The sequence below is a fragment of the Carassius carassius genome, chromosome 9 (genome assembly GCF_963082965.1).
Source record: "Carassius carassius chromosome 9, fCarCar2.1, whole genome shotgun sequence".
Taxonomy (NCBI): Eukaryota; Metazoa; Chordata; class Actinopteri; order Cypriniformes; family Cyprinidae; genus Carassius; species Carassius carassius.
The window spans coordinates 32,552,226-32,624,314 of record NC_081763.1 but is presented as its reverse complement, the minus strand read 5'-3'; the positions used below and the strand labels follow the sequence as shown (position 1 = coordinate 32,624,314).

Below are 72,089 nucleotides of genomic sequence, written 5' to 3'. Positions count from 1 at the left end.
ATTATTCAGGCAAGTGATGATATCTCAGAACATTATTTAGTTCTTTGCAAAATTCATATAGCCAAAATTGTAAATTCAACTTCTTGTTACAAGTATGGAAGAACCATCACTTCTAACACAAAAGACTGCTTTTTAAGTTATCTTCCTGATGTATCCAAATTCCTTAGCATATCCAAAACCTCAGAACAACTTGATGATGTAACAGAAACTATGGACTCTCTCTTTTCTAGCACTTTAAATAAAGTTGCTCCTTTACGCTTAAGGAAGGTTAAGGAAAACAGTTTGACACCATGGTATAATGAGCATACTCGCACCCTAATGAGAGCAGCCCGAAAAATGGAGCGCAGCTGGAGGAAAACAAAACTAGAGGTATTTCGTATTGCTTGGCGGGAAAGTAACATATCCTACAGAAAAGCATTAAAAACTGCTAGATCCGATTACTTCTCTTTTAGAAGAAAACAAAAATAACCCCAGGTATTTATTCAATACAGTGGCTAAATTAACGAAAAATAAAGCCTCAAGTGTTGACATTTCCCAACACCACAGCAGTAATGACTTTATGAACTACTTTACTTCTAAAATCGATACTATTAGAGATAAAATTGCAACCATTCAGCCGTCAGCTACAGTATCACATCAGACAGTGCACTATAGACCCCCTGAGGAACAGTTCCACTCATTCTCTACCATAGGAGAGGAAGATTTGAATAAACTTGTTAAATCATCTAAACCAACAACATGTATGTTAGACCCTATACCATCTAAGCTCCTGAAAGAGGTGCTTCCAGAAGTCATAGATCCTCTTCTGACTATTATTAATTCCTCATTGTCATTAGGACATGTCCCCAAAACCTTCAAACTGGCTGTTATTAAGCCTCTCATCAAAAAAACACAACTTGACCCCAAAGAACTAGTTAATTATAGACCAATCTCGAATCTCCCTTTTCTGTCCAAGATACTAGAAAAGGTGGTATCCACACAATTATATTCCTTCTTAGAGAAAAATGGTATATGTGAGGATTTCCAGTCAGGATTTAGACCGTATCATAGTACTGAGACTGCTCTTCTTAGAGTTACAAATGATCTGCTCTTATCATCTGATCGTGGGTGTATCTCTCTATTAGTTTTATTGGATCTTAGTGCTGCGTTTGACACAATTGACCACAACATTCTTTTGCATAGACTTGAATACTTTGTTGGCATCAGTGGAAGTGCATTAGCATGGTTTAAATCGTACTTATATGACCGCCATCAGTTCGTAGCAGTGAATGAAGATGTATCCTATCGATCACAAGTGCAGTATGGAGTACCTCAAGGCTCAGTACTAGGGCCGCTACTCTTCACGCTTTATATTTTACCCTTGGGAGATATCATCAGGAAACATGGTGTTAGCTTTCACTGTTATGCTGATGATACTCAGCTCTATATGTCTTCGCAGCCCGGTGAAACACACCAATTTGAAAAACTAATGGATTGCATAGTCGATATAAAAAACTGGATGACGAGTAATTTCTTACTTCTAAATTCTGAAAAAACAGAGGTGTTAATTATAGGACCTAAAAACTCTGCTTGTAATAACCTAGAACACTGTCTAAGACTTGATGGTTGCTCTGTCAATTCTTCGTCATCAGTTAGGAACCTAGGTGTGCTACTTGATCGCAATCTTTCCTTAGAAAGCCACGTTTCTAGCATTTGTAAAACATGCATTTTTCCATCTCAAAAATATATCTAAATTACGGCCTATGCTCTCAATGTCAAATGCAGAAATGTTAATCCATGCATTTATGACCTCAAGGTTAGATTATTGTAATGCTTTATTGGGTGGTTGTTCTGCACGCTTAGTAAACAAACTACAGCTAGTCCAAAATGCAGCAGCAAGAGTTCTTACTAGAACCAGGAAGTATGACCATATTAGCCCGGTCCTGTCAACACTGCACTGGCTCCCTATCAAGCATCGCATAGATTTTAAAATATTGCTTATTACTTATAAAGCCCTGAATGGTTTAGCACCTCAGTATTTGAATGAGCTCCTTTTACATTATAATCCTCTACGTCCGCTACGTTCTCAAAACTCAGGCAATTTGATAATACCTAGAATATCAAAATCAACTGCAGGCGGCAGATCCTTTTTCTATTTGGCGCCCAAACTCTGGAATAACCTACCTAACATTGTTCGGGAGGCAGACACACTCTTGCAGTTTAAATCTTGATTAAAGACCCATCTCTTTAACCTGGCATACACATAACATACTAATATGCTTTTATTATTCAAATCCGTTAAAGGATTTTTAGGCTGCATTAATTAGGTAAACCGGAACCGGAAACACTTCCCATAACAACCTATGTACTTGCTACATCATTAGAAGAATGGCATCTACGCTAATATTTGTCTGTTTCTCTCTTGTTCCGAGGTCACCGTGGCCACCAGATCCAGTCTGTGTCCAGATCAGAGGGTCACTGCAGTCACCCGGATCCAGTACGTATCCAGACCAGATGGTGGATCAGCACCTAGAAAGGACCTCTACATCCCTGAAAGACAGCGGAGACCAGGACAACTAGAGCCCCAGATACAGATCCCCTGTAAAGACCTTGTCTCAGAGGAGCACCAGGACAAGACCACAGGAAACAGCTCCATCACCGATGGAGTTTCGGTTCCTTGCCACTGTCGCCTCTGGCTTGCTTAGTTGGGGACACTTCATCTACAACGATATCGTTGACTTGATTGCAAATAAATGCACAGACACTATTTAACTGAACAGAGATGACAAAACTGAATCCAATGATGAACTGCCTTTAACTATCATTTTTGCATTATTGACACTGTTTTCCTAATGAATGTTGTTCAGTTGCTTTGATGCAATGTATTTTGTTTAAAGCGCTATATAAATAAAGGTGACATTGACATTAATAATATAAAAGACAAAGTATTTGCTTGCTTTCATTGTATGTAATTATGCAAGTGTCAGTATAAAGCGATGCAAGTTATTAACTTTTTAAATTTCTAGTGTTTAATTATGTCTACATATTTATTCAAGTACTTAAAAATAAGTAAGCGGGTATGACCTGCAATACTCTAGATATATTTAGTAAAGATCCATACAGGTACCTATGGGTAAACCATGGCATTAAAAATGAATTTTTTTTTTTTTTTTTTTTGCTTTTTCTGACCACAAAATGACTAATTTTCCTCATTGCTTAGCAATTTAAAACCCTTTTCTCTATTTTAACCTTAAATACTACACTAATTGTAATACAAGTAGTGATATATATATATATATATATATATATATATATGATATTAATGGACCATAATTATTACACAAATTGTATTTAGTTCCAAAAGATCTCCTCAAAATATTAAATAAATCACTTATTTAACTGAAAAAATAGTTAAGCTGTATGTTCACATTATCAGTAAGCAATAGGCCTACCTGAGGGTTAAGAAAGCCAGAATACATATGATACTGTGAATGTCATCGACATAATAATCAATGCATAATATGCTGCACTGTTTACTGAAAAATAGCTGCAAATACCTGTATAATGAAGCTGTCGTCTATCATACTTGAACCCACTCAGCTGTGTTGTGCGCTGGTTTGTTTGGAGAGCTCCATTAAAACACATGACTGTGCAACGATGGCGGCGAGATCAAAACTTGTTTTTCAATGGCTCTTGCTTTAACTGAAGCTACATTAAGTTAGCAAAAACAGTATTTTTGGTTTGAATTTAGTATTAAAACTTACACAACTTGAAAGCTGATACTTCGTTTCACATTGCAAGCAGAGTTACCAATTTGGTGTGATATTAAGGCTAGCAGCTAAACGATTTTAAATCCATGGGAAACCGCAGACATAAAGACAGTTCAACCGTTTTTGAACCTTATAATCCGCTGAACGCACACACTAGGTCAGTGGTTTTCAAACATCTCCATGAAGTACCCTCAGCACTGCTGTTTTTTATGTCTCTCTGACACTCCCACTTCAGGTCTAGCAGTCTCCACTAATGAGCTGATGAGCTGAATCAGGTGTGATAGGTGAGGGAGACATACAAAATGTGTAGGGCATGGGGTACTCCAGGACAGGATTGAGATCACTGCACTAGATGATTTGACCATACCACAAGTGGGACTCAAACCCTAACCTTTGAACGGCCTTATCAGGCTGCCTAGAAGTCCAATGAGTTATCCTTTGCGCCACAGAGCCTTATGTATTGTACACTGTGCATATATGATAACGTTTGTGTCTAAACCCTCAAACCATGACAAAAAAACAACAACAACAAAAAATCTTTTTGCAGCTACGTAGCCCACATCTTGTACTCCACAATACCAGATGTGGGCTGACACTAGGGTAAAACGATTAGTCAACATTATAAAAAATTGTCGACAAGTTGTCGTAGTTGTTTGATCTCATTATAAGGCAGCTTGATATAAGACCTAATACACCTAATATAGAGCCTGCAATAATGCAGTTTTACCAGTGTGGCGCTGTAGTGCAAGACTGTAATTCAGCCTTCCTGATGCAATTCAAGAGAAGAAGACGCAGCACTTCAGAGCAAACCTGTTACTCCTGAAGCTGACCTCAGCCAATAGATAGTTCACCCAAAAATGAAAATTAGACTGTTTTACTCCCCCTTGAAGAATCCTATGTGTATATGACTTTCTTCTTTCAGACAAATCCAGTCGAAGTTATATAAAAAAATTGTCCTGGCTATTACAAGCTCTATCACTTCAGTCAGCGGGTGTTGCAGTGGAACGGTCCATAAGTCGTCAAATAAAGCATGCACATCCATAATAACACGTATGCGCAGCGCGCACACCTCTGAAGGGTTTAATGCATTGTACCTGTATTATATTATGCTGTATGCTGTGGACCAGCGGTTTATAAAATGAATAGATGATTCACGCACTCGTATTCCCAAGCTTCTTTCATATTATTTCTGACCAGATGAAAAATCTTGGCAATATCCATGATTTAACTTCAGTAAAATATGGCATTTGACAAATATTGTTGCTTTTCTTAGTGAAACAGCTTTTATTACAAGACAGAAGTCAAAATTCACTGGAAAGAAATGGCAGAATCAGCAGCGAGTTGGTTTGTGGATCAGTTCAGCTGTCCAGTCTGTTTGGATGGACTGAAGGAGCCGGTGACAATTCCCTGTGGACACAGTTACTGTATGAGCTGCATTACTGACTGCTGGGGCCAGAAGGAGCAGGGACCGCCGTACTGCTGTCCCCAATGCAGAGAGAGCTTCAGTCAGAGACCTCTACTGAAGAAGAACACTCTGATAGCGGAGATGATGGAGACGCTGCAGAAGACGTCTCTACAAACGGCTGCTGTGGACTGTGATGTTTGCACTACAGAGAAGAGCAGAGCTGTTAAGTCCTGTCTGCAGTGCTTGGCCTCCTTCTGTCAAACTCACCTGCAGCTTCACTATCAATCTCCTGCGTTTATGAAGCACAAACTAGTCGAAGCCTCTAGAAACATTCAGGAGAACATCTGCCTCAGTCATGGGAAACTTCTGGAGATTTACTGTCAGGACGACCATCAGTGCATTTGTTGTTTGTGTACTGATGATCATAAAGGACACAGTCTGGTGTCTCTGGATTCAAATTGGACTAGTAAAAAGGTAATATTGACGATACAAAAAAATGCATAAAATATTTTAATAATAACTGTTATTGTTGTTGTTATTTTATATCACCTTGTTTTTATTTAGACATTTATTTTAGTAATTTATTTAGTAATTTAAATTCCCCTTGTTATGCCAATTTACCAGACTGGGAATTATGGTTTTATTAATTCTGTCTGTTTACATCCTCAGGAAGAGTTAAAGGAGACAAAGGTGTCGTGTCAAAAGCTCATCCAGGAGCGAGAGAGAGGTCAGCGGGAACTCAGTGAATCTCTGAAGCTTCTCACAGTATGTTTCTTCATGTCTTCTTTAGGTTTAAAGTTTGTTTGACACAGAGAAGTAGATCGGTAGACAGTGACCAATTGGTTTTAAGGTCCAAAAATGATTTAAAATGTGCTATAAAATTAGTGACAAACAAATCATCACGTTTTTATTTTGTAGCCTGACAAACACTTGTTTACTGTCTGTTTACACTGAACAGAAGCAGCTTAATTTAAACGCTTGAACATTTAGAGAATTTGCTAGAAATTGCTCACATTAATTGCTTTTTTTTTGGTTATTGTGCCAAAACGAGTCACATCGATGATCTGCATGATCACATCTTTCTCCAACAGAGTTCAGCGCTAGAGACCATGGAGGACTTTGAGAAGGTCTTCACTGAACTCATCTGCTCTCTTGAGAAGAAACGCTCTGAGATTAAAGAGCAGATCAGAGCTCAGGAGAAGACTGAGATAGATCGAGCAGAGGAACTTCACAGACATCTGGATCAAGAGCTGACAGAACTCAGAAAAAGACAAGCTGAGATTGAAAAACTAATGATTACTGAGGATCAGATCCATTTTCTGAAGGTAATAAAAATTATTTCTAGGGCTGTGCTGGTCAACATGACAACCGCCTCACCACAGTGTCCGAGTGGTACGCCAAAACATTTTTATTTTTATTTATTTTTTGGTATGTGAATGCTATTGAATATTATGATATGAGAGAAGTGCAAAGTTTTCTTTACAAAATAAATAATAGGTTTGCAAACATGGAGCATGCATTCTGCTCATCTGTTTTTCAACAAATTATGATTTTTTTTTTCATTAAATTTACATTGCACATGGAATCTTGTTTCTTTTGCCAAATTTTCATTTTCACAGATTTTTGTAGGGAATTTGCCTATAAACGCTTATTCCTTTCATTTATTTTGTTTAATTTTTAATTACTATATTTGAATCCTTTACTGTAATGAGGTTAAAAACACTGTAGAACAGATACCTTTTTACTTTTATGACAAATTCTATTTAACACAGTTCGTGCTTTTTAATTAAATCGTCAGAGCTCTAGTCATTTCATCACTGTATCCTACCATGTTTATATACTTACTCACTGCGTCACTTTTTTATTTGTTTCTTGTTTTTTACATAACAAGCAGTGCTGTATTTTTCTCATTTCAGAGCTGTCAGTCCGTGTGTCCTTTGCCAACATTTGAAAACGTTCCCATGACTCAACACACACTCTTTAAAGACATTTCAAGCTCAATGTTTAAGGAGGTTTTGGAGGACGTCTTTCAACAACAAACAGCCAGAATATCCAGAGAAGGTCTGAATATTTTGATATGTTATATTTCCATTCATACACTGTAGTGTTAAACCAACAAATTAACCATATGCATGTTTTGTTTTGACTCTTCAGTGTCGAATGTCTATGTTACAAACCCTCCAGAACCAAAGACCAGAAATGATTTTTTGCAGTGTAAGTGTGATCGAGGGAAACACTTATTAATGGATAAGTATCAGTGGTTATAAAGTGCTACAGTGTGACCATATCGGAACCAAAGTGTTTGTTGTTCAACATTTGTTTTTTTATTATTTTCTCCTTCTCAGATTTCTGTGATATTAACTTGGATCTAAACACTGCACACAATAACCTCAAGCTGTCAGAAGACAACAGGAAAATATTATCTTCAGATACAGCTCAGCAATATCCTGATCAACCAGAGCGGTTTAATGAGCGTCCCTATATCTTGTCTAGAGACGGTTTGTACGGTCGCTTCTACTGGGAGGTCGAGTGCAGTGGGGACGAATGGGCTGTAGGAGTTTGTTACAGTGGAATTAGACGTAAAGGAAGCACTGATGACTGCACTGGGCTTCAACAAAATGTCATGGAGACTGGGTTATTATCTGAAGATTTTCAGTTTAATTCATGCTAAAAGAAAAATCCTAATCCCTGTGTCCTCTAGAGTAGGAGTGTATCTGGATCATAAAGCAGGATCTCTGTCCTTCTACAGAGTATCTGACGCCATGACTCTCCTTCACAGAGTCCAGACCACTTTCACTGAACCCTTATACCCTGCGTTTAAGGTTGGATACCGTTCATCTGTCAGGATCATAGAGCTGAAAAAAGACCAAGTATCCACCTTATTTTGCAGCGCGAACGAAAGTCTTTATGAATGTGTGAGACCTCCTCTTTATTTAACTAAAATTGGAAATTGAAAGTGACGGAAGTGACGTGACATACAGTCAAGTACAGTGATCCATACTCAGAATTTGTGCTCTGCATTATTTAACCCTATCAAAGTGTGCGCAGACACACACACACACACATACACACATTTGATTATTTTATTTGGAAAGACTAACACTAATTAAAACAACAGCATCCAAATATTCACAAAGAGCCTATTATGTTTCACCTGACAATAAAGACAATGCAAGTTGCAACCACATTCAAAGAGTAGGCTATGGATAAAGGTGACATCGTCTTCTCCAAACATGCAGACTGCCTATGATTGCTGACACAGAACAATATCTGGCTGTTTGCTTAGAGGTGTTTTACTCAGTCCAGCAATCTGCAAGCCTCTGACACATAATCTGTGCACATGCCCCAAGCTACCAAAAATAAGAATAATCAGTTTGATCCTGTAACCACACACTGCCAAAGCATTTGTTAATGACTGATACTTTAACATTTTCTCAGAAAAGCACAAATCCATGTAAAGATCAAAACAACAGCCCACTTCCAGAATCAGAATGTTCTTAGAAAGTTCATTGATGACTACGATGTCTGGAGTGTTTGGGTATTCCCTGAGAACACTTCTAAGAGAGCTTATATTATTATCATTCAAGTTTAAAAACCAGCTAATTTTAACAGTTTTGTTTGTATGTATTGCACTTTGTCCAGATACTTTGCGCAGTTCTTGAGCCGTTATGTTTACGATGTGATCATGACGCGCGATGTAAAGTCCTTTAAACGCGGGGCATCCGTTCAGTATATGCGCTGTGGATTCCATTATCTTATCGCTGTGTAGTAAACAGAATGGTTCGTGGTGTTTTGGGAACCACAAAGAGAGGTTGTATTTGGTCGGGAGAGTTTGCAGCCGAGCTTTAATAACAAATTTTAAGATATCTTCGTTGATGGTTGAATTTTGTAACGCAAAGTGTGAGACTGTAAGATCCGCGCTCTGCAGACATGCAAGTTTCCCTTGAAGACGCCGGTTAACCCAGTAATCGCGCTGTTGTGCTTGAAAGTATTGCAGGATTTCATACCTGCATGTCCGGCTATTCAACCTCTCACTGGTTCCAGTGTGATGGATAGACGCCTCAGCATACACATTTGGATCCATAATCTGCCCCTGACTGATATTCACCTGCTCCCCGCCAGTATGTGCCCAGTTCAGCTGTATGTTGTTATTGCTGCACAAATCATTCAGATCGGGCCAATCCGAACGTACTCCAAATCCCGTAGCTCTGGTATCCAGCTTTCCGCTAGGTTTCTTCCGGAAACCGAGGAAACCTGTTTCTCCGTCTGCAGCATAGGGGACCTTGCGTTTGCTCCGATCCAGCAACAGTGAGCCCCGGGCAACTTCACGAACTGTAGGGTCATCATTATTCAACATATGCAGTAGATGCTTTACTCTAGTCGCTGTATAAATCCACTCAATGTTAGGGATCCCCAGTCCCCCTTCGGATTTATTCATAAAGAGAATACTTCTTGTTGTGTGTGTGTTAAGACTTAACCATTTTCTTACCAGCTGCACGGTCTTATTGTTCAGCTCTGTCAGATATTTTTTTAGCAATGTGGACATTAGCAAACAGATGATGAATCTTGGAAAGAGCTATATCTCGAACGGCCTGGAGTTTCATACAGGTCGGTAGAGGACACTGATCTATCAAGTCTAGTCTGCTGGAGTATTCTTTGAAGATATCACTTGCTCGTGCCATTCTCCTGCAACATTAAACATATGTCCTAAATAATTGTATGATTCGTGTCTTGAATAAACTCTGATTGTGCTTCCAGCCATTATGAATGATGGAGGCTGATCACTCTTGGCCTTATACCATCTATTACCCCCGCTGCGTCGTTCGTAGAACACCGCACATTTACTATTCTTAACCTCGAGTCCAGACCATTGCAGAAAGCGGTCGGTGTATGACAGCATGTTGGTAATGACGTTCTCCTCTCTTGATACTATGAGGACATCATCGGCAAAAGCCTGAACTGGGTTTGGAGATGTAATACCAGGCGGGGCAAGGAGACATAGCCATTTCAGCCAGTGGTTTAAGGCCAGTATGAAGTTCACAGCACTCCAGGGACATCCCGTCTTAATCCCAACTTCAAGTTTAACCGGTTTCGTTAGTTGATGTCTGCAAATCACTTGTAAAAATTAATTGTCATATACATTCTTGACTATATGTATGTAGTGTTCCAGCAGTTTTATTTCCTCAAGGGAATGAAGCATTACGATATGTGGTAAAGAGCCAAATGCGTCTCGAAAATCGAGAAATACCGCATAGAAACGGGAGGATTCATGTTTAAAATCATCGATGGCAGTCTTCAAACAGAGTACATGCTCATTCATTCCCTGCCTCTCTATGTATACTTTTTGTTTTGTTGACAATGTTCCTGATTCCACCAGCCAGGGTAAAATTCGGCATAAAACACACTTCATAAATACCTTGTATATAGTGGGGAGCAGTGATATATCTCTCCAGGTGGAGGGACCTTCTGGAATGTTATTCTTTTTGGGGATCCTATATATAATAGCTCCCTTCCAAGAATCGGGAACTTTCCGGTTAATTAAACAGACATTAAAAATCTGAGTTAATGTCATTATTGAAAATAGTTTTGTTGCCTTGAGCACTTCATAAGTCACACCATCTGCACCACATGCTTTGTTGTTCGGGAGACTACAAAGCACGCTTGAGATCTCCTCTGCAGTGAAGTCCGAAGTAACGGGGGCATCTTTCGGGTCCTCCAGGTCGAGAGCCCCGCACCACGGAGGACTGCCCATCTGTTGGTGTAACTGTGCTGGTTGGCATTTCGCAGCATAATACTCATAAACTTTATTCATATCATTTATCGCAGGAGGGGGGTCTGGGTAAGTGCTTTTGTTCAGTTTTCCTGAACTCTCTCTCCTGTGCCTGAAAGCACATCCACTCTTGGTCAGAAAGTGGGCGATTGTACTGTTCAAAGTTTGCCCAGGTGGCATACAAATGTTTACTTTCAGGACAAACATTTGTCGGGTCATGGATTCGCCATCCGATGTTTTGGATTTTACCGCTTTTTAAAGCAGCTTTGTATGTAAACTTCAAGGTTGAAACCAAGCACATTGTAAGTAGTCCTGATAATAACATAACTGGCTCTTTTCTGCGTTTTCGCCGGCAGCTACGATGGGTGTAGATGTTACATTTTTAGTGCAGTGGAACCACGTGTGAACCTGCCGCCGCCATGACTACACACACGCACGCACGCACACACACACAGACAGACACACAGAGCAGTGGGCAGCCATTTATGCTGCAGTACCCAGGGAGCAGTTAGGGGTTCAGTACCTTGCTCAAGGGACCTCAGTTGTGGTATTGCCAGCCAGAGACTTGAACCCACAACCTTAGGGTTAGGAGACAAACTCTCTAACACTAGGCCAAGACTTCCATAAATTATACCATAAATTAACTGAACTATTCATAAATGCAAGAGGTCATTATGTAGAGTGTAGCACAGGGTCGATTTTCACATTAAATATCTTAAAGATTTATTAAATGGTTATGCTCTCATTTATCATGATTTAATAATTTTAAGAAAACAATATTTTTGTTTCATTGGTTTTTGAGGTAAAATTACCTACCTATCTTTTCTTTATTTTTTTTTTTTATTTTTTTTTAGATAACAGTGATTTGAACATTTATGTTGTATGTTGTATGTTTTAGATTTTATGATTTTTATTTTATTTTAAAATGGGATTTGTATAAGAATCATCAAGAAAAAAAATCTAGTTTTGAATGATGGTTCTTTTCATTTCAAAGTCAAATGTGATTTTCAAGCCATTGAGGTAATAAAACCTTATTAGAATTGATGCATATCCCAACTTTGCTTTTGTTTTTAGAATTTAATTTTAAAAATATTATAATTGATATAATCATTTGTTTATGCTACATTTTTAAGATATCTTTATATAGGCCAATTAAGTTCAGTCATTTTAATATCAGTTCATAGTCTTTTATTATGACATAGCCTACCTTTAGCAAAAAACAAGTGTATAGTTTATAGAACTGTACTGTGTGTGTAATTCACATGTAATGCATTGACTGAGATTTTGTCATTTAATTTGTCTGTAATTATTCAGTGATTTAACTAATTTGTCAAAATACAGATATTTATATAGAATTTTTAATTCAACATTTTACATAAAGAAATTAACAAATATATTTTTCATATTCTGCAGAAATGTCAGCTGTCATCAATTGTGGTCAAGATAATCTGCTTTCATGATTTTTTAAGCCTAGAAATGATCTCTTTTAAATGTTTGAAGTGTAATAATTACAGTCCAATAATGTTCACCAGTCGATCATATGAAAAAAAACCACCAATAAATATCATATTTCTCTTTTCGCTGTTTTTAATAATTTCTCTCATTTGAAACACGCCCAGTTGTGCACGCACTGAAACCAGGAAGTAAAAACCAAGAGAAATGAAAGCAACCAAACCTAGTTCCTCACAACACGCGTGACATCATCCGCTGTAATAGATCCGCTGCACTGTTCTTTGGGGCGAAGCTATAAAAGCAAAAGCTATTTTGAGGTGTATTTCTCTCGAGGTAAGGACTTCATAGCATCCAAAATATAGCTTTCAAACACAAATCGCATAAAATTATGTATTAGCTCGTAAGTGGGTAAGTTTAGAGATCGTTTCTACTACTGTAGATAAATGCAGTTTTGCACTACATTGCTAAACGATTATTTTTAGATTATACTATTGTTATACTAAAAGCGCAAAGCATTTGGAACAGTATACTCGATTACATAATTATACTACAAAGCTATATTTTACTCTTTACAATTTCAACAATTCTTTACAGTGCCACTGTTATGGTATTTGAAATGTTTATAATCTGGTTTGGGGAATCCATTTAACAGGTTTACATGCACGCAATGCAGTGACGTACTGTGGGGTTCCAGTCAGGCCTTCAGCCATGCTGCGTTAGCTGCCTAATAATAAGTAATAAGTCGTTTTACTTATATGTTAGAGAACCGGTCCCACAGCTTGTAAAGACCCAAACAAAAATGGTAAATGTAATAGCTGAACACAGACAAAGAACTAAAGCACTGCAGGTTGTCGCTCCATCCTTTATCATTCATGACTCCAAAAGAGACTCCAATATCAGTGAAAATCCACGGTTCTTGGAACCATTTTCGGAACCAAAGCAAAACACAACACTTTCATTTAATTCAAATAGTACATATTTAATTTTAAAGGACTTTTGAATTTTAAAACCAAGAAAAAATTAACAAAGTGTTAACCATTTGTACATTCTCTAACACTCACATTTTAGATTCACAATTCATTTAAAAGCCTCTGGTGTGTAAAGATAGTAAATATCATCATGTCCTCCTGCTTTTTACCCTAATGAAATTATAGGAACATTAAATTGTTAAAGGTGAAATAGGTGATTGTCATTTTTTGTTATACTGGTTGAAAGTCTCTTCACATCCCAATAGCAATCATTAAGTTAAGTGGTTTAAATGTTTTTATCTGTATTAATATATTCTGTGGAAGGCGTAGGACCAAGAAATGTATGTCCAATCAAAACGGTCCGTGTGTTTTAAACAGCTTTCCTACCTGCCTGTCAATGTATGTATCTGCATACCTCTGCGCACCCTGTTTGTGCAGACAGAATATGTCATTAGCGCATTCACACACGCTGTACAGACAGAGCTAGAATGGCAGACAAACAGCAACAACCCGGTGTTATGTCGATTTGTCCTACGCTGTCAGATTTTCCTACTTCTCACTAAAACAGTGGGAAATTAGGTTATTTTTTCATTTTCATTTTTTGACAACGAAAAATGCTAATGTAAAGTTATGGTTTATAAACGTCTACACCTATCACAAGCCTAAACCTTCCCTTACACTACTGCAAATACAGTAATTATGTGTTATATTCGCGGTTGTAGCTAGTAGGGATACAGCTACAGGAAACCAACAATAAATATTCTTTTCTACCAATTAGATTGCGTTTTTATTAAAGTCTACACCTACCCCAGCCCTGCACAGTACAGTACAGTACTGCATTACAGTAATGCAGATACATTAAATATTGTTGTTTAGCATGAGAAAAAGGACGCAATATTGATGTGCGGAATTGGGAACTGCTGATGTAGCCTATTGTAGTAATGTTGTCTCTGGTATTCTGGTCTGTGAGCATAAATGCTTTCAGGGGGCATGGCTTTGGACAGCGATTGCAGGGAGGGTGGGATGTCCACTTTCAGTACTATCAGACTAACGTTAGCATTTTCCATAGCATAGCATTCCATAGCATTTTCTCCTATTGCACCTTTAATAAAGAAACCTAATTTTAATACTCACTATATTAGCATTAGCCACGCTTATGCTAACAATTAACTACTCTAATAACAGCGTTCATTTCAATCCTAAAATACTGAATAATATACATAACAGAACCCGATGTTTCCCACAGTTTTGCACTCTATTTGTGGCGTCGTAAATATATGCAAATTCATTCTCTGCCAGCAGGAGGCGCTTGTAGAGCATGCGAGAGAGGTTTCTCCAGTAACGGCTGTAATAAAATAAGCTCACAAACACTGCTCATGCATTACAGACAAGATTAACTAAAAATGACATCCATAACTTTCTGAAGACAGTCGGTTTCTTTAAAAAAATAAAACACCCGCACCGGGTTTCGACTGTGACTGATGCAGTGATCATGTTTATTCAACTAAGTCAAATACTTTTGGAAAATCTATTTGTGGTGGTGTGTTGATCCGCCACAAATAAATCAGTGTATGGGAAACATAGTGAAGATTACCTGCTTGAACTATTTCATTTGATCTGGGTTTCTGTCTTTAAAGTGTTTTGTTATTTTGGTGTGTTTCCTCCTTTTGATGTTGCCATGTCTCGTTGCTTTATGAAGAAAGTGCATCTATGCACCTTTCGAATAGCGCATCAAGAACCGGGTTGACCGGGTACTCGGTACCACCGGTACTTAAAAAAACCTAGTACCATAACATTTTAATTTTTTTAGTACCGACTTGGTAACGAGGTACCGGCTCTTTTGACAACACTAATCGACACATTTCTTGATAATAGATTACTTAATACTGATTACAGATAACTGATTAGCAAAACTATAACGTGAGTTAGCCTGAGTGTATACATAGCACAACAACTAACGTTAGCCTGCATATTTTGCACACTCGACTGAACATCAAAGCAACAATTATTAATCATACTTACAGGTTGTTATTCAGAGGAGAAAGCAGGTCCAAATAAACATGGCACTGACTCATCTTTCAAAGACAACTGGTTTACGAATCAGTCGGAGAAGCAGTTGTCACTCGTCAGTGAAATGATGAGAACACACAAAAAAGTTTTGATTATACTGCTGTACTATCTTAGTAAAGATTAATTTTAACCACTGATTCTTTACAGCCTCATCCTTTGGAAGTGAAAATAAACTTACTTTCACAGCGCAGAGCACAGCGTCTTTTCAACATTGTTATCCACACAAACCAGCTGCAGCGTTTAAAGCCGGTTCAAGTTTTCGAGGGAGGTCCACGCAGATTGTAGGCGGGCATTATTCAAATATGAGAATTTGTGACGTGTGAAATTCATGGAATGGGATTTGAATTTAAAACTCAAAAAAAAGAAGAAGAAAAATTCTTTTAAATTCATTTAAATGAACTGTGCAAAGAAGAAAAAATACTTCTTTCAGTCCACTTTCTTTTTATGCTGCGTTCACACCAAACGCGAATAGAGCGTCTGGCGCGAATTATTTCAATGTTAAGTCAATGTAAAGACGCGTTTACGTGCGTCTGGAGGTCTCGCGGCTTGAATGAGGCGTTTGGCGCAGCGCGGTTAGTCGCGAATTCGCCTCATTGATGCATCAATGATGCGAATTGAGCGTCTGGCACGAATGGTGCTTTTGTGCATTTATGTGTTTGACGCGAGAGTTGAAAAATTTGAACTTTGGCGTCAATTTGCGCTGCGTTAACCAATCAGGAGCCTGCTCAGGAGTCACTCATTCAACATGGAGGAATGACTGATGTTGTCAGTGAGAAGTCAACCAGAGATATATGACACAAGTATCATACACAAGTTCATATTTTAGAAATAAAAAAGGAACTCGCTTGGAAGCATGTGTTGTAAATACACATTTAACTTTTGAGTCACGTACACGTTTATCGACCCGAGGCCTTCCCGCCATTTTTTACAAATGCATTCAAAATGTTCAAGCGGCAAACTAGACGCGGTAGACGTGAATTTGACGCTCTATTCGCGTTTGGTGTGAACACAGCATCAGAGACAATATTTATGTACTGTATGATTCACTTTCAGCTTTACAAACTTTGCAGCCTGTTTACATTCACACAGGGCTGCATTACACACTGCAAGTAATGTAATTTACAAAAATCCATAATAGGGGCACTTTAAAACTACAAAATTATTTCTGTGGTGATCTTGTCTGAAAAGACTTTTATGGGCCAAATGTGAGTTCTATTGACACCACAAGCAACAGTATTCGCAGCCTGCAGTTGATAAGAGAACCCTTCTTTTCTCATTCAAAAATGGTTATTAATATTGTGATTATTATGCTTCACATTTAAGTAAAAAATAGCATTTGACAAATATTGTTGCTTTTCTTGGTGAAACAGTTTTTATTACAAGACAGAAGTCAAAATTCACTGGAAAAAAATGGCAGAATCAGCAGTGAGTCGGTTTGTGGATCAGTTCAGCTGTCCAGTCTGTTTGGATGGACTGAAGGAGCCGGTGACGATTCCCTGTGGACACAGTTACTGTATGAGCTGCATTACTGACTGCTGGGGCCAGAAGGAGCAGGGACCGCCGTACTGCTGTCCCCAATGCAGAGAGAGCTTCAGTCAGAGACCTCTACTGAAGAAGAACACTCTGATAGCGGAGATGATGGAGACGCTGCAGAAGACGTCTCTACAAACGGCTGCTGTGGACTGTGATGTTTGCACAACAGAGAAGAGCAGAGCTGTTAAGTCCTGTCTGCAGTGCTTGGCCTCCTTCTGTCAAACTCACCTGCAGCTTCACTATCAATCTCCTGCGTTTATGAAGCACAAACTAGTCGAAGCCTCTAGAAACATTCAGGAGAACATCTGCCTCAGTCATGGGAAACTTCTGGAGATCTACTGTCAGGACGACCATCAGTGCATTTGTTGTTTGTGTACTGATGATCATAAAGGACACAGTGTGGTGTCTGTGGATTCAGAATGGACTAGGAAAAAGGTATTATTAACAAAAATAATGCATTATTTATATATCAGCGTGGCTCGCCTGTAAGGGCAATTCGGACAGAGGCCTACCAAAATATTCATCCAAAACATAGACTTCTACATAAACTCAATCAATCATTGTAAATGTGTTCACGACTCCAAAGATGGCATCTGCCCAATCAAAATGTATAGTCAGGAGCCACTATTGTTTATAGTCTGTAATCTTGATTCCCCTTGTTACCCCCCCTTAACCGGTGGAATGGTGTTATGTCTATTTTTGTCTGTTGTTTTATTATTTTGTATGTTAACATCCTCAGGAAGAATTAAAGGAGTTAAAAGAGACGTGCCACAAACTGGTCCAGGAGCGAGAGAGAGGGAAGCAGGAACTCAGTGAAGCTCTGAAACTTCTTAAAGTATGTTTCTTTTTGTCTTCTTTAGTTTTAAAGTTTGTTTGACACACACAAGTAGATCTTTTAAATTCAATAATAGTGGACAATAATGACCAATGGGTTTTGAGCTCCAAAAATTTATATAAAAAGTGTTTATAAGATTAATCACATAGTTCCCTTCAGGGACTCAAGCTTCATCGAAAATGCTTTCGTAACGCCCCTGCATGACAACGTTCTGAAGCATGTGTAAAATCACGAGATGAGACGTCACGAGCGGGGTGAAGTGAGCAACCAGGAAGTATTAAAGGGCAAGTTAGCTTCTGCTTCTGCTGTCAGTCCTATTTACTGTTGTTTGTCAACCCACAATCATATCATATAATATGTCAAAAGCAAAGTCTAAGTCTATGGCGAGCAAACGGCATTACAGACATTGTGTTCCTCCCTGCCCATGACATCTGGCTGCGGGGGATACACATGATCTGTGTGTTGTTTGTTTAAGAGCGGAGCATGCAAAGTCAGCTCTCGAGTCATTTCTGCGAGTTGCTCTTGATACCTGTGCTCCGCTCTCGCCTGGCCGTGTTTGATGAGCTCACATATGAGGAGCTCGTAGGGGTTGTTGACTCATGCCGTAACCAAATTAAATATTAATTGGCCAGCCGAGAAACAGGACACTCATCCTACAAGTAAAATTAGCATTTCCTGAGAGCTAGATAACAGACTTCACGACGGGGCCTTTCAGTTTTCCCCGATTTCCATGTCAAGGTGTCAAGATTGTGGGAGAAACCGTATTCAACCCGTATCTACAGCACCACAGTCTCAAATTATTCCAACATTGTGGGGCTGAATGAGAAGGTATATGGAGGATGCCAATGCTGGACTAAATACTTGCAAGCTATCTCTCCCCATTCTCAGCACCACCCCTGAAGGCCCTGAAGCTTCCCACCAGGCCTGTTAGTTTAACATCTAGTCTGGTTGGGAAAGCTTACAAGATGGCAGGTCAGTCTGGCGCATGTTTGCACACCATGGCGGTGTTACAAGTAGAGCCCGACCGATTTATCGGCCGATATAAGGTAATTGCATTTAAATCAGCATCGGCGTTTTTAACGGCCGATGAAACATGAGAAACAGAGTCTCATGCTTCACTCATGTTATGAGTGTTGCATAGTGTGCCCACCAGAGGGAGCTCTGCAGCTCCAGAGTTAACAACAGCGCCAGCAATCCACTACAGAAGAAAACGATCAGCCAAGCCAAGGAGATGTAACTTATTGTTTTGACGGTGAGTCTGTCGTTCGTCATGTGAAATGATTGTAGATTTAGTTCATACCCTGTATATAAAAACTGTGTGGTAGTTCTAGCTAACCCTATCATTATCACTTCTAAATATTCTGTAACATCACTTACAGCCGCTAATGCATTGCTATATTAGATTAGCCACAAAGCTAATACCATGTTTATCAGTGGAAGAGCGCGAACGTTAATAGGAGGTCAAACTATAACGTTAGCGTTTAACTTATTCTTATTCTATTGCGGTGTGTTTCCCACATAATGACCGCGTAATTGGGCCTTTCACACAGGACGCGGTATGCACGGTGCTTGCCGCTGGGTTCAGCGTTGCCCTTCTGATACAACGCGATTTGCTCTTTCATATTCTGTTGTTCCTCCTTTTCGGTCAGCAGCAAACATGTATCTGTCCCGTTGTAAGAAGCGAGCGATAGCGCTAGTCCTGCTGATGAGAATTAAGAGAGAAGCAAGGAAGAAGAGGCTACCCTCAGGTCCAGAGAACAATTTGGTGAATTCAGGCTGGTTACGTTACTCTAACGCTAATATAGCTTCCTTTTTAGTAGGCCCCTTAAATGCTTGCTATTAACTTGTTTGAAGGTGGTTCTTCTCAAAATTGACAGCGGTGTGTTCGAATTGATTCCGTAATCTTCCGGTAATAGTAGGCAAGACGATGTTTTGATTCAGACTGCACAAAGAGAAGAGGAGAAGATATACGGGTCTGTTGTGAATGTGTCTGTGAGAGCAAATATAGTGTAGTTACAGTAACTACAATAGGTGCGTCAGAAATGATTAAACCAGAGGGGACATGTAAATAAATGTGAGCTGAAAAAGGGCTTTTTTTTTTTTTTTACATATTGTTTCAAAGCAGCTTTACAGACATAACACAAAAATGTTGAAATAATATTGTTAAATATAAGTAGGTAATACCTATTGCTTGACAAATAAAAAAAATATATATATTTCTCATTTTTGCCTATGTAGGAGATCCCAGTTTATTATTATTATAATTCTAATGATGACATGAGTAATGATACATGGTGATATTATTAATACACATGCTTATTCTTTCTCTGTCTCTCTTTCTGCCTACAGATGGCTGAAAAAGGTGAATGCTGTAGCAGCAAAGTGTGGGACTACTTCTGCACATACTGTAACTTTAGTATTATAATTTATTTACAGTACACACACAGACTGTTAAAACCAGCTTCAACTGGAAGAAAGTAAAAGTGTTAAATGTTTAAAACCAGACTGTTTTTTGATCATTAAAAAATAATATACTTTTGATGTGCAATTGTTTAGTCATTGAGATTGTAATCTAAGGCTTTTTTTTTAACATAATCCATTCTGGAAAATGGTTTATACAGCCCACATACATAGAACAGGCAGATATTTTGCTATTGAATGTTGTGTAAGTGCAGTTTATAGGAAATGGGTCTAATATCCAGATTATTTTTAAAATCAAAATATCGGCTTATAAATGGGCTCTTTTCGAGTTAATATTGGCATCGGCATCGGCCCCCAAAAATCCATATCGGTCAGGCTCTAGTTACAAGCATACCAATGTGACCTGGTCAGGGACCTGGATGACAGGGAGGAGGAATCCGGCATGGTAGCCAAACTGCATCGTGCCACAGATTTGTCCCTCTAGGCCACTAAAGAAATGGCCAGAGCCATTGGCTGTTCAAGGGCAGCTATAGTGGCCACAGAGCGTCATCTGACGTTGAATCTGTCCGATATTCAAGATAAGGACAGATTCTTCCTCCTAGATGCCCTGCTCTCGCCCTCTGGCCTTTTTCGCAATGCAGTCAACACTGCTGTCGAGAGGTTTCAGGAGGCAAGGAAGCAAGTGGCGGTGTTCCAAAGATACTCCCATATCGCTCCCAGTCCCATGGGGCTGCTAAGTTGGAGTAGCCCCAGCCGTCATACTGCCAGTCTCAAAAACAGAGAATTGTAACCTACAACCCTACGCCGAAAGAACGGCTTTTGGGGCAACACATTCCAGTCGGGATATTCTAGACCAGAAAAGGATCTGCAGACTTTTATTTTGTCGAAGAGGACTTTGACAAAGTGGTCCTGATGCCACCAGGTCAGGTCCCTGAAGGCAGCCCCACTCTCTGTGCTTCAGGGCTCAGTGAGCTCTGACGAGCGAAATTCCCAGCTGCCGCCTGGCAATGGTACAGGATGGGAGAGCTCGTCTCTTAGAGTGAGGGTGCTACGGCAGTCAGGTCGGTCATTCTCTGCTGGTCATCAACTTCAAGGCAGCAAACTGGCTCCACTAATAACACCAGAGGTCAGCCTCAAGAGGCTGGTTCCCTTAGTAGTTTTTTTTGGCAATGTGGAAACTTCAACAGGGTCATTCCCACACTAGTGGGCCCCCGAGAGGGCTGTGGTAATGGATCAAGAAGTAGATACTCTCTTGAGGAAGGGGGCCTTAGAACATGTCTACAGCTGTTACTTCATTGTTCCAAAGAAGGATGGGGGGTTGGGTTGCGTCCAATCTTAGGTCTCTGTCTTCAGATAATAATATAATCTAGACCTGGCATCTACCCCAGGGTCCCAAGTTCTCATTTCAAGACGTGCTCAAGAGATACACACTCAGGTAGGGACTTGTTAGTATGGCGCAGTGGGTATTCTCGTTCCAAAAGCCTTTCTCAACGCAGCTCGAGTTCCTGAAGGGGAATGTCTCCAGGTTGCATATGTAACCATGGTTCTCCGAAGGAACGAGACGCTGGATCTCTTTATCATACTCCCTGCAGGCGCTACTTCATCGAAGCTAACTTTTTCTCTGCCGGATGCACTTTTATACTTCCTGGTTGCTCATGTCAGCCCACTTGTGACGTCTCGCTTCTCCATTGGGCTGATTTTACACATACTTCAGAATGGGGTTATGCAGGGGCATTCCTAAAGCGTTTCTAGACATAGCATCTTGTTCTGTTGGGGAACCATGGTTACATACGTAACTTGAAGAAGATTTCACAATGTTGTTATTGAGACTTCTGTTCATTTTGGAGCTTGACAGCCACTAATTTACTGTTTATCTATCTACATTGTTTTATGTCACAACGATGATCTGCAAGATCAGATCTTTGTGTCTCTGACAGAGTTCAGCGCTAGAGACCATGGAGAACGTTGAGAAGGTCTTCACTGAACTCATCTGCTCTCTTGAGAAAAAACGCTCTGAGATTAAAGAGCAGATCAGAGCTCAGGAGAAGACTGAGATAGATCGAGCAGAGGAACTTCACAGACATCTGGATCAAGAGCTGACAGAACTCAGAAAAAGACAAGCTGAGATTGAAAAACTAATGATTACTGAGGATCAGGTCAATTTTCTAAAGGTAATGAAAGTCAGTATACCTCCATGTTCTATACTGACTCACATTTTTCAATAGTCTATTTTACAAAACAAGCTGTTTGTTTTGTTTCAGAGCTGTCAATCTGTGTGTGTTTTACCAACATTTGAAAACGTTCCCATCACTCAGCACACTCATCTGTATTTTAAAGATGTTTCAATCTCAATATTTAAGGAGGTTTTGGAGGACGTCTGTCAACAACAAACAGCGAAAATATCACAACAAGGTCTGAATATTTTGATATGTTATATTACTATTCATACTCTGCAGGATTAAATCACATGTCTGTTTGTGTTGTCTCTTCAGTGTCAAAAGTCTGTGTTGCCAAGACCCAAAATGATTTTTTGCAGTGTAAGTTCATCTGCGGTTTTCTTGAGGCAAACATTTAATAATTAATAAGTATATGATCTGTTATAGTGTGACCAATTCGGAACCAAAGTGTACTTTGTTGCATTTTTATTGTTATTTTATTGCATTTTTTATTCCCCCATGTCTCCTCAGATTTCTGTGATCTTCACCTGGATCCAAACACTACAAATAATGCCCTCAAACTATCTGAGGACAACAGGAAAGTATCATTTACATATAAAAAACAGCATTATCCTGATCACCCGGAGCGATTTGATAGATATGTGAATGTCATGTGTCAAGAAGGTTTGTGTGGTCGTGGTTACTGGGAGGTCGAGTGCACTGGAAAGCAATGGGCTGTAGCAGTTTGTTACAAAGGAATTGGACGTAAAGGAGACAGTGATGAGTGTAGACTTGGTGACAACAAAAAGTCCTGGCGATTCAGCTTTTATCTACAAAATTTCTATTTCACACATGACAAAAAGAAAGTCTCAGTCCCTGCTGTCTGCTCCTCTAGAGTAGGAGTGTATCTGGATCATGGAGCAGGAACTCTGTCCTTCTACAGTGTCTCTGACAAAATGACTCTCCTTCACAGAGTCCAGACCACTTTCACTGAACCCTTATATCCTGCGTTTTTTGCTGGCTATGGCTCATCTGTAAGGATAATAGAAGAGCAGAATTTAAAAATATAATTCATCAGAAAATATTAAATAAAATATTTTAGGGCAGTGGTTCCCAACCTCGTTCCTGGAGGCCCCCCAACAGTGCACATTTTGCGTTGCTCCTTTGTTTGACACTCATTTCAGATCTTGGAGTCTCTACTACTGAGCTGATGATCTGAATCAGGTGTGTCTGATTAAGGAGACCTATAATGTTGGGGGGCCTTCAGAAATGTGGTGGGTAACCATTGGCTCAGGGCATCCATCTGGCATGTGTGGCACTAGGACGGGGCTTAATGGGGGTATAGCTCCAACATAAACTTAAAACGAAAACGCATAAGTGTAAACGTATCAGTCTGAAGTTCAGGATGGAGAGGAAGAACTGCTGTCTGTCTTCACCATAAACTGTATAAAAGGTCGTCACACAGACTAGCATTCTTAAAAAAATAACTTAAGGAAATAGTTTTATTAATTGTCTGCACTATATCTTTTGTAAAAATGAATAAATAAATAAAAAATTAGAATTTACGTTTTTCTGCAATGACACTTGATGGTCAAAAAATGTGTAAATAATATATATAATATATAAATATAAAATAAAAAACACAACATCATATTTTAAGTAAAATATCACAACATAAACAAGAACGTAACATTTGCTAAATGTACAGCGGATACAGCGCAGAATAGTTCAAAATAAACAATTTAAAGCTTGACTGGTCACAAGGTCTCAAGAACATAGTGATTTTTTTATTAACAAAAAGAAAAATATAATAACAAAAAGAAAAAAAAAATTTGATAAAAAAAAAAAATGCACAACCACTGGCTATGTGCACTAAATGTGTAAATGACCATTGAACAAAAGAAGAAGAAAGAAGCCGCTGATATTATAGTCATGGGCACCCACCGGCAGAAACATAAATCGGCGTATACTATGCTGAAAGTATACTCCGTTTTTGGAAACGAAAGCTGAGTTTATCTGCTTACTTACCTTAAACATCCAAGTATGTCATGACCTACTTTCTGATATACCCCCCAAAAACACTTTGAACAGAACACCGGGCAATTGAAAATGTCTATATGTAAAAAATCTTTATGAAAAATTTCAGCTGCTCATTTTAGTTTTGAGCTCTGGAGAAAGGAGCAGATAATTATTGGCTCACAGCAACCTACACCTGGAGACACATAAAACAGTCCTCAACAGACAACGAAACAGCCATTTTTTGGTTGTTAAAAAAGGTGCCCTCATTCAAAACAGTTGCGTTCAATCCGTCGCTGGCTGTGTTGATTTAAATCTAGCTTTTCTTTTGTGTTTGTGTCCCAAGTTCTCTTCGGCCAATCCGTGATCAGCAGAGTTTACTCGTCACGGTTTGGTAACTGTACGTTTCACTTGGAACCTCACCCGAAGTGGTACTAAAAAAAGTACCAGGTAGCTACTGTACCCAGTGGAAAACCCTCCAAAAGTGGACCGTACTGAACAGTGCCTAAACCTAACATTACAGTAATCCAAATACAGTAAGGTTCAGTGTGAGAAAATTGACCAGTTTGTGGTCAGGTAGGATAATCTGACAGGTAGGATGAAATATCTGCACATGTACTCTGCGTGTAAATAACTTGCATAGGCTTGTGTAAATCGTGTAAACTGCATTTTTGTAAATATTCTATATAATGTATTAATATTTAGTACTGGAATGCCCAGTACCACAATAAATCGCTCAACAGTCTGTCTTACACATTTGACTAATAAAATGTATTCTGACTGATTCTGAGTGTTCTTCAGTGTCTTTTAAGTACACCAAAATGCAGCTTGTAATCACCCAATATATCCACTAGTTGGTGTTCATAGTACGGTGGCTGAGAGAGCTCAACGTGCTGCAACTTAAGAAAACACATGCAAATTGAAAAAAACACCAGCAAATGAAGAAAACATATTCATCAGTTTGACAACACACATGTTGCAAATTAGAGGGCTTCACTGGGTTTGGGCTCCCGCAGGACACAATGCAAATCTCACGGGAGCGGAGATTTTACCTTTGCTGTGGGCAGTCAGAACATTTCGCAGGAGACCCGCGGGGAACGGTGGTGTGTAGTAGAAATGGAGTCAACAAAAGAAGTTGAGAAAAAAATTAAAGCTGCTGTTTACTTGACAAAAGCAAAGCAAGGCAAGTCAGACGTCTGGAAACAATTCCCATTTGTAACTGCATTTATTTTGAGCATTAGCGGAGCGGAGTGGTAATATTTCCTTAAGAGCGCTGAGCGCCTTTCCGCTTCGCTCGCTCAATACACTCAGCGCCGCTCGCTCGACCCAGTCAATAATCTAAGCGTTTGCATTTTATCTTGTATGTGCTTTTCACTTTTTTTATAATCCAGGTGTATTTTTTAAAGATCTACGCACATTTCATCTCGGGTGTGTGTGCGTTTGTGTCTTAATGTTTTGAGTGTTCTATTGTACAACAACAGCAGCTATATTCACAAAAATAAAGTGAACGAAATTCAAATACACTTACTTAGTTTTTGCATTTTAGGTAGGCTATGTTTGCTAAGGTTAGATTAATATATTAAATACATTTTAGTTAGCCTAATACAAATTTTAACGGAGTGCTTGCTTGAGCGCTCCGTTATATGATATATATATATACAGTACAGACCAAAAGTTTGGACACACCTTCTCATTCAAAGAGTTTTCTTTATTTTCATGACTATGAAAATTGTAGATTCACACTGAAGGCATCAAAACTATGTATTAACACATGTGGAATTATATATGGAATTATATACATAACAAAAAAGTGTGAAACAACTGAAAATATGTCATATTCTAGGTTTTTCAAAGTAGCCACCTTTTGCTTTGATTACTGCTTTGCACACTCTTGGCATTCTCTTGATGAGCTTCAAGAGGTAGTCACCTGAAATGGTCTTGAAGGAGTTCCCCGAGAGATGCTTAGCACTTGTTGGCCCTTTTGCCTTCTGTCTGCGGTCCAGCTCACCCCTAAACCATCTCGATTGGGTTCAGGTCCGGTGACTGTGGAGGCCAGGTCATCTGGCGCAGCACCCCATCACTCTCCTTCTTGGTCAAATAGCCCTTGATGCCTTCAGTGTGACTCTACAATTTTCATAGTCATGAAAATAAAGAAAACTCTTTTGGTCTGTACTGTAAATATAATTAATTTTCTTTCTTGCCATAGCCTGTTAAGCAAGCTATTGTGGATGTGATATCTGTGAGATTTTTTTAAAAGCATTCTATTTTGTTTTATTTATTTCATTTTGTATTTATTTTGTTAAAATTATATCTAGAGTATTTTCAAAGTTCTCTGTGTTTATTTAATGGTAAAGTTATTTCCTAGTTATGCAGTAGGCCTAGCCTGCGTTTAAAAACTGAGGTGCTGCTAGTTGCGGTTTTGTTTAAACCGTTAACGCTAATAAAAAAAAATACACAATATTTTTATCATGTGTGGTGTTTTGGTTTAGAATTTCTAACTTCATATTATTTAGATGCAATCATGTTTAATATCGGGCAAAAAAGGTTGTGGGTTCGATTCCCAGGGAACACACGTAAGGTAAAAAACGTTAGCCTGAATGCACTGTAAGTCACTTTGGTTAAAAGCGTCTGCTAAATGCATAAATGTAAATGTAAGAAAACAGTCCCAAATAAACACATGCAAATAAAAAATTAGAAAACACGCTGCAAATAGCACTGACCACAATGGAAATGTTTCAAGGGGACCCAAAAAAGTGTCGGACCCGGCTAGGATTTTATTATTTTGCAGTTGCTATTGGTCAGTGGGGTTGTTGGTAAACTGAAAGGTGAATTTTTTATGTGTTTGTTTTTTACACAATGCATTATTCCTTTGTCTTTTGGATATTATTAGCATAAATAAGTTAAAAAATCCGACGATTAACTGTGAAACGTTACTATATAAGATGGCTAACTTTAATACCCTCAACTAAATATAATTTCAAGGTTAGTGAAAATAAATTTGCAATGCTTCATTAATTTCTTAATTTGCATGTGTTGTGAGGCCACCGTATAATACTCTATTTAGCCAAAGAAACTACAAAGTTTACATTGGGTGTGTTCACAAGTGTCACAAATGCATATTATTGTTTGCATAAAACAATTTTATTATTAATCTGGAAAAGTTTCAACAAACAAACAGAGTAAGTTGCGAAGTTCAAAAGAAGCTCTGAAGGAGTATTCTCATACTGTAGCCTTATAAGATAAGAAAGGATCAAAAAAGTTAAAGATCATTTTCCTGTTTACTGATGCAGCTTTTGAGTTAGCAACAATTTTCACAATGTTTCCACACAGCATCTATAAACTGATCCACATCATGATGAAGAAGAACAGAACACTGTGTTGATCAGATGTTCCTTACCTGTCATTCATCAATGACCTTTATAATCTTCTTTCAGACTGAGAATATTGATATTTACCCATTTGAATTTTAAACTAATGTTTGTACTATTTACTACATACATTTCTGATTCCACAGAATAAATATGTAAGATTTGTATATCTTATTCTAATCTTGTGTCTTATATCTATCTTTGTAATTAATTTAGTAGCAGATTCAACAGTGATTTTCTGTTGTTGATGTTAACTGGTAAAATCCTCAGATAGTTTTGTTCATCAAGATTCCGAAACAATGGTAAGACAGTGTCAGTGAAGGTGGTTGTGAATGTGTGTAGATGTGTGTTAGTTACAGGATCAGAGAATGACACTGTTCCTCTTTCATAGTCCAGATCAACTCTAACACGATCAAGCTTCCGTTTAACAGGAACACCAAACTTTTCAGACAGTCCGTACTGATCATACCGCACACTCCAGACATCGGCTCTAAAGAATTCTTCTCCCTTCCTCTGGTTTGATGCTGTAGTTACTCCAACACTCCAGTGTGAGCTCTCTTTAACCTCCACGTCCCAGCAGTGTGTCCCTGAGTTAAACCCCTCTGAACCCAGAACACAAAGACACTCATCAAATCTCTCTGGATTATCAGGAACTGGTTGTTTGTTCTCGCTCCATTTCACACTGGTCAGATCATCAGACAGGATGAGATCTGGATTCGCAGTATTTGGATCCAGAATCACAGGAGCTGATGAGACACAATCAACAGGTGGTTTTATTCTGATGTTTATATAACGATGAAAAGTGAACCTAACACAGGTTATTATGTATTATCAACACTTCTCCTGTTAAAGAAACATATCAGGCATTTTGGAAATCTGTAAATCTTCCAGTGTGTGTGTGTGTGAGCGCTCAGATCTTCTGCAGACTCACTGTTCTGGACGATGTCCTTCATCTTCTTCCAGACTCTGAAGAGCAGGTTGCCCAAGTATTGTGGCACATGAATCAGAGCTCCAGAAGGAGTCTGTGGATCCGGCTGTGATGAGATCTGGACTCTGGAAGAACATTCAGGATCAGAACTGAAGTGGCTTTGGATCAGAAGCAGAAAGAGCAGAGACAGCAGCAGATCACTCACCTTTCCATCGAGACTGGAAACTTCTGCAGAACAAACACACAATTTATCATCAACAACTCAATCAATCAATCAATCAAACAATCAATAATCTGAAATCAGACCTTCAGAAAGCAGACGTCACTGTCTTTCATCATCTCCTCCATGTCTTTGATTGTGTGTGAAAGAGCTGAGATGTGTGAGTTGATCTCCTCCAGCTTCTCCTTCATCATCTGCTGCTTCTGCTCCTCTTCCTCCCTCAGTGCAGTGATTGTAGCTTCTTCTTCATTTCTGAGAAACTGATGAAGCTTCTCAAACTGCAGTTTAATCTGACGCTCTGTGTGATCAGCTTGAGACTGAAATCAAACACATTCACTTAAATTATCTCAAAGATGCAATTTATTCTGGTGCAGCATGAAGAGTGAGTTAATAAATGTTGGTTAGTTAACTACAACTAAAGTACTAGTACTGTAAGCATTAGATGTTCTGTCACTAGCGGAATAAAATCTAGTCACAAAATCACATTTTGAAATGGCTATTTAATGAGATCAATTCATATGTGATAGCATTTGTAAGCATACCCACTGAACAATGAAATATGCATGTACAGTTGCATCTCAATAAATTTGAATGCTGTGGAGAAGTTCATTTATTTCAATAAATCAATCAAATTGTGAAACTTGAATCACAATTCATGTATTATCATAATTCGTTTTATTGTAAATATACAGAGAGGAAAATTGCACTAGCCAAGGCAGGCTGACTGATGTTATCAAGTACGCTGCTGTTTGCAGAATTACCGGACCTGCGTCATCGCAGACGTCACACTCTCAAGTCAAATGCGCAAAGTCCGAACTACCGAGGATGCAAGTCCAAAATCAGCGTACTTTGTATTGAGAAACGCACACAGATCTAAGTCACCAGACTATTTGCCTAATCTTCCTGGTACTTTAGACCATGGTGGAAACACAGAAAGCAACAGGTCTGGGGGGAAAAAAGTTCCTGGTACAAATGTTCTGGGTAATTTCGGTGGAAACGCAGCATATCTTAACAAATTAGAATGGTGACAAGCCAATCAGCTAATCAATTCAAAACTCCTGCAAATGTTTCCTGAGCCTTCAAAATAGTCTCTCAGTTTGGTTCACTAGGCTACACAATCATGGGGAAGACTGCTGATCTGACAGCTGTCCAGAAGACAATCATTGACACCCTTCACAAGGAGGGTAAGCCACAAACATTCATTGCCAAAAAAGCTGGCTGTTCACAGAGTGCTGTATCCAAGCATGTTCACAGAAAGTTGAGTGGAAGGAAAAAGTGTGGAAGATGCACAACCAGCCGAGAGAACCACAGCCTTATGAGGATTGTCAAGCAAAATCAATTCAAGAATTTGAGTGAACTTAAGAAGGAATGGACTGAGGCTGGGGTAAAGGCATCAAGAGCCACCACACACAGACGGGTCAAGGAATTTGGCTACAGTTGTCGCATTCCTCTTGTTAAGCCACTCCTGAACCACAGACAACGTCAGAGGTGTCTTACCTGGGCTAAGAAGCAGAAATGGACTGCTACCATTGGTCCAAAGTCCTCCTTTCAGATGAGAGCAAGTTTTGTATTTTATTTGGAAACCAAGGTCCTAGAGCAGTGGTCTCCAACATGGTGCCCGCGGGCACCTGGTAGCCCGCGTGGAGTCTCTGAGTCGCCCGCCGAGCACGTTCTATAAATAGCCTGAATTGTAATCTTTCTTTTTTTTTTTTTTTTTTATGATAATGGCATAAAATGAGAAAATAACTATTGGTGACATTTCATATACCATTAAAGCATAATAAAATAATTCAACAATTTAAAATATTTAGAATCTGCACGTCTCTCTATCTCTCTCTTTCTGCGTCTCGTGCGCGCACCTCTCTCTCTCTCTCTCTCTCTCTCGCTCTGCGCGCGCATCTCTCTGTCTCTCTCTCTCGCTCTGCGTCTCGTGTGCGCACCTCTCTTGTTCTCTCTGCGTATCGCGCGGCAGAGGAGCAGCGTTTTAATTTAGTTAAACACAGATATTATGTTGCTTTTCTAATTTTACATGCAAGTACAACCCGAATTCCGGAAAAGTTGGGACGTTTTTTAAATTTTAATAAAATGAAAACTAAAAGACTTTCAAATCACATGAGCCAATATTTTATTCACAATAGAACATAGATAACATAGCAAATGTTTAAACTGAGAAAGTTTACAATTTTATGCACAAAATGAGCTCATTTCTATTTTGATTTCTGCTACAGGTCTCAAAATAGTTGGGACGGGGCATGTTTGCCATGGTGTAGCATCTCCTTTTCTTTTCAAAACAGTTTGAAGACATCTGGGCATTGAGGCTATGAGTTGCTGGAGTTTTGCTGTTGGAATTTGGTCCCATTCTTGCCTTATATAGATTTCCAGCTGCTGAAGAGTTCGTGGTCGTCTTTGACGTATTTTTCGTTTAATGATGCGCCAAATGTTCTCTATAGGTGAAAGATCTGGACTGCAGGCAGGCCAGGTTAGCACCCGGACTCTTCTACGACGAAGCCATGCTGTTGTTATAGCTGCAGTATGTGGTTTTGCATTGTCCTGCTGAAATAAACAAGGCCTTCCCTGAAATAGACGTTGTTTGGAGGGAAGCATATGTTGCTCTAAAACCTTTATATACCTTTCAGCATTCACAGAGCCTTCCAAAACATGCAAGCTGCCCATACCGTATGCACTTATGCACCCCCATACCATCAGAGATGCTGGCTTTTGAACTGAACGCTGATAACATGCTGGAAGGTCTCCCTCCTCTTTAGCCCGGAGGACACGGCGTCCGTGATTTCCAACAAGAATGTCAAATTTGGACTCGTCTGACCATAAAACACTATTCCACTTTGAAATAGTCCATTTTAAATGAGCCTTGGCCCACAGGACACGACGGCGCTTCCGGACCATGTTCACATATGGCTTCCTTTTTGCATGATAGAGCTTTAGTTGGCATCTGCTGATGGCACGGCGGATTGTGTTTACCGACAGTGGTTTCTGAAAGTATTCCTGGGCCCATTTAGTAATGTCATTGACACAATCATGCCGATGAGTGATGCGGTGTCGTCTGAGAGCCCGAAGACCACGGGCATCCAATAAAGGTCTCCGGCCTTGTCCCTTACGCACAGAGATTTCTCCAGTTTCTCTGAATCTTTTGATGATGTTATGCACTGTAGATGATGAGATTTGCAAAGTCTTTGCAATTTGACGTTGAGGAACATTGTTTTTAAAGTTTTCCACAATTTTTTTACACAGTCTTTCACAGATTGGAGAGCCTCTGCCCATCTTTACTTCTGAGAGACTCTGCTTCTCTAAGACAAAGCTTTTATAGCTAATCATGTTACAGACCTGATATCAATTAACTTAATTAATCACTAGATGTTCTCCCAGCTGAATCTTTTCAAAACTGCTTGCTTTTTTAGCCATTTGTTGCCCCCGTGCCAACTTTTTTGAGACCTGTAGCAGGCATTAAATTTTAAATGAGCTAATTAAGTGGATAAAAGTGTAAAATTTCTCAGTTTAAACATTTGCTACGTTATCTATGTTCTATTGTGAATAAAATATTGGCTCATGTGATTTGAAATTCCTTTAGTTTTCATTTTATTAAAATTTAAAAAATGTCCCAACTTTTCCGGAATTCGGGTTGTATGTAAAGTATATCATTCAGTCACTATTTCATATTTATGCCGTTGTTCTTTCTCCCTTTCCCCCCGTGATTTTGTCTATATCGCGAATATAAGACGACCCCCCATTTTTTAGGACAAAAAAGCCTATTTTTAGGACAAAAAAACTTGTCTTATATTCGGGTATATACGGTAATTATATATTCAATAGTCATAATATTTAACAATATTACTGTTTGTTGTTGTATTTTTCAAAACTTGAAACTTTGTGTGTGTGTGTGTGTGTGTGCGCGTGTGTGTATGCCTATATCAAACAAGTAGCCCTCAAGACTATTTTATCCCTTCAGGGAGCCCTCACTCACAAAAAGGTTGGAGACCCCTGTCCTAGAGTCTGGAGGAAGGGTGGAGAAGCTCATAGTCCAAGCTGCTTGAAGTCCAGTGAAGTTTCCACAGTCTGTGATGATTTGGGGTGCAATGTCATCTGCTGGTGTTGGTCCATTGTGTTTTTTGAAAACCTCTGTGCCCAAAGTCACTGCACCCATTTTCCAAGAAATTTTGGAGAACTTCATGCTTCCTTCTGCTGACCAGCTTTTTGAAGATGCTGATTTCATTTTCCAGCAGGATTTGGCACCTGCCCACACGTTGGTTAAATGAGCATGGTGTTGGTGTGCTTGACTGGCCAGCAAACACACCACACCTGAACCCCATAGAGAATCGATGGAGTATTGCCAAGAGGAAAATTATAAACAAGAGACCCAAAAATGCAGATGAGCTGAAAGCCACTGTCAAAGAAACCTGTGCTTCCACCTCAGCAGTGCCACAAACTGATCACCTCCATGCCACGCTGAATTGAGACAGTAATTAAAGCAAAAGGAGCCCCTACCAATTGAGTACATGTACAGTAAATGAACATACTTTCCAGAGGGCCAACAAATCACTAAAATATTTTTTATTTTTCTCTTTATTGGTGAAGTATTCTAATTTGTTGAGATTGTGAATTGGTGGGTTTTTGTTGTGAGCCAAAATCATCACAATTAAAAGAACCAAAGACTTAAACTACTTCACTCTGTGTGTATTCTAATTTATTGAGATGCACCTGTATGTACAGTCGTGGCCAAAAGTTTTGAGAATTACATAAATATTGGTTTTCAAAAAGTTTGCTGCTAAACTGCTTTTAGAGCTTTGTTTTAGTTGTTTCTGTGATGTACTGAAATATAATTACAAGCACTTCATAAGTTTCAAAGGCTTTTATTGACAATTACATGACATTTATGCAAAGAGTCAGTATTTGCAGTGTTGGCCCTTCTTTTTCAGGACCTCTGCAATCGACTGGGCATGCTCTCAATCAACTTCTGGGCCAAATCCTGACTGATAGCAACCCATTCTTTCATAATCACTTCTTGGAGTTTGTCAGAATTAGTGGGTTTTTGTTTGTCCACCCGCCTCTTGAGAATTGACCACAAGTTCTCAATGGGATTAAGATCTGGGGAGTTTCCAGGCCATGGACCCAAAATTTCAACATTCTGGTCCCCGAGCCACTTAGTTATCACTTTTGCCTTATGGCACGGTGCTCCATCGTGCTGGAAAATGCATTGTTCTTCACCAAACTGTTGTTGGATTGTTGGAAGAAGTTGCTGTTGGAGGGTGTTTTGGTACCATTCTTTATTCATGGCTGTGTTTTTGGGCAGAATTGTGAGTGAGCCCACTCCCTTGAATGAGAAGCAACCCCACACATGAATGGTGTCAGGATGCTTTACTGTTGGCATGACACAGGACTGATGGTAGCGCTCACCTTTTCTTCTCCGGACAAGCCTTTTTCCAGATGCCCAACACAATCGGAAAGGGGCTTCATTGGAGAATATGAGAAAGAAGTGGCTTCTTTGCTGCCCTTCTTGACACCAGGCCATCTTCCTAAAGTCTTGGCCTCACTGTGCGTGCAGATGCGCTCACACCTGCCTGCTGCCATTCCTGAGCAAGCTCTGTACTGGTGGCACTCCGATCCCGCAGCTGAATCCTCTTTAGGAGATGATCCTGGCGCTTGCTGGACTTTCTTGGATGCCCTGAAGCCTTCTTTTCAGGAATTGAACCTCTTTCCTTGAAGTTCTTGATGATCCTATAAATTGTTGATTTAGGTGCAATCTCAGTAGCCACAATATCCTTGCCTGTGAAGCCATTTTTATGCAACGCAATGATGGCTGCACGCGTTTCTTTGCAGGTCACCATGGTTAACAATGGAAGAACAATGATTTCAAGCATCACCCTCCTTTTAACATGACAAGTCTGCCATTCTAACCCAATCAGCCTGACATAATGATCTCCAGCCTTGTGCTCGTCAACATTCTTACATGAGTTAATAAGACGATTACTGAAATGATCGCAGCAGGTCCTTTAATGACAGCAATGAAATGCAGTGGAAAGGTTTTTTTGGGATTAAGTTAATTTTCATGGCAAAGAAGGACTATGCAATTCATCTGATCACTCTTCATAACATTCTGGAGTATATGCAAACTGCTATGTGTGTGTGTGTGTGTGTGTGTGTGTGTGTGTGTGTGTGTGTGCGTGTGTGTGCATGTGTGTGCATAAAGAACGTACATAAATAATGAATTCACATATGAACGAATGCACATGTCCCATATTAAATACAATTATTAGCTCTTGATGCTTTATTTTCAGTGATTAAAAGATTAAACGGAAAAAAGAATAGACAAAATGATTGAACAACCGTAAGTGGCGATATGCACTAAGTGTGTAAATGACCATTGAACAAAATGAGAAAGAAGCCGCTGATATAGTCATGGGCACCCACCAGCAGAAACAAAAAAAAAAGTCTTTATCGATGACACTCCTATTGGGCATGAATAATATTTAGTGCTAAGCTGATGTTGTTGATAACAGAAAGGGATAGCTAAAATTAAAATCCTATAATTTATTTACTCTCGAGTTGTTCCAAACCTTTGTTAATTTATTTTTGCTGCTGAACACAAAGTAAGATATTTCGAAGAATGTTTGTAATCAAGCAAATCTTTGGTCCCACTCACTTTCATAGTAGTAAGAAATAATACGATGGAAGTTGATAGGATCCAAGAGTAGTTTGTATATTAACATTATTCCAAATATACTCCTTTGTGTTCAGTAGAACAAAGAAATTTAAACAGATTTAGAACAACTTTACAACAACATCCAATTTTTGGGTGAACTATCCCTGAACGCCAGGTAACATTACTGTGATTTTATTGAATAAAAGTACCACTGTACTTTTACATGGTGCCATGTACAAAATATTTTGCTGCTTTTTGTAAATTGGGGGTGGAGAATTGATCAGTTCATCCTGAGCATCTGACTGACTTCAGTGTTGTGTTTTGCAGATGATGAGCAAGGTGACCATGAGACTGCACGAACGGAGCATTTGCAGCTGCCCCTTCAGTACAGTGATGCCTGAAGTCCAGGCATTGACAGACCACACTTATGCCTCAGGGGATAAGATAATGTTACACAAGGCAATACAGTTCCACAGTGAAGATCCCTTTGAGGAGGAGCATGAGTCTATGTTTCATGTCATTTTATATGAAATTTAGAATGGTGTAGTAATTTTGGATACATTGTGTAGTTGTTTGGAATTCTTCAGTTACCATTAAATATTATAACAAGGAGTCGGAGGCGTTCGGATCCATATGCAGCATTTATTAAACAGAATGGTCATACAGGCAGAGATCAGGAATGGCGTCAGGTGTGTCAGGGATAACCAGAATCGTAACCAGAAACAAGCAGAGATCGGGACAGGCAGCGGAGAATCAGAATCGGAATAAACAGTCCAAAGGTCAAAACACAGGAATAACAAACACAGGGAAAACGCTCGGAAATGTCAGACTGGCTAAACAAGACTTCGCAGTGAGTGAGACTGAGTGTATTGCTTTTATGTGTGTGTGTAAATGAGGTGCAGGTGTGGCAAGGAAATTGGCTAATGAATGAGGTGCAGGTGTGGCAGGGTGTGGCAGGTATTTGAGCAAAATTAACAGTATTTATGACACAGTTGTTGTCATATTTCTTTGGTGATTTCAAGTATGAAATTTAATCCTAAACTTAGTGTACAGATTTGGAGAATTTGATGTTTCCCCATTTGAAGAGATAAGGGCCCGGTTGCATAAAGCATGTTAAGTTTTTCCCTTAAGTATGAGCCTTAAGGAGTGATTTTAAGGGAATGACTTTAGGGTGTTGCAAATAATGCCTTACACACTTCCCTTAGCAAAGGGAAACCGTTAAGTATTTCACGACAGCGACCCAGGTTTTGCCGTTAAAAGACTGACTGTCGTAATGGTTACATTATTTGTTAATGCGGATAACGGTGTAAGTTTTTAAAGAAAACAATATTACATGGATAAGGAAAACAAAAAGAAAACCAAATATAAAAGAAAGATAACCAGACGAGACGGAAACTCAAATCGATAATTCACTCAAAACTGAAAATTCGTAAAAAATTATTTAATGTTACTCACCCTCGTGTCAATTCAAACCCATAAGACTTTTATTCATTTCTGGACGACGAATAAAGATTTGTCTATGAAGAGTTTTTCAGAGACTAGTGTGAATAAATATATATTTAAATGCAAAGAGACAAGATAGTATATGCATGACGTTTTATTCGTAACCAAAACGATGTGAAAGTTAAATCGCTAAACTCTCATACAGTGTGCGTTTCATTCATACTCGAAGCCGGGGGGCGCTCTCACGCTGAAAGTCCAAACCAGATTCGTAGAAGTAGCCTATCTTTTAAGCTGAATTAAAAGCTGAAACGTAAACACAATAAACTCGCAATTGCAATAATAAATTTATGTGTGTGTTTCAAGTCATCTCCAGGTAATATGTATGAGAATACAATAATAAAATATTACAGAATATAACTTTGCCCTCGTGTGTGATGCACTGATGTTTGAGATAATTATGAGCCGTATGTTGATCATTATTTTTATGTTAATAAATGCGTAATTTAAAATCCGTTTAACATATAAAGGGGCCGATCATGACTTGTAGTAGACTTTTGTGTAACACTTAACGTGACATTTTCCAACCCTTATGTTATCCTTTATAAAATGACAGTTAAAGGAGCATTGCGTAGGTTCTGAAATTACTAACCGTTACTGACACCAGTGGCCGTTAGAGGAACTGCAGCCAGTCTTATGCTCGTTCTCAGTGCGCACGCTCTTTTTTTTTTTTTTTTTACTTACGAGGAGTGTCCGTGGGTGTCTGAATTGTGCTGGAGGCTGGTCGCTTCTTTTCATCCGCAGAGTCCATTTGAAAACACTATTGCCACTGCTTACTATAATGGCTGGCGTGCCGTACGGTTGTAAGCCCAAGTAGACGAGAACGTGCATGACATCACATTTTGTGAATTTTCGAGCCAATTCGGGCCCGACTCCTCCACAAACAATTGCGCCTACAGGCTGATAGAGGCAACCGTGGTGGACAGTCGAGGTGTCATTCTTTTTTTTACATCATGGTTGGCTCATACATGTACAAATGAAAACTCTATCTTAAAGATTTTTTTAAGTAAAAACCTCCACATAGCTCCTTCAAGGGGCTTTATGCAACACTTAAGGGAACCTTAAGGGTGAACCTAAGGGAAAATTGCACTTAAGGTATTTTATGCAACCGGGCCAAGAGCTGCACTTGGATGCCCGAGAGGTGTTTCAAAGATGGCCGCTGAGTGACATGACGTCTTAAAGAGACTTTGTCTACACTCAGAGTAAACAACATGCCGCCATGTAGAAGTTTCTCCTCCCGCCAAAAAATTCAGCAGTTCTAAACAAATATGTAAATAATGTCAGATGAATCAGTGCTCACCTTGATGTGTTGAACTGTTTCCTCAAACTCTCCTTTAATTTTTTCTCTGTGTTTAACTTTCTCTTGCAAAGACTTCACTGCTGTATTGAGCTCCTCCTGAAATTTAAAAAGAATATAAGAAACCATATATTTTTTGAAATGTGTTCATGTATGTAATAGCTACATAGTATGAACAAAATACTGAGAAATGTATATATTGTTAATATACAATTTATGATTTAAGTTTTAATCCTCATAGATTCGTCTTACCTTATATGATGGAACAACTTCCCCGATGGGTCTGAATGTGTGATTGATGTGTTCCTGTGAATCTTTGCACACTAAACACACTGGCTGTTTGTCCTCCAGACAATAGAAATCAAGTTTCTCACTGTGTAGACTGCAGAGCCCCTCAGAATCTGATGAACCCTTTTCTTGTTTCTCCTTCAGGAGCGACTCACACAAGTTTTTTAATGCAAGATTACACGGAGGATGATCATTCGAGGATCTTCTCCTGCAGACAGGACACTCCTGGGTTTCTTTAATTCTCCAGAACTGTTGAAGACACTCTTTACAGACACTGTGACTACATGATAAAACAACAGGATCCTTAAAGATTTCACAGCATACAGGACAAAACAATTCATCTTCCGATTGTGAAGCCATTTTCACTCTTTGAGCTCAAGCGATCTAAACTTTACTTTCACTTTCTGAATGATGTTGCAAAAAAACAACAAGAATCACAAAGATCTGCTGTCTGTTTAAAAACAAACTTCTCAAAAATCCTTCTTGAAAGGTTTTCTTTTAATTTTTCAATTTTTTTTTTGCTTTTTTCAAGAAAGAAGAGAGTTGGTATGACAGAGAAATAAGTCATTCTCTTCCTGGTAAGTGCTGAATTTGGGTGGAGCTTTTAAGGCCTGCATAATGTCTGTCTCCTTGGTTACTTCAGTGATTACGGTCTTTCCACTTGACAACTTACATGACATATTTCCTGCATAAATGACTTACACTGCAACATTTTACTAAAAATATGTGAATTTTGGGGCTATGCTTAGCCTAAAACAACACTCCAAAGCTGTATTTGAGATGTGCAGAGTTAGTGTGTGTATTTTTCAGATCTGAGACCATAGACTGTTAAAAAAAGGAAACCATGTCTGCACTTTCTTCTGCTAGAAAAGTGAAGCCAAAATGTCCCATCTATGTCTTATGCCAGTGATTTCATTTAAGTCTGCACAGTAATGATCATGAGCTGGAGCCGCTGTAATAAAGTCTTACCCAAACTCCCGCAGATCCAGTCACAAGCACACAATCATGACGCCACACCCTGTTTTGATAGCATCAAATAACATGTGGGAACTTGGTATAACCATAAAGAGAATGCCACAGGTCATTTTACTAAAAGCTGCTTTTATATTACAGGATTGAACAAGCATTACCTGACAGGAATGTTGGATAGTCAATTAGTTAAATATGTATAGTTAAATCTTACACACACACACACACACACACAAAATTACCCATACCCTTTTCCCCTTTGAAAAATCAATACTTTTAAAAAAAGTTTTAATTGTTAAAAACTTCTTTGGTGGAACTTTCATTGTATCAAATATCTATTAGCTGCTATGCAGAATTTTGCATATGAGTTGGTTAAAAATTATTCCCATAATCAATAGATGTGGCCAGAGATTCTCTTTTTTGAAAATGTTCAAAATTAATCATACCCTATTTCCAATCTGCAAATAGAAAGTGCACATGATCATAATCATTGAAAATTAATTTAAAATTCTTATCCCTATCAGTTTAGGCCTAAGAATGTTAAATGGTAACACCTGCTCTGCAAATAATTAATTAAGGTGGCAAAGCTTTAATTATGCTCAGCACTCTCACCATGGCCAAAAAGACAGACCTCTGTCTTGATCTACGAACACATATAGTCAAAGCCCATCCTAGAGACAAAGGCTACAAGGTCATTTCAAAGGAATCCCCAGACGAATCCCTGTCCCTGCATCAACCGTACAGAGTATCATCAAGAAGTTCAAAATCAGAAATGAACTTCAACAAGAAGTAGTTCAACACAGCTAAAAACCTGGAGAGGTGTGGCAGGAGGCACATGGTATCCTCTGGAGTCTCTAGAAAGATATGAATACACACAAGCAACAACCCTAGTGTCACCACCAAAGCCCTAACCACCAAGCAGGAATAACGGTATCAAGATCCACTGTTCAGCAAATTTTGCATCAAGGTGGTCTTTATGGACATCATCCCAGAAAGGCACCACTCCTTACCCAGAGACATCGGGCTACACATCTGGCCTTTGCGATGCCTGACCTAGATCGAGATACAAACTTTTGGTCATCCATCCTCTGGTCAGAAGAAACTAAATTATCTTGAGATATATGGATATTGCATATGTTTGGCATAAGAAAGGGGAAGCCTTCACTTTTAAAAAACCATCCCAACAGTCAAGCACAGAGGTGGTCACATCATGCTATGGGGATGCTTCTCTGCCAGTGGTACAGGTAACAACGCAAAAATGATATCATGAAAAAGGAGGACTACATCAAGATTCTGGACAAAAAAACTTGTGGTGTCAGCACAGCTCAACCTGCCAGAGGACTGGACCTACCAGCAGGACAGTGACCCGAAGCATAGATTACAAGTGCTCAAGCAGTGGTTCAGGGACAGGGATAACATCAGTTCTGGAGTGTTCTGGAGTGGCCAAGTCCGAGCCCTGACCTGAACCAGATTTGTGGAAAGAGTTGAAGACCCGGGTCAGGGCCAGGAAGTCTTCCAGTCTCCAACAACTGGAGGTATTGTGAAGCAAGAGTGAGAAAACGTCCCCCAGCAGACCTGTAGAAAACTTGTGAGGACCTACAAGCAGCGATTGGAGGCCGTGATCAAGGACCAAGGCTACTGATAATTGAAAAGCACTTTCGACTTTGTAAAACAAAGGGTATGAATAATTCTGAACATGACAATTTTTTTTTTATATTTGTCACTATAATACACATGAAATAACATTTCTTGAAATATCACGTTGTTACTCTTTCAGTTGTGTCACCTAATAAATACATGGAGACATTATAAAGCTCTTACATTATTACATTATTAAACTCTTACCGAAAACTCAAAAACACAAAAAAATATAAATAATTATGAATAGTCTTAAGCACAACTGTATATATATATTAAGCTTTTTTGCTTTCTTTCTTATTTATTTAAATCAGCACAAATTATAAAGGCAGTACAGAAAATACTATGATGGTATATAAATACATGTCAAGTAATGTACCTATACACTTTTGTTACTGACATTTTCATCTGATTTCTGTGAGTGATTTTATTGGTTGAAGCTTTTTTCTATTTGCATCATACATATTTTCTCTGTTCTAATTTAATTATGACTTATTTATTCTTGCAGCAACAATAACAGAAGTAGCAGTAATCAGCAGCAGCAGCGTAACATATCTATTTCACCAAGAGCAAAAACATTAATGTCATCATATCCATCAGCATACTAAACTATTTTGAGCATTGTGATGATTGAAATAATAATAAAAAAAAGATATAAAATTAGAAACTTTGGAATTTACCCATAAGCACAATAGAGTATAGCTCTTACAGGCATGTAGGATGCATCTGTATGTTCATAAACAGTTAGAGAAAAGGTAAATCCAAGATGGAAGTAGTATGTCTACAATGTGTTCAAGGTGAAAACAATGACAAAGAAACCAAAGCAATGAGAACATTTTAGTTTGCAATGACAGTGTGTCTCTAGTGCTGATATCAGTCATGTGATCAGCTGCGGCCTAGTTTACTGATATTCAGATCAACAGCACTCTTAATCATGTGATATGGAGTAAATATTGGAAACATGATGAAAGCAGGAAGATCCAGACCTACAGGTGTAACATTTACTGACTATCAGACGGTAAAATCCTCAGAGGGGCAAAGCTATAGAAGAATGGTAAGACAGTGTCAGTGAAGGTGGTTGTGAATGTGTGTAGATGTGTGTTAGTTACAGGATCAGAGAATGACACTGTTCCTCTGTCATAGTCTAGATTCACACAAACCCTCTGAAGATTCTGTTTGACAGGAGAACCAAAATAATCAGCCAGTCCATGCTGCACACTCCAAAGACCAGTATCAAATAAATCATCTCCCTTCCTCTGGTTTGATGCTGTAGTTACTCCAAGATGCCAGCACACACTCTCTTTAACCTCCACGTCCCAGCAGTGTGTTCCTGAGTTAAACCCCTCTGAACCCAAAACACAGTAACAATCATCAAATCTCTCTGGATTATCAGGAACTGGTTGTTTGTTCACGCTCCATCTCACACTGGTCAGATCATCAGACAGTTTGAGAAGTGGATGAGCCGTGTTTGGATCCAGAATCACAGGAGCTGATAAGACAAAATCAACAGCAGATTATGTTCTAATGTTCATATAATGATCTAAAGTAAACCAAACACAGATTATTATGAATTATGACACTCGTCCTATTGATCACTGACAGTGTTGTTATTAGTTACATATATATATATATATATATATATATATATATATATATTATGAGAGTTTAATGGTGCATTACATCAACCACTGAGTTTTGAGTGTTGAATATGTGATTCAGTATGTCTCATGATATTATATGATATAGTTAACAATATAAAGGAAAATCAAAGTTGGCACACTTCAGCTCCAAAAGTAGAAAAATATGTTCTCACCACACGTGACATTTTAAGCCTAAAAGGAACTTTTTGTGGTTGTGCACCTGTAATGAGCTTTTGGGCTACTTCAGATGTAATTCATAGTTAACAATATAACAATTAGACCTGATCTGATTTATGCTATAAATATATATATTTGTAAAAATTATGTGTTTCTTTAGCCACATTGTAATGTTCATTATATTGGGTCTTAATATGTGTGCATGTACCCATTAAAAGTTGTTTGAACAGGCAGGATAGCTTGGCGTCCTGAAGGATCCGGTTTCTCACGATGCCGGATACTGCGTCAGGTACAGACAGAGCGCTTGAGATATGCTTTCCCAGTGTTTAACTTGGTGCTGGAAGTCACATTTACTCAAGAAGCAATATAAGAACATTTAACCTCTTACTCATGCACACAGGTTGTGCTTTTGATTTTCTTCATTATTATTTAGTCAGTAATTTAGTCATTGAAACTGTCCTGGTACTTTCAAACTGTAGACAAACAAGTTATATGTTCATATAATATAAGTTATATAGTTTATATGGCAACATTTAGATTAGAAACCTTTTCAGCACACAGTGTGCATGCAAAAAAGATCATTGAGATCATTGTACTAAAAGAATACCCTGTAAGTTTCAGAACGGAAAACTTCCTTGTTACTTAAATAAGAGCTTTTATTAACACCAGACCCAGCGAACGCCATATCTTGGAATGTGCCTATGAATGATGTCATAGATAGGTTAAACACAACCTCCACAGAATAATTAAAACCTGATTATGTATCCCTGCCCACTGATTCACACATGACACAGTAGGGAAACAACATACAGTAGGTGGAGCTAAACTGGAACAAGCAACCCAGCAATAAACATGCCATTAAGATCATAAAATATTGTGCAATGCCTAATTGTGGAAGAACATATTCGGTGCATAACCTTCATTCGGATTCAAATATTAGGAATGCGTAGTTGAACTTCATTTCACCAAGGATTCCTTTGTAAACAAGACACAAGTCTACCCTGGATTTGCAGAAAGACAGATTAAAAAGCAATTTTGTGCCGTCTATATTGGATCCAATAGGAATGGCGGAACACACTTATGTGAGTAAAAAAATATTTTTACTGTGTGTCACTATTACTTTGATATAGATCGCTTGATATGTCCTGATTATGTGTACCTGTCTAACCAAAGTCACAGAAGGCTCCAATTACGAAGGACATTGCTTGTCAAACAGACACACAGAAAGTTAGCTCCCTTTCGAAGATGTTTCACTTCGACCGACTCGACAGGGGACTCCCTTTCTTCCTTAACCTACCTGAAATCTTATTGCACAATGCCAGTGAAGTTGCACTTCACACTGGTCAATGCCAGCCAAGTAGGCGGTAAGAGGCGGGGCCTCACAACTATATTATGCGACGCCTTGGTGGCATAAATGCAGAATCTTCCTCTTTCAAGTATATTACTTCAAGACAGCTGTAGAAAAGATGCAAGAAGACAGTTTTTTCCTCTTGGTGTTCCAGCATGTCGAGTTATTGCTGTCTTTGGGACCCATCAAGGTTCCGGACACCCACAATTACTGCATCCTGTGCCTGGGTCTCGCCTATGCAGAAACAGCACTTGATTTCTCCTGGCAGTGTCCCACTGCTGCCAGTGAGCCGCTGGTGGGAACGCTGCATGGGTGCATCTGACCCACCTCTGGTGCTTTAGAGGTTATTTCGTTCAGCGCTCCAGAGGACAACAACTTTGATGAGGCTATGTCTTTAACAGCACCTGAGAAGGACTGGGCAAACACTCCAGAGGAATGCTCTAAAGTAGAAAGGCCCAGCGCATTTCAAGACAAACTTGTCCAAATTCTCACCAGGGTTGTGATTGATCTCGGTCTGGAGTCCCCCGACGAACCTGTTAAGAGTAAGTTGGATTTGTGGTTACTTTCCTCGGATCGGCGAGCTGCTGTAACGAGGAAGCCAATCTGCATGACGAAGTTGCTGAGGCGTGGGTGGCACCCAAGTTGGCTCGCAGCCATGCTGGTGGAGCTGAGAATTTCACTAAAAGCAGACATACGTGGTTATATGTGCATTCCACCTGTACAGGAGTCTGTCGCTGCCTACCTCTGCCCCTCGTCGGCCTCTTTGAAAGTGGAGGGGATGCTGCCATCGAAGCCCTGCCGTCTGACCACCTACGTCCTGGATAAAGCACATGCTGCCTCGGCAGAGGCGATTTCTGTGACTCATAAGATGGCAGTGCTACAGGTTTTTTTCAGGCACATCTTCTGAAATCCAAGGGGGAGACAGATCCTGAGGCATTTAAGGATCTGCATGTGACGATGGACTTCGCCTTAAAAGCCAGGTTGCCTAAAGAGTGGCGCAGAAATGCTATTGAGGAACGGGATTCCTTGCGGAGGATGGAGGCTGAACCCTGGATCAGTGAGACTGATCTAGAAGCGGTTTGGGAAGGCAGAAGTGTATCTGTTTGCAACAGTTCTTTTCTCTGTCACGCTCACGCACTCACAATTCAGTGATCGACTCTTGCTTAAAACCACACTGCTGCTCGACCTCGCCCTCACTTCAGTCAATCGCGTGGGGTACTCTCTGCGCCAAGTGATGACGCTTTCTGCTTTCAATCCAGAGTTGGTTGCCTCCCCGGATGCCACCCCACATCATGTACTGTGTCCGGTACGAGCATTGCATGCTTATGTTGACTGCACGGCTCAGTTTCATCAGTCTGAGCAGCTTTTTGCGTGCTTTGGAGGTGGAACTAAAGGGGAGCCTCTTTCTAAGTAGCGGCTATTACATTGGGTAGTCAATGTGATTGATTTGGCGTATTCTAGCCATGGAAAAGATTGTCCCATTGGCATTAGAGCTCATTCAATGAAAGCAGTCAACTCCTCATGGCCTTGTCCTAAGGGCATTTTTATCAAAGACATTTGTTTGGTGGCTGGATAATCTTCGCTGAATAACTTTGGCCGATTTAACAATTTGAACACATGTTCCTTGGCCTCACAGGTCTTGTTGGTGAGCTGGACTCGTGCTTTCCCATGTGGTATCTAGCCACTAGACTCTATGTTGTTTTGACTACGGCATATAGTTGGAATTCGGAGGCAGGGCAACCACCCAGACAGCGGTGCTCACTTAGTACCACTGGAGCAAGCTTTGTGACATATTGTTATTGTGTGCTTTGCCCTCTCACTGTATTGCTGCTTAAGGATTAGTGAGACACAAGAGGGCAGTTAGTCTCTGTCCATGCGGTGTACACCAGCTTGTTTATGGCTTCTTGTGTTTATGCACTAGTCCAGCTATTGCTGCTCGCTGATTGTATAAAATGTTATTGTTGTGCCTGGCCACGCCATTCACATCCTGTGTCTGCATTATTATATTTTGCATTTATATGCTTATATACATGCATATTACGGTACTCTATAATGTCCTAACTTTATTATATTGGCATAAGTGTTCTCTCCACAAAACGACTTAGTTTGGGTTCTGAGAAACCTGATTGGTTCTCTAGGTAGGAATATATATCCAATATATCAAACCTGGGGGCCTGTCAAGGGGTCATCTGTGATTGGTTGGGGAGTGTTTGGTGTGTAGCGCACTGTTAGCTCTGCAGAGACTGAGCTCTCTTCCGTTCTCATGGTGTTGTTCTATATAATCCCTGTCACATCAGATTCCTGACAGAATGTTGAAGTGAACTGTCTTCAAAAGGGAACTTCTCTGATTACTGTTTTAATCTTGGTTACCTGAGGACGGGAATGAAACATTGCATACACGTCTGTGTTAATTGTTCAGATCTGGTGTGCTGGTAGTTCAGTCTGAAGATTCCTAGTTTATTCCACCAAGACGGTGCATTTTATAGTGGCCAGGCTCCGCCCCCTTTCCGCCATCTTGGCTGGCATTGGCCAGTGTGAAGTGCAATTTCATGTTGTGAAGCTGGTGTTGTGAAATAAGATTTCAGGTATTGTAAGGAAGAAAGAGAGTTCCCCATCGTGTCAGATTCCTGATGCAATTTCTCGTTCCCTTTAGCCTCAAAACCAGGTTAGAAAATAATCTATTAATTATTGATATGGATGTTTTTGAAAGTAAAAAACACACAAGTAGACCTTCGTAAATAGTAGAAGAAAAAGCCAGTACATGACCCCTTTAAAATAAATTGGATGGTGATTGATTGCTTTCCAGGTTATGAAGGTAAATATGAAATACACTGAAATATAGGAAGAAATCATACATCCTTGTTTTATTTAATTTGAAACTGCTATGGCAACAGGAAAGATGCATGGTCATTAATTGGCATCATTTTAATATTATTTAAAGGCTAGTTTTTATCTAAAGTAGCATATCCCTACCATGGCTGGACTGGCCATTGGGCATACCGGGCATTTGCCCGGTGGGCCGACGTGCTTTTTGGGCCGATATATCTCATACTCATACTTTTTTTTTTTTTTTTTAAACGGCCCATAAAATTTGTACATCGGCGGCCCATTCGTTTTGTTTTGCTTAATTGGCGGCGCTGGGTTTGTGCCGGTGTAATGCATTGGTCAAAGTCAGTGTTAGTTTTTTTTCTGACAGACCAGCCCATGAAACACGTAGATCAGCGGCCCATTGGCTCTTTTCTTGATTGACACTGGGCTGGCCCAATCACAACTTTAAACGAGTGAGCGAGCGGCAGCAGTGTCAGTGTGTATCTGTAAAAAAAGATGGAGAAGAAACGCAAGGAATGTGCAGATAAATAGCGTGAAAAAATAGAACCAGGCCCTTAAAGCAGACACTGTAAACTGTGTCAAAATATATGTTTTCTGACCTTCATCAGCTCCTGTGGCAGATGATGATAGTGAGGACGGAGGATCAGGAGAGAGATGAGGAAGTGTAGAGCCTGTGGTAAGCATAACTACTTTCAAAACACTTAGGCCATGTCATGAGTGTAGATTATTTCCACATCTGCATAGTTGACGATTACCGCAATTCACTAGAAATTTAATAAGAGGCGTTTGTAAACCATGTTTTCCGCCAAAATAAAAGCTTGATGCAGTTTGCGTCAAAATAAAAGATCATGTGCTTATCTCTTTCAAGTATAGAAATTGGTACAACTAATTAAGAAAGTTTCCTTTATTTTTTTGTGCATTTGTTTTACAAAATATGGCTATTACTGTCATTGGATTAATATTATAACTATTATTATGTATAGGTGTAATGTAAATAGACACTGTAACTAAAAGAGGTTTGAATTTTTCTTTGTTTAATTTGCACACTGAATATGGGTTGGAGCTTTTAATTTTGAACTCTCAAAGTGCACCAGATTAATGAATTTAACATTAAAATGCACAAAATTTTCTCACGGGGGGGGGCATGCCCCTGAACCCCCCTAGAAGGACCGAGGACACACCACCATAGTTTTAACAAAAATCCTGTAAGAAACACTGGTATTGCTATGCCAGAGCCGCTTATAGCTTGTTTTAGGATTCACCTGTGGAGTATAGTTCAACTGTATTAATAAATATACAATTTTGACTTATTTCATCTGTTAACTCTCACTCATTCCTATACTCACTCATTACATGGCATTAGTGGTTTTAATGAATAGGAGTTGGTATACATATAATTAAGGGCGTGCAAAGATGGGTGGTGTTTATGATCATATAGTGGGCCGGTCTGGGCAAAAATGCCCGGGCCGATTTTTTGTCCCAGTCCAGCCCTGATCCCTACAGATGGAAATGCATAAACCATATCCACATTCCAGCTATAAGGACACACTGGAATCTTGCACAATGGCTTTAAACAGCTGGCCGTTTTACAGCTGATTTAATTCACAAATAACTGACAATTATTACTTCAACGACTTTCAAGTACAATAATGAATATTCTGCATTTTAAACTTTTCACGCCATCCGTCTTATACACACACACTGAAACTCAGAGGAACTCCCTGTTCATTTTCAGTCAGACAAACCAAAGATTTTCTTATTATATGAGAAGATACCAACCTCCTCATCTATAACATTAGAGAAAACATAACCGTCAACTTGGATCATGTGTGTCTTATAAGCCAATCACAACATACCCTGATGCTATTGCATCTCTCTCATAGTTCTATGACTGTCAATCACTATTTGCTACAGAGCCCCACACATGGCATGCAGGAAAAATATAGTAAGCTAAATCATGTGCATGATTTACTATTTTATTCCCTTGAGTTACAAAATTGTGCACACGATTTACATATTCGTTCCCTCTATTTGCTAAATGTATAAATTGAGAGAACAAATTAGTAAATTGTGTGCACTTGCATGTCATGCTCCCTAATTTGCAGATACCATAGAAATGAATGAGTAGTGACAGCTCTGATCATCTGCAAACTCACTGTTCTGGACGATGTCCTGCATCTTCTTCCAGACTCTGAAGAGCAGGTTTCCCAAGTATCGTGGCACATGAATCAGAGCTCCAGAAGGAGTCTGTGGATCCGGCTGTGATGAGATCTGGACTCTGGAAGAACATTCAGGATCAGAACTGAAGTGACTTTGGATCAGAAGCAGAGAGAGCAGAGACAGCAGCAGATCACTCACCTTTCCATCGAGACTGGAAACTTCTGCAGAACAAACACACCATTGATCATCAACAACTCAATCAATCAATCAATCAATCAATCAATCAATCAATGATCTGAAATCAGACCTTTAGAAAGCAGACATCATTGGCTGTCATAATCTCCTCCATGTCTTTGATTGAGTATGAAACAGCTGCAATGAGTCTGTCGATCTTTTCCAGCTTCTCCTTCATCATCTGCTTCTTCTGCTCCTCTTCCTCTCTCAGTGCAGTGATTGTAGCTTCTTCTTCGTCACTGAGAAACTGATGAAGCGTCTCAAACTGCTGTTTAATCTGCTGCTCTGTTTGATCAGCTTGAGACTGAAATCAAATCAAATTCACTTTAATCATCTCAAAATCATGGCTTGATCTGTAGACATAAAATCTTTTCATAAAAGAGCAATTTCAAATGGCATTTTAATAAGAAAAAATAATATGGTGGTGGTGCTTGGGACATTCATTAAATGTTTCTCTAAAGACTAACAAATAAGTAAAAATAAAGTATTTTCATCAGTTTAACAATAGCTATGTTTCCATCCACCAATTTTTATGCACATTTTGGATTATCACATAAAAACAGATGGATGGAAATGCCAAGATGCGCATAAATTCTAAAAATGCACATAACAACTTATGCACACAACTGAGTAGGATAAACGTTTTCTCAGATTAGAAACAATGCATATAAACTACGATGGAAACACATTTACTGAATAAATTCCACCATGCACATTGAAAAAGTACGCTATGAGTTGGGATAAATTGAGTAACCAAGAGAAAAATCTCATTCACAGCATCTATATATTGTTTTGGTCATTCTGAAATGCATGAGGAAAGTCTGTCATCAAAGTATTTCTGTATAATTACTGTCTTACATGACTGCGTTCCCAAACAGCAGGCATCCACCTCTAAAAGCACCGCATTTATTGTGTTTGTCTGCTCTCTTTGAAGAGCAAGTAATTTATTAAATATGAAAATTATTGTATTTAATGACTTCTCCTAGTTCACTTAAAAAATTTGGTCATTTTAGGAAGTTGCTAATCAGGAAGTGGCGATTTTGTTCTCTTTGACATGCTGGATGAAAACAGTGCTTTATTCGCAAATATTATATGCAATATTCCAGTTTTGCGCATAAGTTAAATTTGCATCTTTGGATGGAAACATAGCTACTGTGTACTTACAGTAATCAAAAATGATTTCTCTTTTTGAATGTGTTCATGTTTGTTAGCCTTGTGATAGACTAGCCATCTGTCAAGTGTGTTTCTCTGCCTTGGCCCGAGATGCTTTGATAAGACTAGCTGTGGGACAAGCGGTGTGTAGAATGGATGGATGGACTTCTCTTTTTGATCAGGCAATATGTATAGGCTATTGTCAAAAGCTGAGTGTCTGATCGACCTAATGGCTGAAAGGTTAATGGGCTCATGAATATAAATGACATTCCCTAACTAATTTGTTGACATCAAAATGTGAAAGATGACAAGGGAGTGCCAGCCAATGGGATTGCAGCTTGCGTGTAAGTTCCACCCACTGATGAAGCAGCTCGCTAACCGAGGCTTCTGCTTCATCATTTTATGCAAAACAACTGTGTGTGTTTATTCCAATCAATTAGTGAACATGCAATTATGTCAAGCAACCCAGTCCAGCTGTCCTAATCAAATTTGCAAAAAATATCAAGACTCCTCACCTTGATGTGTTGAATTATTTTCTCAAACTCTCCTTTAATTTTTTCATGGTTTGTAAGTTTCTCTTGTAAGGACTTCAGTGCTGTATTGAGCTCCTCCTGAAATGAAAATGAAAATCTGTAAGAAACCAGACATGTCTGTAATATGTTTGCGTACATAATACACAAATGCAAAATGCTGTAGAGACATGTACATGATATACAATTTATACAAGTTTATATCCTCAGATTTAAATTAGTCTTACCTTGTATGTTGGAACAGCTTCCCCGATGGGTCTGAATGTGTGATTGATGTGTTTCTCTGAGTCTCTGCACACTAAACACACCGGCTGTTTGTCCTCCAGACAGAAGAGTTTGAGTTTCTCACCGTGTAAACTGCAGAGCTCCTCAGACTCTGATGAACACTTCTCTTTCTTCTCCTTCAGGAGCGTCTCACACAAGTTTTTTAAAACACGATTACATGGAGGATCATCTCTTGAGGATCTTCTCCTGCAGACAGGACACTCATGGGTTTTTTTTAGTTCTCCAGAACTGTTGGAGACACTCTTTACAGACACTGTGACTACATGATAAAACAACAGGATCCTTGAAGATTTCAATACACACGGGACAAGAAAAATCATCTGCAGACAGTGAATCCATTTTCTCTCTTTGAGCTCCAGTGATCTAAACTTTACTTTCACTTCCTGACTGATGTTGCAAAAATGAAAAACAACGAGAATCACAAAGATCTGCTGTCTGTTCAGAAACAAAACAAAGAAAAGTCCTTCTTAAAGTATTTCTCTTCTTTCTCTACTGATTACTAATTCCTTAATGCTTTTGTGGACAGTCAGTATGACAGAAAGTAGAAATATTAAGACATCAGTCATTTCCTGGTAAGTGCTGTAAGAGGGAGGAGTTTCTGCTTCTTTATCATACTGCCTGTTTGGGTCTCATGTTTGTTAACTCTTTGTCTGCCTTGCTTGACCCTGGATAGTGATTTAAAATATTAAAGAAGATTTGTCTTTGGACATCTTCTGTTAAACTTCAGTATGGATACATGACATGTCTTCATACAGTACTGTAATTATATTTGAAAATCTCTATTTTTGTAACCATAAAGAGTTCAACCATCCACCTTGCCAGAAGTTTCTTAAAAGAGCTTCAACGCAAATGTCAAGAGTCCTGACAGAAACCATCTAAGCATCGCAGGATACACTGAGCTGCTATACCAACTACATGAGGGTTTATTTCTAGTGTCCAGACTAGAAATAAAAAAATAATATCTGAACAGAAAATAACCGGTTTACAGTTTATATAATTATTATGAATGTAAATAAATGCACGCGTTTCACCTTTCTACCCAATATTTCTGTTTCCAAAGTTTCTCTTGTAAGGACACATGTGAAACATCCTAAAAAGTCAAATACAAAAGGAAACAATTAACAACAGATCAGTGTTGGGAGAGTTTTACCAGTGTTGGTTAACTGATTACACGTTACCCTGTTTAAAATGTAATAAGTAATGTAACTATTTAAATTATGTTATGTAACTGATTACATTTGATAATTTTCTAAATGTCTAGCTAATGTTTTCAACTGTTAATCATTTTCAAACATTTGAATCATGGCAGGGTTAACCTTACAGTGGCACTCAACCCGGATCACATCAAAATCATTCATCACTTGAATTAAGATTATAATAGTACATTTTTAAATCACATCCACCACAGACTTCAGCACCTCCTTTTACTTTTTGAGGTTAAATATAGATTTAAAATCATAATATATAGTTTAATTGCTTTGAAACTGTTTTTGAAATCAAATCTTTCATAACTATGACAGGAAACAATGCCTTGGAAAAACAGTTCATCTTAAAAAAAATAAAATATATACATAAACCGAAATAGGAAATAAAACAGTTATCAAATTAACATGTGTCCTCAACTCTTGAAACACTGGAGTCTCATATTTTAGAGCAGTCATTGCAATTTGGGAAATAATTCAACTGAATCTGTATGTGGTTAAGTGAAAATACTCCACTTTGTAATAGATTACAGTAACATTTATTTTGTAATTAAATTACACAGCAATTAAATTACAATTAATTAAGCCACATTTAAGGTGGAACTCCAGAACTCTGTTAGTTGTTTAGTTTTTGAGTGTGGTCTTTACCTCAGACAAATTTCTGTTAAACTGAACAACATGTCATATTTTCACACAAGTATCATATTTCTCTCTCCAAACATCGAGCACAAGCACTCAATATCACTCAGGTCTGAATGAATTCATCATATTCACTTAATGTTTATTTCAGTAGGAAGATGCCAGAAAAGATGTACAAGTATTGCTGAACCCAATGAAAACAGTACAGAAATGAGCCTGTAAAATGTCACTTAAACAGACTGTAAAGTGTGTGTGAACCATGAACTGCTCACCTCACTTCACCTCAGAAGACTCGACGCTGGCCCTGTCCCAAATCACACCCTAAACCCTTGTGGTCTTCCTTTGAGCCCACACTTTTGTGACATAATGCCGCTTTGACTGCCAGGTAGAAGCCTGCTGTGAAAGCTAAAATAATGAATGGGACACCCTCATGGACTTAACAGACCTGCGCATGCAGCAGCCATGAGAAGTCTGCAAGAGCACAAGTGCACATGAATTGTGCCATTTGGGACAGACTTACATTTAAAATTCTAAAATATAAAATTTTTTGTCTGTTTAAATTGTTCACATTGTTCAAAACTGTTTTTGTCTTTGATAGTGTTGATTTTTTTAAAAAATTTTAAGCAAATTAGGGGACCTCATACCAAATTAAGTGCACAGGGCCCAGAATTCCCCTGGGTATTGTCATTGATTTTAGATTAAAAACTCAGAATTTATAAAAAAAAAAAAAAAAAAAAAAAAAACACTAAAACTGATTAATGCATCCTGCTTCAGTTTACCATTTATGTACAGTTCAAGAACAATAATCAAATTTTAACAGATGATGAGATTGGTATTATGAATTTATAGGCTACAGTAATATCTGAAGCAGTGCTGGTATAATAGAAATTATTTTGATGCACATGAAAACTCATGATGATGCGCACAAAACATGGTCATAAAAGCATTCAGGGCTTTACTGAAAACATTTGGGGATCCAGCTTCCTTAGCCCACCCCTAAAGCCATCCCTGGTTCATGCTAGAATTTACTTTGGTTGTAGATTGTATTAGACTTAGAATAATGTAATGGTAAGATCTTCAGAGGGTAAATGCTATGAAAGAACGGAAAGACTTTTTTAGTGAAGGTGGTTGTGAATGTGTGTAGATGTGTGTTAGTTACAGGATCAGAGAATGACACTGTTCCTCTGTCATAGTCTAGATTCACTCTCACACATTGAAGAACCTGTTTAACTGAAAAACCAAAGTCTTCAAACATTTTGTGCTGCACACTCCAGACATCAGTCTTAAAGAAATCACCTCCCTTCCTCTGGTTTGATGCTGTAGTTATACCAAGACCCCAGGATGAGCTCTCTTTAACCTCCACATCCCAGCAGTGTGTTCCTGAGTTAAACCCCTCTGAACCCAGAACACAGGGATAGATGTCAAATCTCTCTGGATTATCAGGAAGTGGTTGCCTGATGTTGCTCCATCTCAGACTGGTCAGATCATTGGACAGGACGAGAAGTGGCTGAGCTGTGTTTGGATCCAGAATCACAGGAGCTGATGAGACACAATCAACAGGTGATTTTATTCTGATGACCATACACAGATTATTACAAATTATGAAACTGGACCAATCGATAAAACAGATCAGGTATCTTTTAATCTGTAAATCTTCCTCATGCATCATTTCCAGTGTGTGCGTGTGTGTGTGTGTGTGTGTGTGTGTGTGTGTGTGTGTGTGTGTGTAAGAGCTCAGATCTTCTCCAGACTCACTGTTCTGGACGATGTCCTGCATCTTCTTCCAGACTCTGAAGAGCAGGTTGCCCAAGTATCGTGGCACATGAATCAGAGCTCCAGAAGGAGTCTGTGGCTCCGGCTGTGCTGAGATCTGGACTCTGGAAGAACATTCAGGATCAGAACTGAAGTGACTCTGGATCAGAAGCAGAGAGAGAGAAGATCACTCACCTTTCCATCGAGACTGGAAACTTCTGCAGAACAAACACACAATTTATCATCAACAACTCAATCAATCAATCAATCAATCAATGATCTGAAATCAGACCTTCAGAAAACAGACGTCACTGTCTTTCATCATCTCTTCCATGTCTTTGATTGTGTGTGAAAGAGCTGAGATGTGTGTGTTGATCTCCTCCAGCTTCTCCTTCATCATCTGTTTCTTCTGCTCCTCTTCCTCCCTCAGTGCAGTGATTGTAGTTTTCTCTTCATCTCTGAGAAACTGACGAAGCTTCTTAAAATCCTTCTTAATCTGCTGCTCTGTGTGATCAGCTTGAGACTGAAATCAAATCACATTCCCTTCAGTCATCTGACTAAACACCTCACATCATCTGTGGCACCAGTCAAATGTTTAGACACACTGAATTTATAATTCTGTTGTTTGATGACTTTATTATTGTTGTAAAATGTGGATAGAGAATGAATGAAAAATTTTATGCTTTTCTTATGTACTACTATACACCCAAAGCTCTTTACAATCATACAGCCCCACTCTTTTTACAAGAAGTGCCACCACAGAGAGTCAGGACCTTGGTTTAAACATCACACCTGAAGGAAGGAAGTGACAAGTTATCTTCCTGATGTATCCAAATTCCTTAGCATATCCAAAACCTCAGAACAACTTGATGATGTAACAGAAACTATGGACTCTCTGTTTTCTAGCATTTTAAATACAGTTGCTCCTTTACGCTTAAGGTAGGTTAAGGAAACCAGTATGACACCATGGTATAATGAGCATACTCGCATGCTAAAGAGAGCAGCCCGAAAAATGGAGCGCAGCTGGAGGAAAACAAAACTAGAGGTATTTCGTATTGCTTGGCGGGAAAGTAACCTATCATACAGAAAAGCATTAAAAACAGCTAGATCCGATTACTTTTCTTCTCTTCTCTTCACAAACATAACCCCAGGTATTTATTCAATACAGTGGCTAAATTAACAAAAAATAAAGCCTCAACAAGTGTTGACATTTCCCAACATCACAGCAGTAATGACTTTATGAACTACTTTACTTCTAAAATCGATACTATTAGAGATAAAATGGCAACCATTCAGCCGTCAGCTACAGTATTGCATCAGACAGTGCACTATAGACCCCCTGAGGAACAGTTCCACTCATTCTCTACCATAGGAGAGGAAGAATTGTATAAACATTTTAAATCATCTAAACCAACAACATGTATGTTAGACCCTATACCATCTAAGCTCCTAAAAGAGGTGCTTCCAGAAGTCATAGATCCTCTTCTGACTATTATTAATTCCTCATTGTCATTAGGATATGTCCCCAAACCTTCAAACTGGCTGTTATTAAGCCTCTCATCAAAAAAACACAACTTGACCCCAAAGAACTAGTTAATTATAGACCAATCTCGAATCTACCTTTTCTGTCCAAGATACTAGAAAAGGTGGTATCCTCACAATTATATTCCTTCTTAGAGAAAAATGGTATCTGTGAGGATTTCCAGTCAGGATTTAGACCGTATCATAGTACTGAGACTGCTTTCCTTAGAGTTACAAATGACCTGCTCTTATCATCTGATTGTAGTTGTATCTCTCTTTTAGTCTTATTGGATCTTAGTGCTGCGTTTGACACAATTGACCACAACATTCTTTTGCACAGACTTGAACTCTTTGTTGGCATTAATGGAAATGCATTAGCATAGTTTAAATCGTACTTATATGACCGCCATCAATTCGTAGCAGTGAATGAAGAGGTATTATATCGACCAAAAGTACAGTATGGAGTACCTCAAGGCTCAGTACTAGGGCCGCTACTCTTCACGCTTTATATGTTACCCTTGGGAGATATCATCAGAAAACATGGTGTTAGCTTTCACTGTTATGCTGATGATACTCAGCTCTATATTTCTTCGCGGCCCGGTGAAACACACCAATTTGAAAAACTAATGGAATGCATAGTCGATATAAAAAACTGGATGACGAGTAATTTCTTACTGCTAAATTCTGAAAAAAACAGAGGTGTTAATTATAGGACCTAAAAACTCTGCAATGTAATAACCTAGAACACTGTCTAAGACTTGATGGTTGCTCTGTCAATTCTTCGTCATCAGTTAGGAACCTAGGTGTGCTATTTGATAGCAATCTTTCCTTAGAAAGCCACGTTTCTAGCATTTGTAAAACTGCATTTTTTCATCTCAAAAATATATCTAAATTAGAGCTGTAATTGGGCCTTAAAAGTTAGTCCCGACAGGACCCAAGCCTGACAGGTTTTTTGCCCGAGCCCGACAAGTACATTTTGATTGACAGCTTTTTTTAAAGCCCTGTTTACAGCCCGACATTATTCAAATGTGCGCGCACACACAGTTCTTTTGCCTTTTGTCCAGAATGAGTCATTTATACATGTTTTAACATTTTTTCATAACTAGCGTAGACTAAACCACTTGGAAGTTGGAATAAAAAAATAAAATAAGTCCTCTGTGACATCGTTACATCTCAGCATTCTCGACATAGGCTCATTTAGCCTATAAATAGACCAACGCACCAATAAAAACTAGTCATTTTTAACAAATTTAATTAATATGGGTATTTGGCAATAACAAAATTAAGATAAAGGCTCCGCCGGATTTGCTTCGCCCTAAGGATGATATTTAATAAAAGAATAATGCCAACATTAGCGGAAATACTCTGTACACATTGTGCAATTAAAACTCAATTAATACTTAGTTATTTGAAAAACCTTTAGGCCTACTCACAGAGATTAGGCAAGGTCTACATGTTTTTGTGGAGGAAACCAAAACGTAATCACCAGAGGCAAGCCTCCGTTGCACCTACTCAGCATCCTTTTTTGCATCTTTCTTGCGCTAATCGAAACACATCACATGACCGCTCGTTTACCTCGCAAACCAGAGCGCAAGCCCGAGCCCGGCCCGAGCCCGCGTAAGATGATATAAATTCAGCCCGAACCCGTCGGGTCCCATCGGGTCCCGTCGGGTTCGGGCAAAGATCTTCAGCTCTAATCTAAATTACAGCCCATGCTCTCAATGTCAAATGCAGAAATGTTAATCCATGCATTTATGACCTCAAGGTTAATTATTGTAATGCTTTATTGGGTGGTTGTTCTGCACGCTTAGTAAACAAACTACAGCTAGTCCAAAATGCAGCAGCAAGAGTTCTTACTAGAACCAGGAAGTATGACCATATTAGCCCGGTCCTGTCACTGCACTGGATCCCTATCAAACATCATATAGATTTTAAAATATTGCTTATTACTTATAAAGCCCTGAATGGTTTAACACCTCTGTATTTGAATGAGCTCCTTTTACATTATAATCCTCTACGTCCACTACATTCTTAAAACTCAGGCAATTTGATAATACCTAGAATATCAAAATCAACTGCGGGCGGCAGATCCTTTTCCTATTTGGCGCCTAAACTCTGGAATAACCTACCTAACATTGTTCGGGAGGCAGACACACTCTTGCAGTTTAAATCTAGATTAAAGACCCATCTCTTTAACCTGGCTTACACAAAACATACTAATATGCTTTTAATATCCAAATCCGTTAAAGGATTTTTAGGCTGCATTAATTATGTAAACCGGAACCGGGAACACTTCCCATAACACCCGATGTACTTGCTACATCATTAGAAGAATGGCATCTACGCTAATATTAGTCTGTTTCTCTCTTATTCCGAGGTCACCGTAGCCACCAGATCCAGTGTGTATCCAGATCAGAGGGTCACTGCAGTCACCCGGATCCAGTATGTATCCAGACCAGATGGTGGATCAGCACCTAGAAAGGACCTCTACAGCCCTGAAAGACAGCGGAGACCAGGACAACTAGAGCCCCAGATACAGATCCCCTGTAAAGACCTTGTCTCAGATGACCATCAGGATAAGACCACAGGAAACAGATGATTCTTCTGCGCTATATAAATAAAGGTGACTTGACTTGACTTGACAAGTGTCCCTGTCACTATACTGCAGGGGCGGACTGGCCATCTATGTGATCTGGAGAATCACAGAACGGCCGGTACTGCAGGACGGCCGGCGGGCCGGCCCACCACCCACCACGCACGCAGTCATCACCTGCCCCCCCACTAATCTGTTTTACACTCCAGTACTGTAGGTGGCAATGCACCTTTAAATTGGATGACAGCTGCACTGGCCATGGCCACCAAGTAAGGAGAAGAAGAAGTGGAAGAGTAGGAAGAAACCATCAGCAAAGACATTAGACAGAAGAAGCATAGAAATAAACAAACAATATGCATAACGTGGCCGTGGGTAAAAACGGAAAGAAACGGGTGGGGCTGAGAAGGAGAGAAAAAATATTGCGGAATTTAGATACTGAAGCCGCTAAATGTCACAAACTAACTGAAATATATAGCAATATTTTTCAGCAGCAGCACTTCACAGTTAAATATTAACAGCAGTGAAGAAGTGAGCCAGACAGCTATGCAGCAACATGCCTTCAGTGATGATGATGATGATGATGGACAGAAAGATGAGCTGGTTCCACAGGCAGATCCAGGGAAAGTACCGTATTTTATCGAACTATAAGTAGCACCTAAGTATAAGTCGCATCAGTCCAAAAATACATAATGACGAGGAAAAAAACATATATAAGGTCGCACTGGAGTGTAAGTCGCATTTATTTAGAACCAAGAACCAAGAGAAAACATTACCGTCTACAGCCGCGAGAGGGCGCTCTATGTTTTCAGTGTAGACTACAGGAGCACTGAGCAACATAGAGCGCCCTCTCGCGGCTGTAGACGATAATGTTTTCTCCTGGTTCATCTCTCTTGGTTAATTTTTCTTGGTTCATGTCAAATTAATTTTGATAAATAAGTCGCACCTGACCATAAGTCGCAGGACCAGCCAAACTATAAAAAAAAAAGTGCGCTTTATAGTCCATAAAATACGGTAAGTATGGAACATACGTATTGAACAGAGAGGAGAAAGAGAGTTACTTGCTAGGGATGATTTTAGGAAGTGATATTCAGGTTGCTACATTTTTTATGATTACAGTAGTTAAAACAGCTAAACTTCAACATTTTAGCTGTAAAATGCTACATGCAGTAGCTAATATTAAGAATTTTTGTCCTTTTACTTTTATTCAGGTTAGACCAAGAGCAGAGAAAGACACCAACTCCAGCTCAACTTTAAATTACTTTAAGTCAGATAATCCCATCCTAGAGTTTTTTTTTTTTGTCAAACCACCCTCAGAAGAAGACAAAATACCTGACAGTACAGAGAGTGTTTAAACACAAAGGTGGCACAAGACAGACTGTTGTCGAGTTTCCGCGTGCCGATTGCTTTGGGCCGGGATTAGTCAAAGTCCAGGGCCGTTTTTTAGTCCCAGTCTGTCCCTGCTATACTGGCACATTAGGACCCACACAAACTGCAGGGAAAGATTAGTTCTGTCGTGTCAACTCTGAAGAGTAATTTGCATGGTTATGTACATGACAATTTTAATGTATTTGGTCTTGGCAGAATAGATCTGCTACGCTGCTTTGGCAGAGCAAGTACTGTGACTTCATACTGCCAATACATCCACAACATGCTGCTGTGAGCATGAAAGAAATACTGCAGTTGCAAATATAACATACATGAAATTACCCCCATATAGCATACATGATCACCTCATAGCAGACCAATGCAGGTGGAGCTGGGGAAGGCGGGGGTTTCTGATGCAAACTGTGACTGCTACAGCAAATACTAGTCATATAGTTGAATGTTGAGCAGTGAGCTCATTGGCTACCAATACAGGAGAAAACCAATCAGCTATGCCATGTGATAATGATGTCATTAGGTCAAACTGAGTTAGACCTATTGGACTGCACCATCTAGAGTTTCATGCCAGAACCCTGTATATGTGTTCAAACTTTTACTAATAGTGTATGTGCATGGTAAACTCTGTGGAATTGTTGAGTATTTGACTCTTGGTTTTTGCTTCCTCACCTTAATGTGTTGAACTGTTTTCTCAAACTCCTCTTTAGTGTTTTCTTTGTACTGAAGTTTCTCTTGTAAGGACTTCAGTGCTGTATGGAGCTCCTCCTGGAATTTAGAAAGATATAAAATATTAACTGAATATGATATGTGTGATGGGAGAAACTGAGTGTTTTGAAACTGTGAATCAAATTGAACCAGTTGATTGCTTCGCAAAAATGAGAGGACACATCCACATGTTGGCGACACCTGCTGGTCACAATGTTGTAAATGTAAAAATCAGTTAAAATATTTCATGAAACTATGATTGACTAAATGTAATTTAAAAATAATTAATACTATTAAATATGAATTGTATGCATAGCTTGTGTTATAAACACCCTTGACTTATTAACCCTCCCAGAGGTTTGGGCCAAACCTGGCTAAACTGGTTTAGTCCTTACATTGAGCTTTTAACATGTTCTTTACATATGAAAAAAAAAAATTTTTTATTTGTCTTACCTTGTATGTTGGAACAGCTTCACTGATGGGTCTGAATGTGTGATTGATGTGTTTCTCTGAGTCTCTGCACACTAAACACACCGGCTGTTTGTCCTCCAGACAGAAGAGTTTGAGTTTCTCACTGTGTAAACTGCAGAGCTCCTCAGACTCTGATGAATGCCTCTCTTTTCTTTCCTTCAGGAAGGACTCACACAAGTTTTTTAACACAAGATTACATGGAGGTGCATCATTTGAACATCTTCTCCTGCAGACAGGACACTCCTGCGTTTCTTTAGTTCTCCAGAACTGTTGAAGACACTCTTTACAGAAACTGTGACTACATGATAAAACAACAGGATCCTTGAAGATTTCAATACACACGGGACAAGAAAGTTCTTCTACAGATAGTGAATCCATTTCCAGTCTTTACGAACGATCCATAAATAACCACACAAATTACAAAGACCTGTTGTCTACTCAAAAACAAGCTTCTCATAAATCCTTCTTGATCCTATTTCGTTTTTGATTTTGTCCAGATATTCAGATACGACAGAAAGCAGTGGAATAATGAGACAGTCATTTCCTGGTAAGTGTTTTGAGAGGGTAAAGTTTCTGCATTTTTATTATTTTACTGATTGTGTCTTGTGTACTTTGACCCTTTGCTGCTGTGTTGAATCTGAGCTCAAGATTGTTATTTAGTTTTTTGAATATGAATGATTGTCTGCCATAACTGTTAGAAAACAAAATAAAGGTTTGGAAAGAGACAGTTCTGGTGCTTCAGGTCTGTGTGAAGATGCTTAAGTGCACTTTTAAAAATGAAATGACAGAATTATAGAATATTTTATCTGTCCACTTCATCCACTTAATTAAGATTTACATATGGAAAACAAAAACAGGCCAGGTACACATGGCACAGATTCATGAATAACAAGTGCATTTTAATGCAGGAGTGAATCCTCTCATTCTGTATATGCAACATGACTCACTCCTGAAACACGGAGCACATTCACACAGCAGCAGAATACAGTTATCAATCATGCATTTGAGTTCTTAATATGGTTACGTTCACACACTGTTATATACAGGAGTGACAAATGCATTTTATAGCCAAACAAACATTTCTGATCACAACAATGTTGTGATTACAGCTCTAAAATTTCTGGCTAAAAAGAAAAACTTTTCTTTTACCGACCACAATAAAAAAAAAAAACATATAATAATATACCTTATCTCCTTGTCTATCCATAAACACAAGAACAGATGCTGGCCTCTTGGTCTACAAAAGGCCTCTACTTACCCCTTACAACTTCCCAAATAAATGTGAAGATACATATAGAATCAATAGAACAGTGATGTTATTAACATGAAAGGTCACAAGGTATCAACAGAGCCAAAGAATAACAGAACTACCTTGAAGACTTTACAGTTGTTTAATTTTAGACTAAATAAGACAACAGGGAGTTAATAATACCACTAAATGAAAAAAAAGTTGATTGCTACAAAAATTGAAAACCTATTTGCATGATGGGAAAACAAGAAAATCATCTAAATGCTTTGTGTCAGTGTCTCAAAAACTGTAGCACTGCCTGCATTCAACAAAACCTCTTTCTGAGGTTTTTGAAGAAATGGAATCTCTGTAACTGTAAATAACATATATAATTTATGAAAAACACAAATTAACTTGCTTAAATTATGTTTAATTTCCAAATCTATCTGCAGTTTTCGAAAGTTCATTTACTAGATGAAGTTTGGTGTCTACTGTTTATTGCCAACAGTGAACCAGAACTATTTATATACTGCAAATCTGATGAAATGCGTGAAACTTTATAACATCTATGTTCTTCATCATCATGAATGAATGAGAAATCAGGAATAAACAGTTTGTTCTTTAGTTTCTTTAGTGTGTTTCGTTCTGCAAGGTTCTGGATCTATCATCTTCTCTCTGTCCTCAGTCTTGACAGTATGACATAGTAATATGAGCAATGTAAAGTAAATAACAAATTTGATCTTCCAAAGATTTCAAGAGTATGAGTTAAATCACAGTGCTGCTATACTTGAGATCTATTTCCATCAGTTTCCCTCACAGATCTTAAACTTTTTAATGATTTTCCACTTGTGATCATGAGACATTCAGTAGCAGTTCTCTCTCCAAACATCGAGCACAAGCACTCAAAATAACTCAGGTCTGAATGAATTCATCATATTCACTTAATGTTTATTTCAGTAGGAAGATGCCAGAAAAGATGTACAAGTATTGCTGAACCCAATGAAAACAGTACAGAAATGAGCCTGTAAAATGTCACTTAAACAGACTGTGTAAAGTGTGTGTGACTGTGAACCATGAACTGCTCACCTCACTTCACCTCAGAAGACTCGACGCTGGCCCTGTCCCAAATCACACCCTAAACCCTTGTGGTCTTCCTTTGAGCCCACACTTTTGTGACATAATGCCGCTTTGACTGCCAGGTAGAAGTCTGCTGTGAAAGCTAAAATAATGAATGGGACACCCTCATGGACTTAACAGATCTGCGCATGCAGCAGCCATGAGAAGTCTGCAAGAGCACAAGTGCACATGAATTGTGCCATTTGGGACAGACTTACATTTAAAATTCTAAAATATAAACATTTTTGTCTGTTTAATTGGTTGACATTGTTCAAAACTGTTTTTGTCTTTGGTAGTGTTGATTTTTAAAAAAAATTTTAAGCAAATTAGGGGACCTCATACCAAATTAAGTGCACAGGGCCCAGAATTCCCCTGGGTATTGTCATTGATTTTAGATTAAAACTCAGAATTGATTAGGTAAAAACAAAACTAAAACTAAAACTGATTAAGGCATCCTGCTTCAGTTTACCATTTATGTACAGTACAAGAACAATAATAAAATTTTAACAGATGATGAGATTGGTATTATGAATTTATAGGCTACAGTAATATCTAAAGCAGTGCTGGTATAATAGAAATTATTTTGATGCACATGAAAACTCATGATGATGCGCACAAAACATGGTCATAAAAGCATTCAGGGCTTTACTGAAAACATTTGGGGATCCATCTTCCTTAGCCCACCCCTAAAGCCGTCCCTGGTTCATGCTAGAATTTACTTTGGTTGTAGATTGTATTAGACTTAGAATAATGTAATGGTAAGATCTTCAGAGGGTAAATGCTATGAAAGAACGGAAAGACTGTTTTAGTGAAGGTGGTTGTGAATGTGTGTAGATGTGTGTTAGTTACAGGATCAGAGAATGACACTGTTCCTCTGTCATAGTCTAGATTCACTCTCACACGCTCAAGATCATGTTCAACTAAAAAACCAAAGTCTTCAAACATTTTGTGCTGCACATTCCAGACATCAGTCTTAAAGAAATCACCTCCCTTCCTCTGGTTTGATGCTGTAGTTATACCAAGACCCCAGGATGAGCTCTCTTTAACCTCCACATCCCAGCAGTGTGTTCCTGAGTTAAACCCCTCTGAACCCAGAACACAGGGATAGATGTCAAATCTCTCTGGATTATCAGGAAGTGGTTGCCTGATGTTGCTCCATCTCAGACTGGTCAGATCATTGGACAGGAGAAGACGTGGATGAGCCGTGTTTGGATCCAGAATCACAGGAGCTGATGAGACACAATCAACAGGTGATTTTATTCTGATGACCATACACAGGCTATTATAAATTATGGAACTGGACCAATCGATAAAACACATCAGGCAACCTTTAATCTGTAAATCGTCCTCATGCATCATTTCCAGTGTGTGTGTGTGTGTGTGTGTGTGTGTAAGAGCTCAGATCTTCTCCAGACTCACTGTTCTGGACGATGTCCTTCATCTTCTTCCAGACTCTGAAGGGCAAGTTGCCCAAGTATCGTGGCACATGAATCAGAGCTCCAGAAGGAGTCTGTGGATCCGGCTGTGATGAGATCTGGACTCTGGAAGAACATTCAGGATCAGAACTGAAGTGACTTTGGATCAGAAGCAGAGAGAGCAGAGACAGCAGCAGATCACTCACCTTTCCATTGAGACTGGAAACTTCTGCAGAACAAACACATAATTCATCAATCAATCAATCAATCAATCAATCAATCAATCAATGATCTGAAATCAGACCTTCAGAAAGCAGACGTCACTGTCTTTAATCATCTCCTCCATGTCTTTGATTGTGTGTGAAAGAGCTGAGATGTGTGTGTTGATCTCCTCCAGCTTCTCCTTCATCATCTGCTTCTTCTGCTCCTCTTCCTCCCTCAGTGCAGTGATTGTAGCTTCTTCTTCATCTCTGAGAAACTGATGAAGCGTCTCAAACTGCTGTTTAATCTGCTGCTCTGTTTGATCAGCTTGAGACTTAAAAATCAAATGAAATTAACTTCAGTCATCATAGTCAAGTATAGTGTCCCACACAAACTGCAGGTAAAGATTAGTTCTGTCATGTTAGCTCTCAAGAGTAATTTGCATGGTTATGTACATGACAATTTTAATGTATTTGGTCTTGGCCGAATAGATCTGCTACGCTGCTGCTGCGGCAGAGCAAGTACTGTGACTTCATACTGCCAATACATCCACAAAATGCTGCTGTGAACATGTAAGAAATACTGCTGCTGCTAATATAACATACATTAAATAGCCTCCATATAGCAAACATGATCACCTCAAAGCAGATCTGTTACGTTCGGGAACCAAGGAAAACACAAGAGACGAGAGATCCAAATGCAGTGTGGGTTTTAATGGGTAATCGAAATCAGAATCCAACAAGCAGGGGTCAAAACCAGAAATCAATCCAAAACAAACAAACAATATGGATAGGAACAGTAACAGGAATGGAACTAGAAACAGGAACTCGGAAGACGAGGAAACTCGGAAGGCGAGGAAACGGGGTGACGGAAAGAAAGGACTCCATGAAAACAAACAGTAAACAACTGGTTAATATAGGCAAAGTAATGACTATCAAGTGAAGACACCTGAATGCAATTAACAGGAGTGCAATTACTGTGATGAAGGGACAAGGCTTTGTTTGAATTGTAGTGCCTACGGTGAGGTGCCTATGGGGAAGTGAGACCACTAGTGGAGACTCAGGGAAACAGAGACCAGACAGCGTGACATTACCCCCTCCTCCACGGAACAGCTATCAGATGCTCCACCCGAACACCAGAAGAGACCAAGGAACACAGAGACCAGGAGGAAGGTGGAGCAGCGGAGGACCAGGGGGAGGGACGTAGGGCCAGGTAAAATGGGCAAACAGAGACAAGAAGTGCAAAAAACAAAAACAAGGAGCCCAGGAGGGAGGTGACCAGCAGAGGATCAGGGGGAGGGACGGAGGGCCAGGTTCATAGAGGGAAACAAAGAGAAAAACAAAAACAAGGAGCCCAGGAGGGAGGTGGACCGGCGGAGGATCAGGGGGAGGGACGGCGGGCCAGGTCCATAGAGGGAAATGAAGAGAAGAAGAGCAAAAAACAAAAACAAAACAACAACAAACACAAGTCCATGAAGGAACATAACGTTCAGTGGCCCAGGGCCGAACCGACAGGGCAGGAATCCAGAGAGGAGCAAAGTGCGGTCATCCGTGCGGTCGAGACAGAAGCCCACCAGGGCGGCGCAGAAGACCACCACATCCGTGCGGTCGAGACAGAAGCCCACCAGGGCGGCGGAGAAGACCACCACATCCATGCGGTCGAGACAGAAGCCCACCAGGGCAGCGCAGAAGACCACCACAGTGGGATCGATGACACAGGAGAGCAAGTCTGGTTAGGCAAGTCTGAAACAGAGAACATGAACAAGTTAAGGGTGGCCTCCGTGGCCACGACAGGATCAGTCGAGCGCTCAGAGAGTTCGGCTGAGACGTGACGAGGCTCTGGAAGTTCCGCAGAGACGAGGAGAGGCTCTAGTGGTTCAGCCGAGACGAGGAGAGGCTCTGGTAGTTCAGCCGAGACGTGGAGAGGCTCTGGTAGTTCAGCAGAGACGTGGAGAGGCTCTGGTAGTTCAGCAGAGGCGTGGAGAGACTTTGGTAATTCCTTGGTGTTTAGACTGGATTCAGGAAGATCAATGATGACTTGACTCTGCTCATGAAGATCTCTGAAGGGTCAAGGGGAACTTGCGCTGTGGCGCTAGGCTGGCAGCCATCTTGCGCCGTGATGCTGGACTATCGACCACCTTGTGCTGTGGTGCTAGGCTGGCGGCCATCTTGCACCATGGCGCTGGGCTGGTGACCACCTTCTGCTGTGGCGCTGGGCTGGCGGCCATCTTGTGCAGTGGCGCTGGGCCGGCGACCAACTTGTGCTGTGGCGTTAGCTGGCGACCATCTTGTGCTGTGGCGCTGGGCTGGCGGTCCTCCTGTTTGTAGACCCCGGTCTAGAATCGGCCATCCCACCGGGAGAGACAGGAGTGGCTGGGGTATCCCACGGAAGCCGATGTTGCAGGTAGAACACGAATTTCCAGAAACTAAACGCATCCAACTGATCCATTTCCATACGAGGCACCGGGTCATCCAGACCGGTGTTGAAAATGTCTTTTAGGGCCGCATCATTATATCCCATACCCTCTGCCAGGGACCAGAACACATGTGCCAAAGCACCCACCTCATTCCCCTCTTGGCGGAGAGTGGTTAATCTTATGAATTTAGCATTCTGTTCCACCATACTGGCTGGGTAACGGGAATGAAGTCCCACACCGCTGGATCTCGACATTGATGGAGTCCTTCTGTTACGTTCGGGAACCCAGGGAAACACAGGAGACGAGAGATCCATATGCAGTGTGGGTTTTAATGGGTAATCCAAATCAGAATCCAACAAGCAGAAACCAGAAATCAATCCAAAACAAACAAACAATATGGATAGGAACAGGAACAGGAATGGAACTAGAAACAGGAACTCGGAAGACGAGGAAACTCGGAAGGCGAGGAAACGGGGTGACGGAAAGAAAGGACTCCATGAAAACAAACAGAAAACGACCGGTTAATATAGGCAGGGTAATGACTATCAAGTGAAGACACCTGAGTGCAATTAACAGGAGTGCAATTACTGTGATGAAGGGACAAGGCTTTGTGTGAATTGTAGTGCCTACGGTGAGGTGCCTATGGGGAAGTGAGACCACTAGTGGAGACTCAGGGAAACAGAGACCAGACAGCATGACAAGATAAATGCAGGTGGAGCTGGGGAAAGTGGGGGGTTTCTGAAGCAAGCTGCGACTGCTACTGCAAACACTAGCAGTGAGCTCATTGGCTACTGATGCAGGAGAAAACCAATCAGTTGTGCCATGTGATAATGATGTCATTAGGTCAAACTGAGTTAGAGTTTCATGCCAGAACCTTGTATATGTGTTCAAACTTTTACTAATAGTGTATGTGCATGGTAAACTCTCTGGGATTGTAGAGTATTTGACTCTTGATTTTGCTTCCTCACCTTGATGTGTTGAACTGTTTTCTCAAACTCTTCTTTAATGTTTGCTTTGTACTGAAGTTTATCTTGTAAGGACTTTAGTGCTTTATGGAGCTCCTCCTGAAATATAACAAATTTAGAAGATATTAAACATTAACCGAATATGATATGTGCAATGGGAAAAACTGAGTGTTTTGAAACTGTGAATCAAATTGAACCAGTTGATTGCTTCACAAAATGAGAGGAAACATCCACATGTAGGCGACACCTGCTGGTCACAATGTTGTAAATACACAGCCTGAACATATAAGCAGATGACAACTTTCACAAACAAGTTGAAAATATTTCATGAAACTATGATTGAATAAAAGTAATTTAAAGACAGTTAATGCTATTAAATATGAATTGTACGCATAGCTTGTGTTATAAACAACCTTAACTTAATTAACCCTCCCAGAGGTTTGGGCCAAACCTGGCTAAACTGGTTTGGTCCTGGCATTGGGTTTTTAACTTGTTCTTTACATATGAAAAAAAAATAGAAATTTGTCTTACCTTATAAGTTGGAACAGCTTCACCGATGGGTCTGAATGTGTGATTGATGTGTTTCTCTGAATCTCTGCACACTAAACACACCGGCTGTTTGTCCTCCAGACAGAAGAGTTTGAGTTTCTCACTGTGTAAACTGCAGAGCTCCTCAGACTCTGATGAACACTTCTCTTTCTTCTCCTTCAGGAGCGACTCACACAAGTTTTTTAAAACACGATTACATGGAGGATCATCTCTTGAGGATCTTCTCCTGCAGACAGGACACTCCTGAGTTTTTTTAGTTCTCCAGAACTGTTGGAGACACTCTTTACAGAAACTGTGACTACATGATAAAACAACAGGATCCTTGAAGATTTCAATACACACAGGACAAGAAAGTTCTTCTAAAGATAGTGAATCCATTTCCATTCTTTACGAACGATCCATAAATAACCACACGAATTACAAAGATCTGTTGTCTACTCAAAAACAAACTTCTCATAAATCCTTCTTGATCCTATTTTGTTTTTGATTTTGTCCAGGTATTCAGATACGACAGAAAGCAGTGGAATAATGAGACAGTCATTTCCTGGTAAGTGTTTTGAGAGGGTAAAGTTTCTGCATTTTTATTATCTTACTGATTGTGTCTTGTGTACTTTGACCCTTTGCTGCTGTGTTGAATCTGAGCTCAAGATTGTTATTTAGTTTTTTGAATATGAATGATTGTCTGCCATAACTGTTAGAAAACAAAATAAAGGTTTGGAAAGAGACAGTTCTGGTGCTTCAGGTCTGTGTGAAGATGCTTAAGTGCACTTTTAAAACTGAATGACAGAATTATAGAATATTTTTGTCACAGTGTCTGGGTTGTGTCCCTGGGTTTCCACTAAATGTCCCCCTTTCTCACGGTGTCTGTCACCTTATCACTTCCTGTTCCCTTATTTGGTCACCTTCCTCCTTGTTAGTAATTGATTGTTCCCCACCTGTCTCCTGTTCCCTCATTATCCTTCTGTGTATTTATACCCGGTCTGTCTGAGTCTGTGTTACGGAGTCCTTGTCTAATGTCTTGTCATTCCGTAGTCTTGATCCTGCCTTGTGTTTTGTCCGTTCTTGTTTATTTGGATTCTCTGGTTTTGACCCTGCCTGGACTGTTTACCCTTTTGGATTGCCCCTTAATAAATATCTTACCTACACTTGGATCTCTCCGTGTTTCTTGTAACACCGAACGTGACAGAAGACGGACTCCGTAACACAGACTCAGACAGTGAGGGAACAGGAGACAGGTGGGGAACAATCAATTACTAACAAGGAGGAAGGTGACCAAATAAGGGAACAGGAAGTGATAAGGTGACAGACACCGTGAGAAAGGGGGACATCTAGTGGAAACCCAGGGACACAACCCAGACACTGTGACAGTAACAAGAACGGACAAAACACAAGGCAGGATCAAGACTACGGAATGACAAGACATTAGACAAGGACTCCGTAACACAGACTCAGACAGACCGGGTATAAATACACAAAAGGAAAATGGGGGAACAGGAGACAGGTGGAGAACAATCAATTACTAACAAGGAGGAAGGTGACCAAATAAGGGAACAGGAAGTGATAAGGTGACAGACACCGTGAGAAAGGGGGACATCTAGTGGAAACCCAGGGACACAACCCAGACACTGTGACAATTTTATCTGTCCACTTCATCCACTTAATTCAGATTTACATATGGAAAACAAATACAGGCCAGGTACACATGGCACAGATTCATGAATAACAAGTGCATTTTAATGCAGGAGTGAATCCTCTCATTCTGTATATGCAACATGACTCACTCCTGAAACACGGAGCACATTCACACAGCAGCAGAATACAGTTATCAATCATGCATTTGAGTTCTTAATATGGTTACGTTCACACACTGTTATATACAGGAGTGACAAATGCATTTTATAGCCAAACAAACATTTCTGATCACAACAATGTTGTGATTACAGCTCTAAAATGTCTGGGTAAAAAGAAAAACTTTTCTTTTAACGACCACAATATATTTAATTTCTAAACAAAATACAGAATATTTGCAACAGTATTATTATTATTATTATTTTTTTTTTTTTCTGAAATGTTTGCTGTATTGTGGGCTGACCTGCAGCATTTGATGTAGATGGCCCTAGAGCTACTGCTGCTGAAAAACGAAGATGGACATGTTAATTTAAGCTAAATCTGTAATTACAATGTGGCGATCCTTGGTCGAGGTCAGGGTGTAACATAAACGACAAAAGAAACAATTATCATTCCCTTGTTTGTTTTTTATAGCATTGTTCTTCTGTGTTTACAAACAATATCTTGAAAGAGATAACAAAGAAAGCAGGAGAAAATTAAATCAAGAAATAACGG

General features: G+C 39.4%; 3 protein-coding genes and 2 pseudogenes across 3 annotated transcripts; 2 read left to right on the top strand and 3 right to left on the bottom strand.

Annotated features, from left to right (window-relative positions):
• Positions 1–8,221, top strand: part of LOC132149639 (tripartite motif-containing protein 16-like) — an 11,026-nt pseudogene extending 2,805 nt beyond the window's left edge.
• Positions 8,222–12,590: 4,369 nt separating this feature from the next.
• LOC132149640 (E3 ubiquitin/ISG15 ligase TRIM25-like) lies at positions 12,591–24,140 on the top strand. The gene is made up of 7 exons (XM_059559035.1): positions 12,591–12,709; positions 16,785–17,382; positions 17,687–17,782; positions 22,141–22,374; positions 22,465–22,615; positions 22,696–22,740; positions 22,891–24,140. Exons 2-7 carry the CDS (start codon positions 16,825–16,827, stop codon positions 23,427–23,429), a joined length of 1,623 nt encoding a protein of 540 aa, XP_059415018.1. The 5' UTR covers positions 12,591–12,709; positions 16,785–16,824; the 3' UTR covers positions 23,430–24,140.
• A 3,617-nt stretch (positions 24,141–27,757) lies between these two features.
• On the bottom strand, positions 27,758–52,159 carry LOC132149756 (uncharacterized; annotated as a pseudogene).
• Positions 52,160–54,175: 2,016 nt separating this feature from the next.
• LOC132149643 (E3 ubiquitin-protein ligase TRIM35-like) lies at positions 54,176–62,576 on the bottom strand. Its single transcript, XM_059559038.1, has 6 exons — positions 61,839–62,576; positions 61,350–61,445; positions 55,479–55,709; positions 55,382–55,404; positions 55,190–55,311; positions 54,176–54,973 (listed from the first exon to the last, which is right to left on the bottom strand). The coding sequence occupies exons 1-6, from the start codon at positions 62,232–62,234 to the stop codon at positions 54,453–54,455; spliced, it is 1,389 nt and encodes a 462-aa protein (XP_059415021.1). The 5' UTR covers positions 62,235–62,576; the 3' UTR covers positions 54,176–54,452.
• Positions 62,577–64,432: 1,856 nt separating this feature from the next.
• LOC132149642 (E3 ubiquitin-protein ligase TRIM35-like) lies at positions 64,433–70,492 on the bottom strand. Its single transcript, XM_059559037.1, has 6 exons — positions 69,729–70,492; positions 69,201–69,296; positions 65,920–66,150; positions 65,822–65,844; positions 65,620–65,741; positions 64,433–65,429 (listed from the first exon to the last, which is right to left on the bottom strand). Exons 1-6 carry the CDS (start codon positions 70,128–70,130, stop codon positions 64,909–64,911), a joined length of 1,395 nt encoding a protein of 464 aa, XP_059415020.1. The 5' UTR covers positions 70,131–70,492; the 3' UTR covers positions 64,433–64,908.
• Between the last annotated feature and the right edge of the window lie 1,597 nt (positions 70,493–72,089).

Coding starts and splice junctions, on each gene's coding strand:
- LOC132149642 (XM_059559037.1), bottom strand. CDS start 70,130: ATGGAAATGGATTCACTATCTTTAGAAGAACTTTCTTGTCCTGTGTGT. Junction 66,151..69,200: donor AAACAGTTCAACACATCAAG/GTGAGGAAGCAA, acceptor TTGATTTTTAAG/TCTCAAGCTGATCAAACAGA. Junction 65,845..65,919: donor GTGACGTCTGCTTTCTGAAG/GTCTGATTTCAG, acceptor TTTGTTCTGCAG/AAGTTTCCAGTCTCAATGGA.
- LOC132149640 (XM_059559035.1), top strand. CDS start 16,825: ATGGCAGAATCAGCAGTGAGTCGGTTTGTGGATCAGTTCAGCTGTCCA. Junction 17,383..17,686: donor CAGAATGGACTAGGAAAAAG/GTATTATTAACA, acceptor TAACATCCTCAG/GAAGAATTAAAGGAGTTAAA. Junction 22,616..22,695: donor AGCGAAAATATCACAACAAG/GTCTGAATATTT, acceptor TTGTCTCTTCAG/TGTCAAAAGTCTGTGTTGCC.
- LOC132149643 (XM_059559038.1), bottom strand. CDS start 62,234: ATGGATTCACTATCTGTAGAAGAACTTTCTTGTCCCGTGTGTATTGAA. Junction 61,446..61,838: donor AAGCTGTTCCAACATACAAG/GTAAGACAAATA, acceptor TCTAAATTCCAG/GAGGAGCTCCATACAGCACT. Junction 55,405..55,478: donor GTGACGTCTGTTTTCTGAAG/GTCTGATTTCAG, acceptor TTTGTTCTGCAG/AAGTTTCCAGTCTCGATGGA.